Here is a 72,089-nt window from a genome sequence, read left to right as displayed (position 1 = left end):
CTAAGATTGTTTTGGCTTAACTACACACTACATTCTTCTCAAACTGACATTTTCCCAGTTTCACAGACAAGCCTTGTTTGAGCTGCCTCAACTGAAAATAACTTGCACTGACAGATCTTAAAATAGTGCCAATGATTTCTCTCAAGATTTGTCTTTTTCTAACACATGTAATATAAAAATGCTTAAACATCAAGGGGTGGTTTCCCCGACAGGGATTAGCTTAAACCAGGACTAGGCCTTAGTTTAATTAGGGAATATAACTAGCAAACATGCCTTACTAAAAACATTACTTGTGTGCATTTTGAGGCAAAACAAAGGGCACTGATGTATTTTAAGATATGTCAGTGCAAGTTGTTTTCAGTTTGGACAGCTCATGCATTTATTTTAGTCTAGGACTAGTCTAATCCCTGTCTGGAAAACCGCCCCATAAATTAAAGGACAAGTTCGGTATTTTAGACTTAAAGCCCTGTTTTCAGATTGTTTATGGTCAAATAGAATGGTTTTGACTGAAATTTCGACATTTTCGGCTGCCCTGAGAATTTTCGCGTGTTTGTGTTTCAGCTCAGACCTCTACAATGGGTTTAATGGTGCACTGGAACAATTCTTCCTAAAATGCATTAAACTTTCGTTTACAAAGACGTGAAACTCACCGAGTGGTCAGGGGTGTTCACTGGTATGCTCACACAAAAATCGCTGCAAAAGATGCTTTCCAACAGCTGTTTTAGCATTCGTTGTTAACTTGTAGACCTATTTCCCCAAACGCCTCACACCCGTACATTCTTCCGCTTAGAGCTTGAATAATAAACACTCCAGCCCAGGTGGTGGCGCTAATCCGCCTTTGCCAATTGCAAGAATAGAAACAAAGTTCCCGGCGCGGAGTAATACCGTACCTCACAGGACGTCTAATACAGTCAATGGACTTGGTAAAAACTACGATAAAACCTGTTGGAATGCGTCTTTTGGAGCGATTTTTGTGTGAGCATACCAGTGAACACCCCTGACCACTCGGTGAGTTTCACGTCTTTGTAAACGAAAGTTTAATGCATTTTAGGAAGGATTGTTCCAGTGCACCATTAAACCCATTGTAGAGGTCTGAGCTGAAACACAAACACGCAAAAATTCTCAGGGCAGCCGAAAATGTCGAAATTTCAGTCAAAACCATTCTATTTGACTATAAACAATCTGAAAACAGGGCTTTAAGTCTAAAATACCGAACTTGTCCTTTAATCCTGGCTTTAGCTAAGCCTTGTCTGTGAAACCAAGCCTTACACTAACATATGTTTAATAAAGTATCTGCATGGTTTCAGGTGGATGACTGTTGGATTGTCTGTCCTCTCTTTGGCTTTCATGACCTGTTTCAAACTCTCCTTTCTCCTCATCTCTGCAACCCTTCCCTTTCTCCCTATCTTTCCTTGTTCCCAGTCCCTTTTTCTCCCTCTTCTGCTTTCTGGAACCCTCTGCTGTGCTCCTGGATAAAGGAGAAGCCATTTTCCAGCAGCTCATACCAGCAGGAGAAGCAGAGAGCAGTCCCAAAAGAGGACAGTGGACTCAATGGTACAGACCTCTAGGTTAAGCTTGTTGTCCAGGAGTGGAAAATGAAGCAGTTTCCTGTTGTTTCTGTATAAGACTTCTGTAAAAAAGATTGTTTGTGGAAGCAGAAATGGTTCTCTTGTTGTATCCGCCAGTGTTAAATGTACATTGCTGGTGTAAATATGGGTATCACCAGGTCTGGTGTTATTCATAAACCCCACCACTGTACATTTAACACTGATGACTTTGCTGTGTGCGAAGAACCCTTTTGAGCACCTTTATTCATGTTTTTCACTTTAGTACTAATCTAGTAATTACTTGACTAGTTTTACTGTAACAAGATTATTTGACATACATTTAGCTTCTGTGCATGCAGGTTGGCCCAGGGAATTGTCAGTCTTTATATAGATGATGATTGCTTGTTTTAACTGGAAAGCGGGACTTCAGTCACTGGAGCATTCATATTGAGGGTTGCATTGTCCCACATTTAATTAGTAATAGCCATGCACAATCTTGTTATTTCCAATATCTTTGCCTATGTACAATTTTACACTCGTTATTCTTGTTGGAAGAGTGGTATTCTAGTACCAAGTAATCTGACTTAAGTTTTGTACGTTTTTGTACATTTACAACCTTTAGTGCAGTGCGCTACCAGTTGAGCTACAGGAACACTATTATCCACAACACCTTCAACATTTCGGAGTATACCATATGAGAACCTACTTAAAGTCTAGTTATATTTAGATGAAAGTCCGCTTTGACAATAAAGCTATAGGCTACAGGTACGTAAAAATGGTCAAATGGCTAAACCATGTGTGAACCGCTGTGAGAAAATAAAGAAATTTTAAAGACATTCACATTAATTCCTAAAATCTGTCTTTAACAGCTTTGTTTGATGTTCAAAAGAAGCACATTACTATTGGTGTGACTGGACCTGGACGTTTCCCCATGACCAAACTGTTAAATATAACAGGGTGGTCTAAATTATGACTGGATTGAGTTTAAAGTAGAGCCACTTTTATTGCTTAAAGTTTCTTCTAATGAACTCACTAACAGACCTGTGCCCGGCTATTCGGCCAGTATAAGTGGTCTTTATTTCGGGTCACAATCTGGTCTGAATTAAGCTTTTTGGAACGGACAGTCCCAGCCAGGTCTAAAATGTAATTGGATGAGACGCCTTCAAACCTGTTGTAAAAGAGCCAATAATTACCCATCTGTGACCACACAGCTGAATTCCATAGTAAACCAAAACCAGCCTTCCTAGTAAACCATAGCATATTGTAGCAATAGCAAACAATACATTGTATAGGTCAAAATTATAGATTTGTTTTAATGCCAAATATCATTAGAGTAGTAAGTAAAGATGTTTGAAAATGAAAATATTTTGCACATTTCCTAGCATAAATACCCTCAGGTTTCAGATGTCTGAATAGTTTGTGTCTTGGCAAAATATTGTCCTATCCTAACAAACCATACATCAATAAAAAGCTTATTTATTCAGTTGATGTATGAATCTGTAAAAAATGAAAAGAAATTTTGTGTCTAGGATCAAATACTGTAGTAAAGTTGCTGTAATGCACAGCCTCTCTTGGCTTGGCGTTTATATTTTATGCATCCTCATTTTGAGTAACTCCTGTTGTGAGTTGAACTCAAATGCTGATTTAACACATCATCCTAAATCACAGTTTCTTTTCTTGGTTTGCCTGCAGAGGGAGCCAGAGAGGGAGGAGCAGCTCGACCCCAGCATGCCTCCCAAATTTAAACGGCATCTGAACGATGATGAGGTCACCGGCTCCATTCGCAGCGAAAGGGTAAGCACAAAAGAGCCCTGTCTGAGCTAACAGTGACTCTCAAAGATCCTTCCCCAAGGTTACCCACTAATATTTCTTACCATAAAGATGAATAATATTACATGAGTCATACCTGAGTTTTATGATCATAACATCCCTGCCTGCCATTAGCTGAAAGCAGTCCCGCACTAAACAACGCCTTTGATTGAGCCAGTGTTGCAATATCGAGCAGATTTGGATTCTCAAATAGCAATATTTTGACAGAGCGACAGTGTTTATACATTTTTTGGGGAAAACAACCTAAATCTGGTACAGGGATGAGGGAGAGTATTGTAATATATAAACAATTACAGATGAAGGCTATGACATAATGAATATGCACTTATCTGACCAAATCCAGACCTGAACATCTTTGTACTTTTAAACCCCCCAGCAGGCCCTGTGCTTTATGACCTGCTTGTGTTTACCCCATGGTGCTCAGTGGAGAACACAACAGTCTTATATAACAAATCTATTGTAAATGGGTCTCACCTCATATGTTTTTTACAGCGGGCAGTTGGCACATGTCTTAATGAAAGCTTCGATAGACAAACTGTGCGGAACTGAAATACACTTGGAAAGAAAAACAGAATAACTGGAACCCAAAAGTAAACTGAACGTCATTTTGCAGACATAAATACTTAGATTTATATGTTTTTGTGAAAAGAATGGCAGTATGCTTGCCCTTGCAAAATTTGCAGCTGTGATGCTAGTATGTTTGCCAGGGTGTGTTGGGTGGTTGCCAGATTGTTCCTATTGGCATTTAACTTATCATCCACTGGTCTCTAGATATGGCTTGGGCCCATTTAGTGCTAATTTTAGCATACCTATTATCTTCAGTCCATGATCATTTATGTCTGATACAAACCATGTTGCGTGCAAAAGTTTTAAGATTAGTGCCCCAACTTTAAATATGCGTGTCACTATCAAAAATACGTGTAAACAAAAAGTCAGGCAGTGAACAATAACTTGACAATGAAAAGTAAGCAGGGATTTTGGAGAAATGGTTAGGGTTGTCAGATGTATTCACTGCAAGAAAGATTAATGTCATGATAACAGGCATTAAATCCCGCAGGGGTTAGTAAACTACTGGAGCTCTTCCTGAGGATCTGTCACTACACATCCCACCATTGATATTAGACGCCTTCATTATCTGCCAGTTTTGAAAGACGAGAGAGCTGATGTTAAAAAGTTTACTGGAAACCATCCAGAACCAATGCCAGGATACTAAAGCCCTGTTGGGTTGTTTTCTAGGATACCACTCCGGTCCTAAACATGATTAAAAGACAGTGTTGGAAAACATCAGATAGTAATGTTGGATGAGTCTTTTCCGATCTGTCTGACATATAAGTTTGAACTCAAGCAGTGAGAGAAGAAAGATCTGGAACAGGGCTTATGAATGTGGCTTTACATGTGCTGGTTGTGTAACCGTCACTGACCATAACCAGTGGAAAAGACCCGCTTTATTTTTTTTCATCCTCTCGTAAAGGATCGTAATTATTTGGAAGTGCGCAGTTAAAAGCGCTGTTGTATATCTGTAGGAAAAAAATCCTCTTTACTGGCATAATAAATCATTTTCTGTTGTGTATTTTCTTACAGTCTTGCAGATATTAATTGGGACATATCATGAAAATGACTTTTTTCATGTTTAAGTGCTATAATTGGGTCACGGTGCTTTTATCAACCTAGAAAATGTCAAAAAGATCGACCCAGTAACTAAGTTTTGGTAAACCATTCTCTGCAAGCATGTGAAAAAATAGGCAAATTAAATTTGGCTCCCTTTGTGATGTCAGAAGGGGATAATACGGCTCCTTAATATGCGCTATCCAACCAATGCACTGCTCATTTGCATTTAAAAGGACACAACCAAAAACATTTTTGCTTACAGCTACAAAGTGGGAATTTTAACATGTTATAATAAATTATCTATATGATATTTTGAGCTAAAACTTCACATATGTACTCTGGAAACACCAAAGATTTATGTTACATCTTAAAAAAGTCTTGTGAAATGTCCCCTTTAATATCAATGCATTATTGGTTTGGGATGGTTAAGTTTAGATGGTCAATTGGAAAGAAAAGGGTTAAATCTTTATGGAAAATTATACCTTTTTTAGTCTCCATATTGAGAAAAAACCTTTTTTTGCATTTGTTATGTTTTTGCATTTGGATAAATAACATGGATTTATTTCAGTATATTTATGTACGTGTCACGTGTGATGGATATGCAGTGCGTTTTCCTTTAAAATGTCATCGTAGTTCTGTATTACTGTAGTAGTGCACAATTTGTCCCTTAAGTAAACACAGAGTTTTTCCATAGTAAGTTTGTAAGCGATTGTCCAGATTTTTAAAGGCGTGTCAGAGGTCTGGATGCAGTTAGAGAGAGTTACATAACATACAGTCATCAGGATCCTGAAATCAGTGGTGAGGCATTTTTAAATGTGATCATTCATTACTAAACAAAATAAACTTTGGTGCTAAATACTTTCTCTGATTTACTTCAAACATTAAAACCAATCAGATGGTGCAGATATAGACCACATGGATTTGGTCTTTGTATGTAGCTTTTGAAGTCTCATGTCCATCAGAAAAGTAATCTTGTAGGAGCAAAGTGTTCTGAACTACTGTGTCCCCATGTGAGATTTATCTAGCAATAGTGCGTTACATGTTGTGCCCACATGGCGTCCTTCAAAGTTAACAGTTTAACGAGGTAGATTGATATATTGTTCACAATGCAATCTTTATGAATCATCGCATGGTTGTGATCCTGGCAGAACATTTGATTACACATAACATTCATTAGTTCTAACCGGGTTAACGACCTGATCTTTCAAACTTGCAGAGAAACCTACTGGAGGAAGACTCTGATGAAGAGGAGGACTTTTTCTTGTAAGTCTGCTTGCTAGATCTCATTTGACATCATGCAATCGTTTTGCAATACCCATGCATTAACAAAAAGCATTTGACAGTGATTGTTGTGTGCATACAGTTTTTAGGAAGGTCCATTTCTTATATGAAATTTATGCTTCTTTCAGGAGAGGACCTTCAGGACCAAGATTCGGTGCCCAAAATGACAAAATTCGACAGTATGTATATGTTTTTTTCTGCATTAGACACCATACATGAGAGTGCATGCATTTCTATGAGAATATGACATATGAGTTGCTTTATTATTATAGTGTCAAATTCATAAAAGCTTATTGAGCTGGAGTAACTAAATCTAGCTTGTTGTAGGTGTTATCTTACCCACCGTCTTTCTACAATGTTTTTGTGCCTACATAGGGCTGTAGTCTATCTTAATCATCTGCAAGGCAAAAATTGAAGAGCTCAGATGTAAAAGCCATGAAAAATTAGATAATGATATTGACTGAATTCTTTCGACACGTATTATACATTTTTAAAATACTTACAAATCCGCTTAATCCCAGCCTCAGGCCATTCAGAAATACCGGTTTGTTGGCAGAATCCATTAAACTCCATGATTATTTTTCAGCAAAGTCCTATAAGTGCACAGAAGATGAATCAGATGAACGACGTCGCCGCTCGTACATCGTATTTCAATGATCAGGCTGCAAGAGTTTTGCATGGTTTAAGAAGATTTACTGAATAAATTAGGATATTTTACCTTTATTCAAAAAGGCATTGACAGTGAAGAGTGATTTTTTTAGATGTGGAGATTGTTTGCTGAAAAGCTTGCTTGCATTTGGCTAAAGACGGTCAAATACCAATGACTATGTGTGAAGTTACTAAAGTGCCATTTGTGAAAATAAGAAATTTCAACTGCTGACAAATAACCTTTTCATTGCCAATAAAGAGTCTGATAAAAAAAGTAATTTACAAAAAAAAACACATGTCTGACACACTTAGAGGGTTTTGCATCTGAACTCTTCAGTTGTAAATATTGCTTCATATAGCATTTGTTACCAATATTGTTACGAGTATTTGTAATACTTAAACTAGGAAGAAAAAAACAATAATAGAAATAGGAAATAGTAATAGTAGAAAAATTAAGAATTTCCAAATATTTGGACTGGCTCAGGTAAGGAATTTGGGAACAGATGTCTAATAACTTCCATTGGCACTGTGGTACGGACATTCATTGACTGTTCGTCCAAGGGCTGCCAATGTCGCTGTTTCTTGCAAAGTTTATGCAACTTTATTTAATGACATCTGTGCAAACACTCGCACCCAAACACTCCTTCGATCTGAAAAGAAAGGAGTCACTGTGACCATCTGGGTTTCTATGACACAACATAATATTTGCAGGCAAACTTAAAATGTGACTCCCAATACAAAAAATCTCTCTCCTTAGTGACGTAGCTGTTAACCAGCTTTTTTTTTTTTTGGGGGGGGGGGTCATACTTGTATACATTAGTAATTCTCCCAATGGAAATCCAGTCGAGCTTAAACCAGTGTGAGCAGCCGCGCCACACCAGGTTTACGTAACCGCATGCCAAAACAATGGAATTCAATAGTGGAACCATACTTTTGTTATATTTCACACATGGCATTTAATCTCCCAGACAAACATTTCTGCTCTCAGACATCTTGGAGCAGATCATGTGTACCAGGCAGGTATCCAAGCAAGGGGCAAAACATCCTGTTGGCAGTTTATTTAGTGGCTACCTGTGTCCCAGAAGCCACGCCAACCCTTTTCCCAGATGTAGGGGTGCAGCTAAATGCCTCAGGTGCTATTTAGTGCGTAGTTGTATGCAAGATCAAATAATTCAAACTGTTTGGATGTCTAGACCCTGTCTAGCACAACAGTGCCACCTTTCCATGCTGCAGGGTCAACAGATCACAGTCACAATGATATGTTGTTTAATCGTGCAGTGTTTGCATGAGATGGATGGTTTCTGCATTCAAATATCAGAGGCACAAAGCACAACGTGTGCACCCAGGCTGTAAAAATGGTCTGTGGAATGAAATTGAAGTAACATGTTGTTCCTTTTTGGTGGTCCTCAGGGTGCAGTCTCAGGTTGATGAAGTCATCGATGTAATGCAGGAGAACATATCCAAAGTGATCGAGCGAGGCGAACGTCTGGATGAGCTGCAGGACAAATCTGGTAAGAAGGTTTGATATAAACGCACATTATATAGACCTTTTGCGAGTAGACGTCACAGGTACGTCACTGCAAGCTGCGTGCGCAATGTGATGGGAGAAAAACAGTGGAAATAAATTACACGCAAGTGAAAAAAACAAAGATAACTCACTAGAAAATGTTGTCTTGTGCTGTTAAGTGTCAGAAAAGGAATGCCAAAAAAAATTCATTTTTACAGTATACCGTCGCCGAAGACACAAATTGAAGATAAACGTAGGTGTTTATGATTACAATAAGCCCTTAAACGGACAGAATGGAGCGAGGAAATCATCTGGAAATCTTTTAATGATAGAATAGAAAATAAGTAGAGAAGATGTCCGGTGTTTTGTCGAAGTCTGTTCCCTCTATGTGTCTCTTATAGTGTTTTCATCACGTTACATTTATAATTTATTAAAAAGATTAAAGATTTAAATGAGTTCATAATGTCAATAATATCACCATTTATTAAATATTTCATAATTTTTCTGTTTTCTATTACTTCTTTTTACCTTTTATCTTAGCCTTTGTCTTCTTCCTGTTTGTTCGTAAATGATGATGTTTAAATACTTATAGCGGCAGTCCACCCTAAAACAACATTATGCTCCAACACTATATTTCATTACATACACTCACCGGCCACTTTATAAGGTACACCTTACTAGTACCGGGATGGACCCCCTTTTGCCTTCAGAACTGCCTTAACCCTTTGTGGCATAGATTCAACAAGGTACTGGAAACATTCCTCAGAGATTTTGGTCCATATTGATGCATATGAAAAGTAATTGCAGGCTTCTGTAAAAAAAAAACTTTAGAATTATCCAGCGATCGTGGCACCATAATCAAAATAAACTATTTTACTGCAGTAATAATATTTTAACGAGTAGCTTACACTTTTATTGTAGGTTTGAAAGGAACCTGTGTCAATTATCATTAAAAGCATATAAACGGGAGTCTCTGTGCCTCCGCGCGCCGCCGCAATTCTTCTGGCATCTCTCCTCTTCATCTCCTCCTTTTTTTTTCTTCTGTTTCTTGAACTTGTGGCTCGAGTCCAACCTAAGGTTCGAGCTGCCTTTAAGAACAGCAAGCTAAGTTCGTTTCCCGTTAATTATTAAGAATGGGCAGGCAAACTCGTGAAACAGTAAAACAATCTGCCATATGGTTACGACATAAAGCAGTTATTAATTTTCCTAATGCATGGTTGTTTGACCTTTACTTTCGTTTCAAACGTTATACATTTCGCAAAGGAGGTTTTTCAGCACTTTGTTCGAACAGCAACTCAGCGACACCCCCCTCCGTGAATAAAAAAAAAGTTGAAACGGGTCCGTGGTGTAAAAAAGCAACGGTTGGGGATCCCTGCTCTAGTGGAATGGATTTGACTAACAGCGCTTTAATAAGTGAACAGAAAAATGCGCTAAATTAAAGAAAAAGTGGGTGGGTCCATTATCATTGGTTTTAAAGAGTGGGTGGGACATATAATGGTTCCGATGCCCATGTTCTGACAATCTAAATTGGGGCGGGTCTTGAGGCGAGATGAATGACAGTAGATGATAACGTTCTTTGATTGACAGCTGCACAGGATGAGCTAATGTTAGTTTGCTTTGCTCGTGTTCATAATAACAACAACATGATAATAACTTTCTACGTAGTATGTTTACCGCAACAACTAAGCTAAATTATGTTTTAGATATTTTTACCATTTTACATTACCCGAGTCTGCGGGAAACATGGGCTGAAAACAGTACTCAAAATCTTACTCATGAAAGTGCTGGCTGCATATTAAAATTTTCGTGTAATCTGTTAGTGCTGTGTCAGCTGAGGGTCGCGTTGATGTAAACAATAAAAACTCCCGGTGGCCTGAATTTGTTGTTGATTTTGGTGATTCCCCTTCAGAGACGGTAAAAGTGGAGTTACTCTTTGGTTGGGTTCGTCAGCCGGCTAACTTCAAGTTGACTTTAGTTGATTTAAGAGCAGGTTGAGCGGTAAAAGAAGTTATTAGGCTTGTTGAACTTCATGCGGCGCAGCAAGAATCGACAGCCGGATGATGCCAAAGTACAGCGAGGGCTGTCGGTTCTTGCGGCGCCGCATGAAGTCGAACAAACCTGAAGGCTGCATCGGTCAGTGGTTGGTGGGTGGAGCTAATGTCTCAGTTATGTAAGGGGGTGTGTGTATGGTGTGGGTTCCTTCCTCTTTTTTTTCCCTTGGCCAATCACATGCCTGAGTCTTGGCTTTCCATGCATTTTTGGGCCTCCTGTTCTTCAGTATACTTATGCCTGTGTCATTTTACATGATTATATATAACTTAATTTATGGACATCTCCGGTTGATTTATTTTAATGTGCGGATTGCATGGGTTGTTACCAACATCTGGTGAAAATTTCATGTCAATAGCTTCTTTAGAAATGTATTTACTAAAAAAGGATGACACACACCCAACTGAATCAAATTGAACAGCCTACAAACGTAATAAACAGAGTTCCAGGTAACCGTATATATTTAGCTGGAAAAGTATTTTGTGTAGCAATCTCATTTTTCATTAACCAGTGAGTCATGTCCTATTTCTGCTTTTTATTTGAGAACAGCCAGGAGACATTTTTGGATAAAATGTCCCATGTGTATTTTTGTTCATTTTAGACAGCAGATGTGAACAATAGACCATCTGAAGATGTTTGCGAACGGTTTCCTCCCAACTGATCTGAGACTTTTTGGTAATCTTACAGTACCTTACCAAAAGTGATATCTAAACCTGCGTAGCCAGACCTTTGAGACCGATAAACTACGTAAGGTCTGATCCCCACTGCAGCTTTACCATCCAAGTACTGCCTACAGGAAGAGACCGTCTGACCGACATAAAGCACTTAAGAGGCGTGTTTTTCTGCCAAAACTGTACCACAATAATAGGAACAGTTGCGTCTGTCTCTACTAAAAAGTAGGGCTGCGTCCGAAATTGCATACTGTAACAGAACTGAATTAGATTAAATGTTTATTAATTTATCATAAAGATATTTGAGGCCAGCATATTGATTCTCATATCGCACGGAGACAGACAACGATACAGCACCACATCGATGTATTGTCCCACCCCTAGTATGAATATGGATAGTATGAATAAATTTGGACGTACTATATCCGCCATGTTGATACATCACGTTGCCAAAATAACAAGTTAGTTGTTAACTGGAATGACTTCAAACAACCACAATTTAAACACAAGGGACAGCTGTTTAATATATGTATTTGCATTTGAATAGTCACGTTCCCAGGCATTTTCGAATAAACCAACGCCCCAGGGGGATGCCGGGATAGTAAAGTATCCTGCGACTGAACCAATTGGGATGTTGCCAGAAATAGGAGGTCATCCAAGTACTTTTCGGCTACTGTTTTTCGAATACTAAGAATTCGGACATACTACTTGCCACGCCTACTATATAGTATGGAAGTATTCATTTCAGACGCAGCTTAGGGCTGTGTGTAAAAACTGTGATGTCACACGCTGATTGGAAACCCCTCCTTGCAATGTCATTACCATACAAACCAATGCAGATATTCCAAAAACTGAAAGACCACCATGGGACACAAATAGGATCTGAGCAATTGTAATGCACAGTGTGGACAGTCAATAAAATACTTTATTTTTATTTTTACTGACTAGCTAAAGTGGCGGGCAAAGTATGTGCGCCCGTCTTTCTGTTTATATTGCATAACAAAGCTTCAACTTTCTTTGTCTGCAAATGGAGAACAAGTAGCAATGCAACATCTGGAAAACATTGTCACTTACAAAAGGGAATGTTTACCATGTGTTTCCTTCAATGCTGCCTTTGTTCATGCATAAGGATGACCATATGTTTAACTAAACAATATAATGTTTGTGTGATTAGTTTGCATTATCTATCGATAAAATCTATTGTTCACATTTAGGAGTTACGTAAGACGTGTCAAATCTAGAAAGCGTTCCCTTGAATTTAAGCATAGAGAGAACATCTGAACATCAGTGTTTCCCAACCCAGTTCTACGTTGCACCCCTCCCAGGATGTTTTAGGTGTCTTAAATGATAAAATGATGATTAAACTCATAAACATGTTATTGTGTTAATTAGGGAGACATCTCTAACATTCTAGGAGGAAGCTGAAGAGCTAAATCAGGTGTTTCATATAAGAAGAGATCTAAAACATCCTGGGAGGGGTGCCACGTAGGACTGGGTTTAAAAGCTTATGTAAGAATATAATAGCACAGGGCCATAAGGGAGGTGCTACAGAGATCTTGACGTTGCAGACTCTTGTGTTAATGTTTATTTGGTTTTATGTCATGTGACTTTCAGAAAGCTTATCAGACAATGCGTCGGCATTCAGCAGTAGAGCCAAGCAGCTCCACAGAAGGATGTGGTGGAGAGATATGAAGGTGAGTCCTCCGACCTACAATGGATCATCTACCTCTTTTTAGGGTCCTTTGTTTAGTAGTTGAGGTTTTATGTAACTGTTCGAATTATACGCACAACCGGCACAACGTCATAGAATGTTTCTGAACAGGTTCAAGCCCACTTTTGGGGGAAAACAAACTAGACCCCCATTGGAACAAAGCAACGTTCATACACATCCGGCAGGCGTAAATAACTTAAGAAATCACTCAGATTAAACATGTTGATTAATTATCTGTCCACCCTGCCTGCCATAGAGCGTGAAAGATACATTAACACATTTAATTTGGTCAATATTAAAACATGTCTCTTTCATTCTCACAGCATCAAATTTGTGTAACAACGCTTCCCATTGGCCAGAGGTGTCTTACCCGGACATTTACTCGTACCTCATCGAGTCAACAGGGAAGACAATGAATGATTTTACTTCGTATTTGAAAGTTACTTCGTATTTATATATTATGTCTTTATATTTACAGTACTGAGTGCACTTTTTTGTCCAGCCATACAACTAACTGGCTTAGTGATATTTCCAGCAATCACTGGATAGCGTTGTTACACAAATTTGACGCTTTGAGAATGAAAGAGAGATGTTTTTATATTGACCAAATTAAATGTGTAAATGTATCTTTCACGCTCTATGGCAGGCAGGGTGGACAGATAATTAATCAAAATGTTTAATCTAAGTGATTTTTTTTAAGTTATTTACGCCTGCCGGTTGTGTACGAACGTTGCTTTGTTCCGCTATTTTGTATGGAAATCAATGGAAAGTCTAGTTTGTTTTCCCCCAAAATGGGCCTGTGACGAAATTTACAGTCAAGTTCCCTGATGTCCGTATGTCAAAGATTATGGGGGCCCCTAGCAAAGCCCCCCCAGCCTATGTATACAATGTTAATTACAGATTGGCTGCCAAACGTCCGTTCACATAGCGATGATCCATGATTGCCGTCTCCCCTCGTGCTTTGGGAACTAAAACATTTGTTATTTTCAAGTTATTTGTTCCAGAGTTCAGTTCAGCCACTAGTCAGACTGTTAAACAAACAGAGACTGAAAGTTAAGTTATGCCCAAGTCAATAATGCATTCTTTTCACAATCACTTAAGTCATTTTTTATTGGTCTTTTGCTGTGAAACCCTCTTAAGTAAATGCAAGCCTCTTTTTGCAAAAACCTGCACTTCTTTGGACAAGACATGGTAGTAAAGAGTTAAAAAAAAGAGTAATAAAGTTAGAAATAATGAAGTTGCAGAATTAAATTAAGAAAATGAAGCAATCATTAGGGGGAGCTGTGGGGTATTCAGATTTAAAATTTACTGGATTTCACAGCAGGTTGTATCATGTGAATGTTACAAATAAACACTTGAACTTGAATGTTGACACAGATGTTAAGCGGTATTGAAACTAATGTATTTGATGAACATACAATACGAGCTGAACTTGTATTTTTGGTGGTGTTTAGCGGCTGTTGTATCTGAGCTCTGGTAATCAAACCCATGTACTTGGTGTTACTAGCACAATGCTCTACTAGTTGAGCTTTTATACAGGATCATCATTTTCTCTTTGCTTTTCCCTTATGTCCTCAGATGAAATTGGTTGTGGCATTGGTTGTGACAATCATTCTGCTTATCATAATTGGTAAGTACACACACACACACACACACACACACACACACACACATACACACACACAGAGAGAGAGATGTACTGTATATTAGGACATCTCAGGGATGTTTTTATATTTAGGTGGAATATACTATAATGATGTTTACCCCTAAGCCTAATCCTCATACAAACCTGTTGACAGTATATTTAAAGCAAATTGTTTAGGGTGTGATGAGACACTTACTCTGCAAGACGAGACCAGGCGAGATTGGGTTCACGAAAAACAGATTTTTTTTACCTTTTAATAAATCTTCAATGATAAAATATATAAATAGGAAACTGAAATCAATATTTTGAAATGTTTTAACTAATCTAGGACTGTCCCTAACAATTATTTTGGTAATTGATAATGAAGTAATTTAATATTTTTGCTAATAAAAATAGACCTAAGTGAGCAGTAATCTTTAAAATAACATATAATAATGATGATGCAATAATAATTGGTTTTAAATAAAGTATCAAAAACAAGTAAACGCATGTTTTTTTATTATTAAACAAAAACATTCAAGAGTGCTAAGAGAGGTTGTAAGATTACTAGTAATTTACTGGTAAGTGCTATGTGTGAACGGAGAATAAGGATTACTGGCATTTAGGATGGACAACGTCAGACCGTGCTGACAGCTTCGGGCCAATCATAACGTTTTAATACAGGTGATGCGTTTACCCCTGCACTGTTTACGGACGTTTCCACATGCACGCTGCTTAATGTCAAGCACACCTGAAGTTAACTTCAACATTTCTTTACCAAAGTTATAGCTTACCATCTATTTGCTGAATTGCCCACGTCCTTCGCAAATCCTCCATGAAGCCAAATGTGTAAACATACTACTGTTTAAGATTCAGGTTGCGACTCTTACCCAGTTCAGTTCCATTTAAAGTCACCAAATGCAATGTTTTTTTTGGTCACCGCGACTGTCAGCGTTTGCCACAGAAGTGAAAACAACTAAATACAGGTTGTGGATATGAAGTCATAACCCGCCATTGTTTACAAATAGAACACTGAGCTCGCCGCGCTGCAGAGCTTTCTCACTGAGTTTACTTGTTCATAATAATTTACCGAAATTACTGTGTGAAAGAGGCTATTAAATCATGTAAACTCAGACTATGTAAACTCAGTATGATCAACAGACAAACACAACTTTATATGAGTTCCCAAACGAACATTATTGAAAACCCCCGAAAAAAAGCCCACGCAGTAAAGACAGAATAATAATGCATGGACTGTAAAAGGTTTTGCCTTAAATTCAACTTTACGCTGAGATCACCAGACAGCATTTCAACTCTACGTGAACACACACGATCTCGTCACACCCCTGTAAATTGTGCTAATGTATCATTAGATTAAATAACGAGGAACAGCCAACCATGTTGTGAAATAGTTTTGTGTGTTTCACTGTACAAGTACCAAAACTGTACAATTATTGCAAATTGCTTTGCTGTTTAAGCTTATTGTCTGACTCTTTGTTTTTTATCCCTTTTCTCTACAGTTCCTGTGATCTTGCGGTATCGCTAGTGTCTGGTAGGGAGGTTAGAGGCATGATGTTCTCTTCCTCCCTCCTCTTCTGCATCTTTCTGTCATTCCTCCCAGCCAGAGGGGGGCGCTGCACAGAGTTGGCCTGCCCACTGTGTTTGCCTGTTTTGGCAGGGTCTGGAAACAACAAGCTGGGCCAGAGTTTAATTTGTGGTGTGTGTGTGTGCGAATGTGTGTGTGTATGACAAGGCAAGATTTTAAGCTCTCGCAACAACAATGGCACAACACTGGTCTATCTCTTGTATGCGCACATACACAAAACTACTGTTATCAAAATTACAATAACAATGTTATTTTGTTGTATATGCATTTAGTATGATGAAAACAAACTTTTAGCGCTGCATTCTTTTGGTACTTCATTGTGCTCTTTATAGTTAATTTATAATCTGCTTATACCATGATACATACATGCACATTTCCAATAAAAAGTACAGTACAGCCACATAAATAGATCATTGGAATAGATCAAGTCTTCTCAGGAGGTGAAGCCAAACAGGAAATGACACCTGATGATGTCACACTGCACTGCAGATGTGCTTTCATCTTATGTCTATATAACTTCTGTATATGTTTAAACTAGATCGAACATTGAAGATGAAAGGTTTGATTAATTTTTGCTGCTATTATCGTTTCTCATAACTCATAAATTTGTCATATTTTTAATTGTGCTTGAGTTGTTATTATTAGTTATTGCTTTCCTGACATGTTATTATGTAAATAATCATTATCTTCACTGTTGTCATTTTAACAGCTTGGTTATTAGCCAACAATGTAATAGATGTGTGTGGTGATGATGATTTGATTGATTGTTAAGACACTGAAGATAACCTGAACGCACATGTGAACTTATTTCAGTCCATATCATTTTACTGACTATTGTATATTATTTTTTAATTTATTTGTAAATATCCATTCCCAAGTTGACATTGGCTTTACGTTGGAGGACCGAATTACTTATACATTTGAAATAAAGTGATTTTAAAGAGCATTTCATCTGATTCTTTAAGAAGAAAGATGGGGAAAAGAAATCAGTGTAACTGTGACCTATTTGTATTATATTTAAGCATTCGTGACCCTGCCTGTAGTCATTTTATTGTGATTTTGATTTCCTATATAAAATAATGCTACAAAATGTAAAGAACATTCTGTGAAAATATAACCTTAATATCTTTAATATTGACTAAGGTCATGTCCAAATATGAAATCAATGATTAAAATCAAACTTTGATGCTCTAATCTAAAAATTAGATTATGAGATTTAGCCTGGATTTTACAGACAGGGTCACATATGAGATGATTTTATCAAAAGTGACTTATAGTGCATTCAATATATTTAAATATATTAATATATATGATAGCATTAATATATCAGTGCTGGGCAAAGATTAAATGCATACAAAATACAAGTGATTTTTGCATAATATATGAGTGTGTGCTGTTTGTAATTATTGTGTATATTCAAATTCACACACAATACATATATACATTTTAGAAATGTTTTATATATAATTCGTTTTATTTATATCTATTATAGAATTTATATAAAATGTAAATTAATATATATAAACATGTAAATGTTTCTTAAATGAATATATACATAACAATTACACACAGCTCATATATTATGCCAAAAATCACTTTTATTTTGTATGCAATTAATCTTTGCCCAGCACTAATATATAATATATATTGAATGCACAATAAGTCATTTTTTGTCACAAAATAAATTATAATTTTAATTAATTTGTAATTTTCAACCCAGCGTTGGGTCAAAAAGGGTAATAAGGGTAATTTTTTTGAAAATGAGATTTATACATTATATGAAAGCTAAATAAATAAGCTGTTAGAATATGACAATTTTGTCCCAGATACAACAATTTGAAAATCTGAAATCTAAGGGTTGAAAAAAATCGAAATATTGAGAAAAGTGCCTTTCAAAGTTGTCCCAGTGAAGTACTTAGCAACACATATATTATGTCTGTGGACCAAAGAAATCTGTGACAAGAGTCTTGTTAAAGAACTATGTATTTTGTCTTTTATTTTAAAAATCAACTCCTTGGTTATTGCTTAAAGGTTTAATCCAAACACCAGGAGTTGAACCCCTTTAGATCTGGTTTGATCCTCCCATATTACTCCTATTACATTCCTCACATTTCGCTTTGCTCTTTCATCTCGTTTTTATGCCTCTGTCTGTTCTTCTCATCTCAATCATGTGCTTTTGATTCCCAATTGTTCACGGCAGACAGCTTTACTGAGGCTGATATACCCTTCAAAAGATGTAGATGAAATACCGATGAGCCTCAATGTATCCAAACTCTCCATTCCTACTAACTGCTTATCATTTCCCATCCCTGTGTGACTCACCCACTTCCAGTATGAATGTATCAGGAATATCTGTGAATAATAACTTGATTTTTTTGCCGCAAGGCTAAAATGTGGGTGGTTGCTAGAAAATGCTGGGTTATTTTCATCTCAGCATTGTGTCAAAACCCAAAATTCTGAATTGTTTCAACCCAAAATTCAAGTTGTGTCAAATATAAACATATTCTTGGTTAATTTAACACAGCAACTGGGTTTGTCCCTTATAGACCCAACATTGGGTTGAAAACAACCCAGTAATTTGATGCAGTTGCTTGCTTGGCATCGTGTTAGGTGGTTGCTTACTTGTCAAATTCAGAAAAGCCCACACCTATCTGTATGGGTCTGTTTTCAGGACAGGGGTTTAGATGAATCCAGCACTACAGCTTAGTTATAGTAGGACATATTAGAGATTCACATAAATGCATAAATGTACACATTTGCACCTATATAAAGAGTACATATTAGTACTTCAGAGATACATATTGGTAGCAAATAAAGGGGACTGCCAGTGACCATTATTTCTGACAGAAGACAGAAAAAGAAAGTCTATTTTGTGCATGTTTGAATTAAAGTGTTTGGAACATCAAATTCTTAAACACTTGAGTACTAAGGGTCGACTTGTTCTGTTTTGCGTCAATAAATTCCCAATAAGACTTCAGTTATTAACACTATGAAAAGACTCATTAAAGATTATGTCTTCCATTCTCTCCCTAGGCAATATGTCTAAATCTGTTTACCTCAATGATTTTGTCTGTATTCTGCAAGACAGGCAGATCACATGAATAAAGAGATAGTTTATATTGGCACGGACAATAAACGCTAGAAATGTATAAATGTTTAAAATGGATCTGCAGTTCTGAACTTGCTAAAATGCGTTCCTTACTCAGAAACAAATGTTCACATACACACAGGTTTGCTTCATTATATGAAACATACTTGCGTTGTTTTCATATAGAGCTAATGATATTTTCTTTCCTCTAACTCTACTATTAAACCTAATCCCTCACTTAATCTTGTTGACAGTGCAAGACCATAAATCATTATCGGGAAGATTAATGAGCATTTTAAACTGTTTCAAACAACTTAGAAGGGTTTACTACTATTGAGAGGATATTTTAAAACCTGCTCCTTGCAAGAAGCAAAACCTGTACACGCAAACAAACAAACACTGTTTGCTTTAAAATCTTTTGAAACATATCTAAAAACAAACTTATGAATGTATGGACGGTTCAGAAATCAAAAGTAATGAATGAGGCTTTATTTAATCTGCTTTTTGTACACATTCAGATGACTTTTGTTACAGCTATTGGAAAAGAATGAATGTTTGACATAAAGGATTTATTTCCTTTGCAAGTATCATCTTGTCTGCACAGAGTCTGCCATAAATCTAACAGACACGAGAGATGAAAGGGTGAGAGCCCCCAGTCCTGAAGAAAGGTCAAGAGGTCAAAAGTAGAGGTGTTGAAACCCAAAGACACTGAAACTTTCAGTTAAATACTGGACTCAAAAGATCTATCTGTCTATCTATCTATCTATCTATCTATCTATCTATCTGTCTGTCTGTCTGTCTGTCTGTCTGTCTGTCTGTCTGTCTGTCTGTCTGTCTGTCTGTCTGTCTGTCTGTCTGTCTGTCTGTCTGTCTGTGTATCTATCTATCATATCTGTCTATGTATCCTATCTTTCTATCTATCTATCTATCTATCTATCTGTCTGTCTGTCTGTCTGTCTGTCTGTCTGTCTGTCTGTCTGTCTGTCTGTCTGTGTATGTATGTATGTATGTATGTATGTATGTGTCTGTCTGTCTGTCTATCCATCCATCCATCCATCCATCCATCCATCTATCTGTCTGTCCATCTATCTATCTATGTATGTATCTATCTATCTGTCTGTCTATCTATCTATATATCCTATCTATCCATCCATCCATCCATCCATCCATCTATTTATCTATCTATCAATCTATCTTTCTATCTATCCTATCTTTCTATCTGTCTGTATTTATCTATCTATCTATCTATTTATCCATCTGTCTGTCTATCTACCTGTCTATCTATCTATCTGTCTGTCTATCTATATATATCTGTCTTTCTGTATGTCTTTCCGTTCATCCATCAGTCTATCCTATCTATCCATCTATCTGTCTGTCTGTCTTTCCATCTGTCTGTCTGCCTATCTATCTATCTGTCTGTCTGTCTGTCTGTCTGTCTATCTATCTATCTATCTATGTCTGTCTGTCCATCTGTCTATGCATCAGTCTATCCTATCTGTCTATCTATCTATGTATCCTATCTTTCTTTCTATCTATCCTATCTGTCTGTCTGTCCATCTATGTCTGTCTGTCTGTCTGTCTGTCTGTCTGTCCGTCAGTCTAGGCATCAGTCTATCCATCTATCTGTCTGTCTGTCTGTCTGTCTGTCTGTCTGTATCTATCTATCTATCTATCTATCTATCTATCTATCTATCTATCTATCTATCTATCTATCTATCTATCTATCAATATATATCTGTATGTCTTTCCGTTCATCCATCAGTCTATCCTATCTATCCATCTATCTGTCTGTCTGTCTTTCCATCTATCCATCTGTCTGTCTGTCTGTCTGTCTGCCTATCTATCTATCTGTCTATCTATCCTATCTGTCTGTCTGCTATCTATCTATCTATCTATCTATCTATCTATCTATCTATCTATCTATCTATCTATCTATCTATCTATCTATCTATCTATCTATCTATCTATGTCTGTCTGTCTGTCCGTCAGTCTATGCATCAGTCTATCCATCTATCTGTCTGTCTGTATCTATCTATCTATCTATCTATCTATCTATCTATCTATCCTATCTTTCCATCTACCTGTGTGGGTATCTATCTTTCTATCTACCTGTGTGTCTGTCCATCTCTATCCATCCATCCATCCATCCATATTTCTATGTATGTATACATCCATCCATATCTATTTATACCTATGTATAGATATGTTATATCTATCTATCTATCTATCTATCTATCTATCTATCTATCTATCTATCTATCTATCTATCTATCTATCTATCTATCTATCTATCTATCTATCTATCAATATATATCTGTATGTCTTTCCGTTCATCCATCAGTCTATCCTATCTATCCATCTATCTGTCTGTCTGTCTTTCCATCTATCCATCTGTCTGTCTGTCTGTCTGCCTATCTATCTATCCTATCTGTCTGTCTGCTATCTATCTATCTATCTATCTATCTATCTATCTATCTATCTATCTATCTATCTATCTATCTATCTATCTATGTCTGTCTGTCGGTCTGTCTGTCCATCTGTCTATGCATCAGTCTATCCTATCTGTCTATCTATCCTATCTGTCTATCTATCCTATCTGTCTGTATATCTATCTATCTATCTGTCTGTCTATCTATATCTGTCTGTATGTCTTTCCGTCAGTCTATCCTATCTATCTATCTATCTGTCTGTCTGTCTATCTATCTATGTATCCTATCTGTCTATCTATCCTATCTTTCCATCTACCTGTGTGGGTATCTATCTTTCTATCTACCTGTGTGTCTGTCCATCTCTATCCATCCATCCATCCATCCATATTTCTATGTATGTATACATCCATCCATATCTATTTATACCTATGTATAGATATGTTCTATCTATCTATCTATCTATCTATCTGTCTGTCTGTCTGTCCGTCCATCTATATCTATTTATAAACACCCATCCATCCATCCATATTTCTAGCTATCTATCCTGTTTATATCTGTTTGCGTTTAGTCAAGGGGCTTGTTTTATAGTAGTATATTATTAGTAAATGTTTATATGAAAAATGCATGGACATAGATCCAGCCTTTACCCGAAAGTAGAAAAGTTTTAACAGCTGGCAGATGCCGGGGAGAATGTGTTTCTGCCAAAAACGCAGATTTTTCATTCCCCTTTATTCTGATTCACCAGTTAAGGTGAAAATCTGGAGAGCTGAGGAAGAAATTCATGCTCATGGGAGAGAGAGAAAAAGAAAGCGAGAGGGTAAAGGTACAGATATGTGTGTATTACAGCATAACAGCAACAGATGCTCATTAGATCATTAGATTTGTAATAATGCAATAACAACATTCCCCTTATTTGAGTCAGATTCTAACCCCTTTACTGAAACTCTGCACGTAAACCTACACCATGAAACCAATCCAAATTTATCCTCTCTTAGCAGTGTCTTGGATATCCCACAGTGAGATCCCCTGGCAGTGAATCTATTGCAGCAAACCGATACATCACAACACCCAAATTAGAAAGCAGAGAGAGGTATGCACCCCTCAGTGGTTACCTTTCGAAACACACACGCATGTTTCTCATACTATCTGAATATGGACCTGCCATTGACGTTGTTTGTTTTATTAAAATAATTATGTTATTTTGACAAATTCTGCAAAGTTGGATTCATGCAGTTTTAAAAGTTTTTTTTTTTTGTAAAATTGATATTTCTTTACAGGAATTTGTTTTTTTAAACCTTTAACATTTAGACTGAGGATACGAATAATGTAAAACATCAACATCAGGTTGAATGTTATTAAAGTTTGATAACTTTTAACAGAATTTGTTTAACATAACTCATTGTCACCTAAAGTCCTCAGGTCCATTAAATAACGTTTAAGTCCCGCGTTCACCTGCGGTCGTCATGCATTCCTGCACACAAAGCAAAACAAATCTCTCCCAAATCATCCCACACATGCCCTCTAAAATGTGGAGGTGTAGGACTGGAATGATCTTTTTGTTTGAAAAGGGCGAATCCCTATAGCCCAAAGCATCCTGCCCCTCCCACAGTCCCTGTTTCAATCTCTCCCTCCCTCCCTCTTCTCCTAACTGTATAAATAAGTCTCAGTGTAACGTGCCCAGACTCAGACAAACTGACTTTAGACCTGAAGACACAATCATACACATCAACCACCAAAGCAAGAAGCAGAGAAGAAAAGACGAAAGATCAAAAGAAATCGACTGAACAGACTCGGGTTAGAAAGGTCATCAAAGGAACGTCGAAGAAGTGAGCGGCTCTTAGGTGCACGGGAAGGACCAGATTAGTGCTGGTGATAAAGAGGTAGACATCAGTCATCAACAGTAACACGGTCAAAGAAACAACATGTGGTTTTTGGCAATATTGTGCGTTTCCTCCCTGATGATGGGCACCAAGGCTCAAAGCAGTGCTAGTTTTTACCGTGGAAATGACCGTAGTGGCCGTTGTCAGTACAGTTTCACGGTGGACAGTCCCTCTGAAGCCAGCTGTCCATCAGTGGGTTCGACCCCTGAGGTGGAGTCCTTAAAGTCTCGTCTGGGGATCCTGGAGACGCTGGTCAACCGCCTGGTCGGAGGGGATGAATCGGAAAGATCTGGATCTCAGTCAGGCCTCCGGGATGCATACACCCAGGCAATGCAAGAGAACGCTCTGCTTCAGAGAGACAAGCAAAGACTGAACACACAGATCCAGGATCTACAGAAGCAGGTGGAAGAGCTCCGTCAGGAGGCGGAGAGGCTGAGAAACAAACCCTGCACGCCTTCTCCCAGAGTGCCCATGAATAACAACATGCGCAGACTGGGATCAGGTGAGTACTGATCATCAAACTGGATGTGGATTATACACTCTCAAAGAAAAGGTACATGAATGGAGAAAAGTTGTCACTGGGGCGGTACCTTTTCGAAATGTACATATTGGTACCAAGGTACAAATCTGTACCTTAATGTTATTAAAAGGAACTGTCTAGTGACAAAAACTTGTGTACCTTTTTTTCTGAGAGTGAAGGATGAATGTGGACGGGGGTTAAACTTTTTAAATAATTTTTTGTGGGACAATGGTGCAATATAATGTCAACTATCTTAAAACATAAACGTTTGATGTTTAAGTCGATCTATAATGAAGTAAGGAACAAATGTCAGAAAAAATAATCAAAGTATGCTATCACTGGGGCAGCAGTAACCTTAAAAAAGGTCTTGAAATGTATCATTAGGTACAGATATGTATACATTTGGTACCAATATGTACCTCTGAGGTATTAAAACAAACTCTATAGGTGCAAATGTGTACTTTTTGAAAGGGTACAGCTCCACTGACAGCTAGGGTATGTGTTTTGACCATTTTTTATTTTATTTTTTTGAAAGTGTGGTTACATCCCCAGATCTTTTTCTAAGCGGCACACTAATTTTGCACTAACTTGTGTTTAGTAAAACAGAAAATATCATTGGACATTCGGATAAACGGCACAAAATCATTCTTCCACCCTTTGTCCGGTCAGTCACATCTCTCACAACATTAAAAACAAACCACTTATAAAACAATGTTTTTTCCATATAAACTTGACAGACGTTGAATGCCTATAAAAAACAGGTGCGGTCTCTGTTGAACTGTTAAAACTTTGTAGACTGAACGTAACTTCATATATGAGCACTCCTCCATAAGATGCATCATTCTGTTTTTTCCTTACTTTTATAAAACCCCACAGATGCTGCTTTATGCCTAAATGTAAATGTAATGTAAATCATTTCAATGTACCTTGTATACTTGTATAGTAAAACAGTTTAAAGCGGTTTGTTTTTACTTCATTTAGTGAGTTTCATGTAATTACGGTAGGAGCATCTGATCCAAATGTTACACAAGTTATTTGTAACGCTAGTATCTCTAGTTTACTGTAATCTGTCTGTTTGTAATAATAAGTCAATCCTGAAGTCTTTTCTGTGACTTCACACATTGAAGCCCTTACAGTAAGTGGTCAGTTTTTGTGTGGTGTTACTTGTTAACAGATGAAGAGTGAACACTTGGGTCTTAACTGGCACAGTTAAACAGACCCTTACTGTCTCTGTGTGTATTTCCACAATTATACCTGCCTGCACTCCTAAAAATAAAGGCTGTTTATTGGGCTGTATGGTTTTATAAAGAACCTTTAACATCCACACAAGCTTTACTACGGTATATAGCTTTATATAGACTATTAAAAGGTAAGAAAGACTGAAAGGTACATATTGGTACCAAATAGTAGCTATGTGTCTAAATGGTGCATAATACATCCTTTTAAACTGGGTATTGTCCCAGTGACAGCTTCCGTACCTTTTCTTTGAGAGTTGACACTATGGCAGAGTATGATTCATACCTTCATTACTGTATGTATGACTAGCAGGTGAGCAGATCTGACAATGGTGTTGCTTTTGATAAATCAATGATAAAACCGAAACTTCTTTGACACATCCTCCTGTCTGTCGTAGTCTAAAAGAGTGGGGTAACATGAGAAATAGAGACGTGAGGGTGTTGGGTTTGAGCTGATTAAACATAAGTACTATGCTAACACTCAGCAGTAAAATCTCTATGACAGCTCCCGGCAGACCACACTGACTGAGGAGGGGTATAGGTCAGGATTAACTTCCTGCTTAGGGGTTTAGTGCAGGTTTACATTCAGTAACTTTAAAACATGCCCTGGTTAAGTATTACTATATGAAAACAATATTATGACCCATATGGCAAAAAATACATTTTAAATCAATGTTAAATATATGCTAAATACATTGGGTAGAAAGTAATGCACAGTTGAATATATTTTGAAAATATATATTTTTTAACCTTTATATTTTAAAAATGTATTTCAAGGGCAATCAAATATATTTCAAATTTTACATCCCATATGACAATTTTTTTTTGGTCTGAATATATTTAAATATACACTAAATACAATTAAATTTTTTAAAGTATATTTTTGAAGTAGAAAATATATTTAATTTTAATCTTTTTATGTTTAGAGGTTCGTTACATAAACAAAGTTTTTCTTCCAATACCATGTGAATAAATTTCCATTTATTGAAATATATGGAGGTCTAAATATATTTTTTAATGATTTACAATTTATTTAAAAAAAAAAAGGCCAAACAAATATATATCGGTGAAAAATATATATTTTTGTTAACATATTGCAAAATATATTTCAGCAAATATATTTTTAGCAATTTTTTGTATATTTTGAAATATATTTAAAAATATTTTTTGCCATATGGGGAAAGACAGAGAATACAATTAATATAGTAACAGTTAGTTATGATGTAAAACACCTGCCTTCTTGTTCTGTGTGTAAGGGATTATGTACAGCCAGTCCGTTGTTATTGCAGAATAAATCCTGACAGGGTGATAAGGACCCAAAGCATCAAATAAAGTCTTGTATCACCCTGAAGCGATTCATTTTAAGATAACAACCAGCTGCCTGTACATTATAACGCTTGTTACACAACTACTTGCCACATGAGTAATGCTATATGAATACGAAATAACATTTATTTGTAGGAAATGTAAACTTTGTTCAAGGAAAAAATATTACTGAGCCGCTTTAGGCCAAGACACAAAGATCAAACAAGATAATGAAACAATTTGGATGAATCATTTGTAAATTTAATCATGCATATTTGTATAAATATTAAACTGCATTGGAAATCGCAGTACCCACCAGATGACCATGTGTATTCAAGTTAAGTAAACAAAAAATTTCTGATCAACACAAAAGGAAGATATTTTGAGAAATGTTTGTAACCAAACCGCAAACTTGAAAGTAAATGAGGTCCATGAGCGATTTGGTTACAAACATTCCTCAAAATATCTTCCTTTGTGTTCATCAGAACAACAAAATTTATACAAGTTTATACTAACATGAGAGTGAATAAATATTGACATAAGTTTAATTCTTAGGTGAACTATCCCTTTAGGTGCAACAAGGAATTCTTACAGTGTGGGAATGACAAACTTTGGAATGTTGCGACCTGTCAATCAGAATCAAGCATTCCAGAGTGCAAAGTACTAATAATATTAAATTAACATTATTGTCATTCAATCGTATTAAAGCAAAAATGGTCATGCAATAATGTGCCATATTCAAAATATAGCAAGACCTCTCATATCTTATTAAATCAGTCAGGGCTGCTTCTATACTAAATCGACCTAAAAACTGCACTATTTGGATCATGTTTGGCATATGTTTTGAGTTTCTTTCCACACCTGTGCTCAGCGCCATGGTTCCTCACATCTGCACCATACATCATGTTAAAAAAACAGGAAACAAAGCGTGCAGGTCTGCTTGCAAAGAAAGACGGGCTCAGCATCTTCAAGAGCCTTTGAGAATAGAAAGAAAAACAACTCATTTGTCTTGTACATTCTCACCCTCTTGGATCAAGGTGAGAGTGTTTTCCTTTCTGATTCACGGTCCTTTATAACAAAAAAAAAACATCCTAACGTGCAGATACATACAGTACAATAAAACTAGTTACATTTACTAGCTACAACTGTATCATTATTAATGCAGGAAAGAAGAAATTACAGCTGCTTAATAAAAATAAAGACTTTGTTTGTTATATAAAAGTACAAATTGAGAGTTGGGTTCAGGCATATGGATGTTGTCAGTATCACCTCATTAAATATAAATGGGATACAGAAGTTCTACTCGCAATGTGTTGCCCGCCTCTGGAGATCTTCCTGAAATGTTTACGCAGATGTTTGCGAAAGAAAAAGGAATCGTAATAAGAATTGGCAGTTACTTTATAACCTCATGTTGCAAGACCCAAAACCATCCGAAGAGTAAAACAAAGACTCAAGATTTTAATTGCAAAAGGGCCCTCGCGAATAATTTAGCCTGTTACACGCAACCAGCTGCTTCAGACCAGAGGTTCTGCCCGATCACTCCGATATCCACACACAAATAAACTTTAGGAATGACACGCGATTGTTGTTAAGGTCTGCGTCCGTGAGCATGCGTTGATTATAGGGGATCGCGTATAGTGCACAACGGACCCTTCCACTGCAAGTCTGAGCAAGAAACTATCAGTGCCATCTAAAGTCAAAGCAACCAATCAACGTCAGACTCCAGATGTCCATGTTACAATGTGTAATCTTTGCCTATTATGAAAGGCTGTAAACATGTCCACACCCGATCATCTATTAATGGTAATGCGCCAGCATGGTTTGTCATTGAGAATGACTGAGGCGGTTTATCTGTTGGGCAATAAAATGACACAGACAAACAAAGTAGCAGATTGAGGATAATGTGAGTCGAAGGCTGACAGAGCTATAGGTCGAGATAGGTAGGAAGAAATATTTTATGGGTGTGAAAATGTGTGCTGTTTTGGAGTCTCGGTTTGGGATGAGGTACAGGAGGTCTGGAGTCTATGTGACAGCTGGGAATCTACTCAGAGCTGTTTATTTCCTCCTGTTGGATTCCTGACTGCCAGTCCCCCAAAACCATGTCCCTCTCGGGCAACCTATACTAAAGAATCAATACCAAGAAAGCTCAGTGAATAGGTTTGTTATACTTTAAATCTTTAAACGTCATCTATGGATCATTCAGCTCAATTAAGAGTCAAGTTACACAATGCACACAGGTCCCTAGCTGTCAAAAAGTACACCTTTGCACCTAAAGAGTTTACCAGTTTACAAGAGTATACCAGTACCAGAGTGTGCATAGTACCCTTATTTGTAATAAAGCTGTTTCTTTGCCTTTCAGGACTTGCACCCACCCACCTTGCATCCAGACCAGGGAATACACAAGGTGACAGTTTGCCAGGTAAATGGTAACACACACAAAGATATGAGATATATATATATATATATCAAACTTATCAAATAATTTAGCAATGAATTCATCAAGCGTCACAATAGAACCAATCCTTAATTGTTGTGCTAATAGGACTGCTTGGGAAACGAGTCATTTGTTGTTCTGATAGTAACAAACGTAATCCTCAATAACTTTGCGTGCACATCTCAATTAAGTTCTTTCTGACTTACTTCTCGGCTCTCTTAGATCCTGCTTGGCGTTTGGAAAATCCGAGCTATCAGGAGCTGACAGCCGTGGTGACTGAAGTTTCTGCGCCGAATCTGGAAGGTCCAGTGGACATCAAAGGTAAATGTCACACCTCATAGGCCCACATATAGACCCTGTCCCAAATGGCACACTCCGGACTTGTGGACTTCCTCAGAATCCACACTTTGATGACATCATGTAGTGCAGACTTTAGGGACCCTGGACGCGAGTCCACGAGGGTGCACAGGAGTTGTATTTTGGGACAGACTTGAGTGTCACGCCGGAAATAGGAAGTGTGTGAACTCCTCCCATCCGTTGTCTTGAGTGCTCTTTCGCATGGACTTCTGGGTTGGTAAAGTGCGTGGAGCCTGCAGCAATGCAAGCTTCACTAAAGACTGCATTAAGGGTGCAAGGGGCGCTGATGAGCACACTTCAAAGCGTAAAAATGACAGATGGGACACCCTACAGACTCTAAGACTAAGCGAGCATGCGCAATTTAAGGCCACGAGACCGAAAGTTCACATGAAGTGCGCCATTTGGGACAGGACTAGATGGTTTTAGCAGTAACAACATAAACAAATGGTTTCGTGGAACAAACATAACTTCCACAAAGAATCAATAGCAATAGAGTCCTTTAAAGGGATAGTTCGGCCAAAAACGATATTAAACCCATGATTTACTCACCCCCAAGCTGTCCGAGTTGCATATGTCCATTGTTTTTCAGACAAACACATTTTCGGATATTTTAGAAAATATTTTAGATCTTTCAGTTGATTAAATGTAATGTTACGGGGTCCAGCCATAGTCCACGACCTTCAAGTCCAAAAGAGTGCGTCCATCCTTCACAAATTAAATCCAAACGGCTCCAGGATAATAAACAAAGGTCTTCTGAGGGTAATCCGTGCGGTGTTGTTGTAGAAATATCCATATTTAAAACTTTATTAACGAAAATAAATACCTTCCGGTAGCGCCGCCATCTTAGACTCCTCTGTATTCAGGAGAGAGTATTAGCGTAGTGTACGCACTTTTCTTAGTGACGTATGACAAATTCGGAGGGCAGGGGGACAGAGCAGCAGCAGAGAAACCACCGTACCCTGCGTAAGCTCTCATCCTGAATGCGGATGAGACTAATATGGCGGCGCTACCGGAAGGTAGTTATTTACGTTAATAAAATTTTAAATATGGATATTTCTACAACAACACCGCACGGATTACCCTCAGAAGACCTTTGTTTATCATCTTGGAGCCGTTTGGATTTAATTTGTGAAGGAGGAACACACTTTTTTTGGACTTGAAGGTCGTGGACTATGGGTGGACCCTGTAACATTACATTTAATCAACTGAAAGATCTAAAAAAAATTCTAAAATGCTCTAAAATGTGTTTGTCTGAAAAACGATGGACATATGCAACTCGGACAGCTTGGGGGTGAGTAAATCATGGGTTTAATATCGTTTTTGGCCGAACTATCCCTTTAAGAGTAGTTTATTTCATATCGAAAACTACACTGAGCTACATTGTTAACTACAGATCAGCTGCCAAACCTACCTTCACATAGCAGTAATTCATGATCGCCATTTGCCCTAGTCTTTAGAAAAATTAAAACATTTGTTATTTTCGATGAGGTATTTGTTACAAAGTTCAGTTTACCCACTAGCTAGACCATTAAACAAACAGAGACAGGAAGTTAAGTTTGTGGGGCTAAAGAGCGCGCATACTCATTATTTAATCTTGTTTGCGTAATCTGCTCATGGCACAAACGTTTAATTAGAACAAACCAAATTTTTTGTTTTGGTGTAATACGATTCCAGAATTATGGGGGCCAGATGGGGAAACCCCAAGAACCTCCCCTGGCAACCCAGGTGAAAAAAAAGTTGTATTTAATGTATTAAAAATATACTTAAAATTTAAGTAATATGTTTTTAGTACATTTGTATTCCCAACGTGCTTATTCAAAGTGTATTAAAAATATGTTAAATAGCTTTTAAATGTATTTCAAAAAAGTGTACTACAAGTACATTGGTAATAAATATATGCTTAATTACACTTTTTAAAAGTATGCTAAACTCAAGCATACTTTTAATGTATTTCTAAAAAGTGCACTAGATGTAAGCTGGTAATAATTATATCTTTAATTACACTTTTTATAAGTATGCTAAACTCAAGCATACTTTTAATGTATTTCTAAAAAGTGCACTAGAGGTACGCTGGTAATAATTATATCTTTAATTACACTTTTAAAAAGTATGCTAAACTCAAGCATACTTTTAATGTATTTCTAAAAAGTGCACTAGAGGTACGCTGGTAATAATTATATCTTTAATTACACTTTTAAAAAGTATGCTAAACTCAAGCATACTTTTAATGTATTTCTAAAAAGTGCACTAGAGGTACACTGGTAATAAATATATCTTTAATTACACTTTTTATAAGTATGCTAAACTCAAGCATACTTTTAATGTATTTCTAAAAAGTATACTAGAGGTACGCTGGTAATAATTATATCTTTAATTACACTTTAAAAAAGTATGCTAAACTCAAGCATACTTTTAATGTATTTCTAAAAAGTGCACTAGAGGTACACTGGTAATAAATATATCTTTAATTACACTTTTTATAAGTATGCTAAACTCAAGCATACTTTTAATGTATTTCTAAAAAGTATACTAGAGGTACGCTGGTAATAATTATATCTTTAATTACACTTTAAAAAAGTATGCTAAACTCAAGCATACTTTTAATGTATTTTTAAAAAGTGCACTAGAGGTACACTGGTAATAAATATATCTTTAATTACACTTTTAAAAAGTATGCTAAACTCAAGCATACTTTTAATGTATTTCTAAAAAGTGCACTAGAGGTACACTGGTAATAAATATATCTTTAATTACACTTTTTATAAGTATGCTAAACTCAAGCATACATTTAACGTATTTCTAAAAAGAGCACTAGAGGTACGCTGGGAAAAAATATATGTTTAATTACACATTTTAAAAAAAAGTATGTTAAACACAAGCATACTTTTACAGAGGTTTTAGTGTATTTAGAAAAAAACATATATTTTTTTAAACATGTACATTAATTTTAATAGGCTAACATTGCAATTTCAACATCATATCATTGAACTTGCATTATATATTGATTTCACAAAGTTAGTCCACATAAATTTGTTAGTGTTTATATTCAAACAACACACGTGACGGACCTGACTAAACCTCATTGGTTCTTGGGATTCAGTACGTCACATTGGCTTCCTGATTCAGTTGTTCGATACACAACGTGCGTGATCGTTGGTAAATGTGGATTAAAAGTTGAAACTAAAACTGTTAAATATAGTGATCATCAGAGGACTTGGCTGAAACAACGCGATTCACATGGATTACTTCGGCGATGTTTTTTATTGCTGTTGCGATTAACTTTTTGAAATGTGAGCAGTTTTTAAGTAGGTTATCAAGTGGATCTGACATCGAGGGGAAATATACGTTTCTTGGATTTCATCAAAGTACATCGGTTTTTGTTTGAAGATGAATGAGAGAACATAAGGGTAAGTTAAGTGATGACAGATTTTTGCTTTTTATTTTTAGTGAACTATTAAATAAGTAGAACTTTTAGTATTACAGTATGTCTTAATTTTAACCCAGCTTCTTAAAGCGTGTATGTTGTGTGGCTTTTGGAACATAACGTTAAATTTTTTTTGTGAGTAAAGTTAGGCATTTCATTTCTCTTGTTGTATTTCAGAAATCATAACAGCCTGTCTTTTTTTTAGCACAGCGGCATTCAAATTGACCAATCAGAGCCGAGAATATCTAATAAGTCGAAGTAGAGATGAACAGATGAAGATACAGCCCGTAAAAATACTTATTCTTGGTGGTAAGTTTTTAGTTCTACAGTATTTGTATAACATTTAGATAACTTTTACGTTTTTCTAATGCTAATGTTTAAAGAGTAACTAAACCCTAAACCAACTTTTTTAGTTAATGATCTGTAAGAATGATGCTTTATTAGTGTAAGTTTTTTGACATTTGGATATAAAGTGTTTCAATACTACAATATATGTTGTAAAAACGTCTGAGTGCTGCCCTCTTCAGGTTGAACGGTGGCTACTGGCAGGGCTCGAAATTGCGAATATTTTGGTCGCATATGCGACCGAAATTTAATCTGTGCGATCTTAAAATATATTTGGGAGCATTTCTGCGACTGCCCATTTTGTTGTGGTGCGACTTGATTTAGATTGTGATGCTGCGTGCTGCTGTCCCAGGTTCAGTGTTCTCTCCAACGTTACATAACCAATCAAATTTCACCATTAAGTTCTTACGTTTAATGAAGACCGCAGATTGGCTAATATGAGCGTCAGTCATTCCTTGTTGCCGTGCTACGTTGGTACGTGAAGCGCGAAAATGAGATGCACCGCGAGCATGACGAGAACAAGCCGACTACAGCCAATGTTACTACTGTAATTAATCAGACGATCCGGATTCAAATGCGACTCCACCACCGGAAAATAAGACTTGACGTTAAACCTTTCAGAGAGAGTGGCTTATAGATTTCGAGATTTCCGCTATGAAAATGGCTCGATGTAACTTAATGTGTTTACTGTAAATCCTGTAAAACGGCGTTGGTGGCGGAATCAAAACATTTTAAGCGACAGACCTTGCTTAAACATGGCGAAAGTGCCAAAAACACAAATAGTGTCATGACAAATGTGTTCATTATTGATGGAGACACCGACCTGTCTATCAAAGAGTGTTTGATAGTGTATGTGCGCATGCGCTGGTGAATGGACATCTGACAAACATCCTTGTGGTCCATGTTGATGTGATACACGACAATGTTGATGGTATGTTATTATAAAAAAATATATTTTTTAAAACATATTTAGTAGTAATAGCATCCTGGTAATGCAGTTATCAATACCAATATTAGCCTTCTATATTAAGCCTTCTATATTAAGGTCACTTTTGTAAATGTCCCAATTAATCAGTGTTTTACGTGTTTGCTAGATTTTCTATTGTAATCTTAATCATTTTACCTGTAATCTGTAATTGGTAAATTATTATACTATTTCAAAAGCAGTTGGGTATTAATTTAGGAATCTATGCAGTAAAAAAAATAAAATAAAAGACCAAATTTTAAAAGCTGGCCATAGGATATGTAAAGCCTGGTGGTTGCATTTTATTTTAATAAAATAAATCTATTAACATATACATTGTAGTTGTGGTGCTTTTTAATTTTTGGATGGATGCGCCTAAATTTTTGCTGGTTCTCCTAACTCTTTAAAGTTGTGAGCACCAGTGCTACAAAAAAAAGTTAATTTTGAGCCCTGTACTGCAGTTGAATTTTCCTATTGGATGTTGGACCGGACACTTTTAGACAACATTACAAAGACAATAATATATTACTAACGTGATTAGCCTGCTGGACGAATTGTAAAAAACAGCACAATGTAAGCACTGCTAGTACAGGCTAGCTGAATATATCTTAATGATTACAGAGATAAAACAACACATAAAACTTGCAACCTTTCTCAGTTTGCACATCTGGACAATTCTTCACACATCATAGGTTGTAAATTTGGGTAAATCCAGCAAACAAGTAATTTTAGCGATTCTGCTGTCACTCTGCTTTAAATCTCCTGCATCGGAAACTTAAGAGCAGCCTTGAGTCAATTGTGGAAGTTAAGCGTGCATAGAGTCCATTGGCATGACTTCTGATTTCCTTAAATCTCCTTAAACAGAGGTGAACTTTTCTTGTAAGCAAGACCACAATAGACATGTCAATGGAAAATGCCCTTGGTTAAAATAAAACACAATTATCAAAGTAAAGAATATCCTGTAATACACACAGGTTGCATTATATCAGTGTCAGTGAGTTAAGCCTCCTATAACCCTATGTTCAATGTAACTTGTAGAGTGCCATGTAGCGACGGATCAAACGGACACTCATGTCAAGCTTGATGAGGACACAGTCAAAGCTTTAAAAGGTAAACTGAGAAGTTAACAAAATTCTAATGCATATGTTCATTAATTATTGGTTAATTTTGTATATATTCTGTTTCCTTTTCACAGACCTTGTGATTAAGTCTTCAGTGTCTGAATGGCAAGAAGAAGTGACCCTCCACTTAAACGTGACATTTAAACTGCTCTGTGTTTTGGTTCAGCCATTTGTAGGTTTATCTCGAGTAAGTTCAAATGCACTTCTGCATTTATCCAGTAACTTTTTGTTTAGAGAATTACATCATTATGATTATATAATTATTCAATGGTTGCATATTCATAGTGTACTTTTCATATTGATGTATTAATGTTCCACAATTTGATAAAAGTAGCTCATTGCATTTCACTGATCTTTGTTTTATATTGTAAAATCATTTCAATAGCAGTGAATACATACTTAGTTGTTTCTTTAACATTTAATTAGTTGTTAATGATGGAAGAAACCGGTTCGTATGTATGAATACAGAATAGGTATCATTTTAGAATGAGTTAAAACATGTTTTGGTGGCAAACATGCAGGTAAAATAGTACATGTATAACATTCTAATAGTAAACTTGACTGTAATTCAAATGTCACATACAGTACATTAGAAATGATTTATTTTATGGATACAAATGTGTGGGCAATATATTATTATTTCATTTTGTATGCTATTTTATTTATGTAATATTATTATATCTGAAATTATTAAATTACATTTATAAATGTTTAAAAGGTGGGTTCAAATGTGCTTCAAGTTGTAACTGAATACAATTTTAGAAAATAGCACAGTTGAGTACACTTAGATTGTCTTAAGTTTGTCTTAACAAGTACTAAATACTACTTTTTAGTATATTAAGCACAATTTACTGCACGAAAATAAAGAGCTTTTGGTACCTTAAGGTTGTGAACTTAAAGTGTATTTTAGTGAACTTTTTCACTTGGGAATACATTTGGTATATTATTTTAACATACTACTAGTATATTTTAAAGTAGATTCGTAAATGTTTAAAGGTGGGTTCAAGTTGTAATTAAAGATATTTTTTAAATACAGACCTAGTATGTTAAAATTACATTTTAGTTCAACTTCATGGTGTCTCAAAAAAGCACAGTTGAGTACACTAAGATGGTTTTAAGTTCATCTTAAAAAGTACTTAATACTACTTTTTAGTATACTAAGTTCAAAATTAGTGTGTGAAAATAGAGCACTTTTAGTATAATGTGGAAAGTGTACTTAAATAGTGTATTTTAGTGAACTTGTTTCACCTGGGAATACATTTGGAATATTATTTTAACATACCATTAGTATACTTTAAAGTATATTTAAAAATGCTTAAAAGTGGGTTCAAGTGTACTTTAAGTTATAATGAAATATATTTTTTTGAATACAGACATAGTATGTTAAAAATACATTTTAGTTCAACTTCATGGTGTCTCAAAATAGCACAGTTGAGTACACTAAGATGGTATTAAGTTCATCTTAAGAAGTATTAAATACTACTTTTTAGTATACTAAGTTCAAAATTAGTGTGCGAAAATAGAGCACTTTTAGTATATTGTGGAAAGTGTACTTAAATAGTGTATTTTAGTGAACTTTTTTCACCTGGGAATACATTTGGAATATTATTTTAACTTACCATTAGTATACTTTAAAGTATATTTAAAAATGCTTAAAGGTGGGTTCAAGTGTACTTCAAGTTATAATTAAATATATTTTTTTTAAATACAGACCTAGTATGTTAAAAATACATTTTAGTTCAACTTCATGGTGTCTCAAAATAGCACAGTTGAGTACACTAAGATGGTATTAAGTTCATCTTAAGAAGTACTAAATACTACTTTTTAGTATACTAAGTTCAAAATTAGTGTGCGAAAATAGAGCACTTTTAGTATATTGTGGAAAAGTGTACTAAGTGTACTTAAATAAAGTGTATTTTAGTGCACTTTTTTTTCACCTGGGAAGTTGGGGCACTTCAAATTGAGGCGCTTTATTAGGCAGATCTGGATCAGCAATCTCTGATCGTATACATGCACAAATAACTAAATAACCAAACAAACCATATAACAAAGAAAATATGAAATTGTATTTTATTACTACTTACGTATACGGATTGTGCTTGAGAGGGTCTGTGATTGGATGACAGGTGTCGTGATCAGTCTTAAAGGCGCCATGAAATGGAAGTAGCGATTGTCTTATTTTCCCTGTGGTGACGTATATCCGAGTGAAATGACTTTTGAAATGAAAAAAGGTAGGGCTGGGCTTGATTTCATCCATAAAAAACTGATTGGATTGTTTGAAGTTGGGTCATGTTGCTAATTGCTAATTGCTGCAATCTTTTCTCGGGCCCTGCCCACCTGACATTCCATATGACCGGAAGTAAAGAGAGATGAGAGTGTTGAGGAGGGACGTTATAGCGTACGCGTAAAAATGGACCATACTTCGGCTTTTTCGCAAAGAGCCACAACGAGGAACATTTCCTCTTTCATACCCCACACTATCAAATGGACTGTCAAAACAAGTTTACATTTAACATTTAGGTGCCTCAAGAAATGATACCATGCACGTACCATTCATTCCTGCTGACAGCACTAACGCAAATACTGCTATTTTTACCAATGCATCTAAAATAATCCGGTTTAAAAAAGGAGACGTGTAAGTTTAGCAAGGCGCCAAAATGGTAACACTGATTACTTGATACTATCATGTTGCTTAACAAAGACCACAAGTTTCAGGGGTTTCCATACAAGTCTTTTAAATCCTGCCAAGTATCCCCTGACCCTGCACCTATCTCTTACAGCATATTTTAAGAAAGGGCAAGTTTGCCTCTTATGTTCACTAGAGGGGATAGTACAAGATGTCCTCTCTTCCTCCATTAAACACATTTAGCACATTTTAGTTTGTTAAGGTCCAATTTCAACCTTTTAATATTGACAGAGTAAGGTCATGTCAAAGATTGAAATCAAACATTTTTATGCTCCCAATCTCATATCTAGATTATAAGACTTTAGCCTGGATTTCACAGGCAGGGTCACCATTTATAGCTGGTTTCCATAGTATGCAACATTTGTTTCCTTAGGTTGTGGTGACCTTGTGTGGGTAGGCGAACCTGAGACGCATCGCAAGGCTGATACTATTGCTGGAAAGTATGGTGTCTGGATGCAAGACCCAAAAGCCAAGGACCCTTACGATTCTGAGATGGTATGGCGCATCGACGCAGTGGGCTCTGAAGTCCGTCAACTCTTCGGGTATGAAAACATGGACCAGCTGGCACGTGGCTTCCCCACTAAGGTCCTCCTCCTGCCAGAAGCTGTGGAGAGCACGGGTGCCACCATGTACGAAGGGTCCTTGTATTACCAACGTAGACTCAGCCGCACACTCCTAAGGTACGATCTACACTCCGAGAGCATTGCAGCACGTCGTGATCTTCCCCACGCTGGCTTCCACGGACAATACGCTTACTCCTGGGGTGGCTACACGGACATTGACCTGGCAGTAGACGAAAACGGGCTCTGGGCCATCTACAGCACCAACAAAGCCAAGGGCGCTATTGTGATCTCCCAGCTGGACCCTCAGACTCTGGAGGTGAAAGGGACGTGGGAGACTAAGATTCGCAAGACAACGGTCGCTAATGCTTTTATGATCTGTGGCAAGCTGTACACGATCGCTAGTTACACCACACCAAACACTACCATAAATTACATGTACGACACCGCTACCAGCCAGGGTAAAGCGATTTCGGTTCCCTTCAAAAACCGCTATCGCTACAACAGCATGGTGGACTACAACTCGGTCCACAGGAAGCTGTATGCTTGGGATAACTATTACATCGTATCTTATAATGTGAGGCTAGGCAAGCAGGAGTAAAGCGCAGAGATCAGTTTACATTTTCTATATTGCCATGCTTCTAGAAGCGTTTTGTGATGTTTTACCAGGAAAATAGCTAATGTCGGATTAACTGATATTCACGGATAAAAATAAGACAGTTTCACTATTAAAAAACCATATTAGGCAGGTTCATACAGAAATTATGATGTTGTTGGTAACATTTTCCTGATAACATTTAAGCACAAAACACCTGTTTATGACCTTTCTTGGTAATGTAGAAAAAACACACAGACACAGTACTGAGTGACTGCTTATATTTACGTTATTAAATGAATTTATATTTTTGTATATTTGTCTGTAATGCTCGTAGTGATAAAAATGCCTTAAAGGTCACCTAATATAGAAAAATTCATTTTTATTTGTTGTTTGAACAAAATTGGGGATCGCCTGTGTGTGTACACAACCAATCTGCCCACTCCATTTTTTAAATGACCATAAAATCTCAACAGTCTCATGGGACATGCATTTATTAAAGCAACACTAAAGAGTTTTTGCTCTTTGCTCCCCCTACAGGTTGGAAGCGGAATTGTCCATTACCACTGTCGTAAATAATTTAGCCTACTGCAGCAAACTGGCTCTGATTGGATTGTAGGTCTGCCATAAAGCAAGTTTTTGTAGTTTTCACTCCAACTACAGGACCGCGACCCGATGGTTGGAAACTTCTTTAGTGCGGTTTTGGCCAATAGAGGGCTGCAAAGCTAATGTGAAAGTGCCGTTCACCCTGTTTCGAGTGAATGAACGACTGAAACTTTTTTGGAAACGTTATTTTAAGGTAAAAAAAAACTTTTTGGTGTTGCTTTAAACAAACTGATGTCACTTTGCGCAAGCCCCACCCACAACTGTCCATTAAAGACCACAGCTAGGTCATCATTTGTATTTTAAATCACCTTTACATAATTTATTCCACCATGTTCATTATGAACAATGAAGTAAAGTGATTGTCTTATTAAAAACGGCGTATGTTTAGGATATAAAAAACAATAGAGGGTATTCATTGACGTCACTTTTCCATGTGACCACGCTGGAGCTCTCCCTGTTGAGTGGCAAACATTCAACAAAATTGCTGCAGAACGTCAGTAAAACTGACTATTATCAGCTTAAATTTAATTTAGTTAGCCTTAACAGTGATCCTAACAACTTACCAAACAACCAGTAGTCTGTGGACATTGGCCAGACGTTTGTCTTGCCTAACACTATTAAACCATCTCACCTTTGAATAACACAAGGCTCACAGAATAAGAACACAGAATAAGACTATTCATTGGTGTATTTTTCATAGGACCCCCCCCCCCGCCAAAAAAAAAAAAACTTTACATACCTGACATACGGGTACTGCTACTGATTTACTTCTCATTTGAGTGGCAAAACATTCAACAAAATGGCTGACTGTTCTAGCGGCGGCCTCGAAAATGTCAGTATAATTGACAAAAATTAAATTTAGTTGCACTTGATAGTGACCCTAGCAACTTGTCAACCCACCTCTGGTCAGTGAACGTTGTTGGCATGGACGATCCATTTACTTCTCCTTTCGGTGTTTCTTGGCAGTCTGTAAAACGATAGCTCAGAATTCTTGTTAAACTGTTAGAACAGTCTATCGCACAACGGCATTTTCCAATTTAGACGCGTTTTGCCCGTTTTTTCCTGATTTTACACTGTATACAAATTCTGCCGCTGTCTTTTGCCACTTAGTGGGCGTAACCGCAGCCACTTTCGCCGAGGGTGACGTCATGTGCATATAAACGGGGCAGAAAGCAGCAACTAATTTGCATTTAAAGCGACACATTCAGGGGAAACCTGACTTACATTTTGAAAAATTACCATATCAGGTGACGTTTAAGGTTTAATTCCTTTGACCAACAAATTCCAAAATGGATAAACTATCTAGTCATGTATCATGATGACCAGTTTATGATGAAATGAGGTCACATTTTCTTTCTCAGTGGATGTGTCCGTTTAATGTTTTAAGAGAGAAACTATTTTTCTACCTTTGTAATGTCTCGTATGTTTGTGTTCACAGCACTGAATATAGATTCAAAGAAAATAAAAGAGGGAAAATATAATGGCACAAAAGACTGCCTTAACTGATAGATTGTACAAAGAGGAAGACGATTTGTGTGTTAACTTTTATATTTTTTCTTGTGTAAATGCTCAAATCCTAAACTCTTTACACAAAGTTAATGTTCACTGTTGTCTTTTGAATTTGCATTTTCAAACATAGTCATGTGCTGCTTTGAGATGCTAAGAGCTGGGATCTTGTAGCTACAGAAGTGTATTAACTTATATGCAGATATATAAGATAAATAAAGAAAATTGAAGTCAACCTTTGTGGCATTTATGAAATTTTGATCTTAATTCAAACTTTATTTTTTATGCATGCACAGCACTGAAGTGAACGCGAAGAATGGCTCAAATTCAAAATATCTGTTTTTATCTACTAACTTTGAAACATTCATTGCATCAGTTTGTAAAGAATTTGCTTAATGAATAAATGAATGTAAACAAAAACACAACCAACAAAATATTGTACAGATAAATAACCACACCTTATTTTTAACAGCATATTATTTTATTAGTTTCTGTAACCAAACCAGGAGAATGTAAATAAGACCTTACATATTTTAATACGGCGATTTAACCCCTGTACAAGTAAAACAAAAGAAAAAAAAATCAACTTCCTCTCCTCCCCTTCTGCTTGTAGTTCGTTCATACTAAACAAACAAGTAATGGGGGCCTTACCGAAACCCATTTGTGTGCCCCTTCTATCTTTGTAATAGCAACCCAGGAGGAGTGGCTTGAAGACCTTACATACTCAGGCCTGTGGTCACCAAAACAGCGTACGTTCTTTAGTACTGAACCTAAATTGCTTGACCACTCGTCCCAACCCAAACCCCGCCCCTCCTCTGCAGTGATTGGTCAGGAGAGTCAGAGCTGGTCAGCAGCATGGTTGGGAGCTTTGTGGAAAGGTTGAAAGACCGGAGTTCATTTGAGAAGGGGGGGCGTGTCTACCTCTGTCCTTACGGTCACAGAAAAGGGGAGGGGCTTACGCTTAGGACACAAACATAGGCCTGGTCTGGAATAACCGTTTACAAAAAAAAAAAACATTCCATTATAATTCTGCAATCTGTTGACTGAGCAGAGCTATCTTTTCATCAAAATCATATATATTCATCTAAAATGATTCGGGTCTTTCGATGCCTAACCTTTGGCTGGCGGTTCTTCTGTGCACTTGTGCACAAACCCAACCTTCAATTCTTGCAGGCACAGACTACCGAGAAGGCTCACAGTGGAGACTGCAATCATCGAATTAATCAGATACATCCGTAATAAAGTCCTAATCCACCGAAACGATGGCCTAAGCATTGTTAAGGCCAATACGTGTGGTTATGGTGAAACATAAGGAGAATGCAATGAGTGCAGATGATACGCGTGAGGGCGCTTACACATTTCACCACCTCTCCATTGCCATAACTTAAAAGGTTGCTTGAGAAAATAAGGAGCAATGTAGGCGAAAACATCTTCAAAAATAGGAAACATCAGCCTTTCTAAAATGTGTTTCTAGATGGGGACAGGTGAAAAAAGTAAATATTGCTATAAAAATGGTGTTCTCAGCAGCAAGTGATTCATGATGTCTACCTTCATTGTTCACTGGACATGTACAGTTCACACAATAAAGGGGCGCTTTCGACTTAATGCCAACCCCAGTGGAGGAGAGAAGTACTGATAAAATAATGAGGAAGGAAAAGGGCACAGTTAATGTGAGAGAAATGCACAGCACCTCACAATAAACCTCCATCTCTCTAGACTCTAGGTGCTGTGAAACATTGCCCCTCTTGCATCAGACCTCCCAATGCGTTACTCCGATCTGTGTGTCCTTTCTGAAGCAGTTACTATTTGCTCTCCTCTGGTTTGATGGCCTGTGGTTTGATTGGACCCGTCCGGATAGGTTTGGTTGTCGCTAGGGTTGCAGGTTTGTCAGATTCTGCGCGGTCGGGTGGCGCCCCCTGGTGATTCGATGTGATGCTGTCGGTAGGTTTGCCTGTCACTTCCATCCGAATGGACTTGCTGACTGGAGCCTTCAGTTGCTGTTGCTCGGAGAAGAACTTGTGGGTGGACTGCAAAACCTCAGCTCTCTGTTTAGCCTGGGAAAGAAAGATTGAATTATATAGGAATATTTCTGCATCTACCTCAATGGAAATTCAAAGCCCTATTTACCCCTTAAAGGGATAGTTCACTTTAAAATGAAAATTCTGTAATCATTTTCTCATCCTCATGCTGTTCTTAACTCTTTCACCGCCAGCGTTTTTAAAAAAAGTTGCCAGCCAGCGCCAGCGTTTTTCATGATTTTCACCAAAGAAAAAAGAAATTCACACAATTCAACATGAGGATGAATGATGACAGAAAAGGAAGACATATTAAGGAATGTGTGTAACCAAACCCAATCCGAGGCCACATTGACTTCCATAGTATACTTTTTCCTACTAAGGAAGTTGAGGGGCCTCAGATCGGTTGGTTACAAACAATCCTCAAAATATCTTCCTTCATGTTCACCAGAACGAAAAACGATACAGGTTTGTAACAACTTGAGAGTAAGTAAATGGGTAAACTATCCCATTAACTCTTTCACCGCCATTGACCAGTAAACTAATCAATTAAGAGAAATCGCTTCCCTGCCAATGACAAATAAGTATTTCTGCTATCATCCACCAATGGCGCTCTTACCTGCCTTATAAAACCCTTAATTATTCCCTTAGGGCAAACAGAAAGAACTCTGTGTATGTTTCGATCATCGATCTGAACCGAATTTCTTTCAAAAGCCCTTCACAAAAATTCAATTATCTCTGCTTTTTGCTCAAAATTTTGTATTTTTTAAGAAACCTCCCCATATTTGAGGGGTCATAAAGGTAGGATGAAACATTTTTGTTTTGTTTAAAGGAAGCAGAGGGTCTGTTCTTTCATTTGATATTGCATGTTTACATATTTAAAGAACATTTCCTGAAAATCATTAAACTTTTGTGAAAATCAAAAAAATGCTGCCACTGCCTGGCAACTTTAAAAAAAAACACTGGTGGGGAAAGAGTTCAATGCACTTGGTCTTATTGGGAGAATAACTTTGTGATCCAAGGAAGTTAAAATGCTTAAACTCACCTTAAGGTCCTGTTCTGCTTTCAGTGCAGCCTGTGTGCCCCGGGGAGCTAAAGGGGGGCCAGAGGGTCCACGTGAAGGGTGTTGAGGTGGAGGGTGTTGGGGTCTAGGGTGGGGCATCAGACCTCCAGTCAGGTTAGGGGACATAGGGGGACCCATGGGTGAACGCTGCACTGCTCCAGGATAGGAGTTTGCATGGGTTGGACGCACCAGTGGAGACACCATGTTGGCCTGAGACAACATCTGTATGCATGAAAGAATTTGTAAACAACAAGCTAAAGGTCATTAAACTTGCCATGTCTTTATAGCATTAAGAAGACACGTTAACAGGACATTTTAATATTTAAGGATTTTTATGGGTGTGTTCAAAGAGCTGACCTGTGGGTTGAACTGTCCTGGGAAGTGCTGGGCAATGCGCATTCCCGCAGATGCAGACTGAAACTGTTTGGGATACAGCATGCTGTTCATCTTGCTAGACTGACTGCTGGGACTTGTTGAACTTGCCCTGCGAACACAAACAAGTTGTTAGATCTATAGGGCCGATAGTTGCGCATACACTGAGCACAAGTTTAATGGCGTTGGATATATGTACCTATAAGGGCTAGAGGTGGGAGTAGTGCTTCTTGCGCTGACAGGTGGAGTTCCAGGTTTGAGATCCATTCCACCACTAAAGAGTTTTAGATCCATCTCACACATCTGCAAAAGATAAATGTCATGCACAACTAAATAAGACTTACTAACTATGCATTTACTACTAGGGGTGTAAATCGGACCATTCATTACTTTTTGATACAAAATCGATTTTCTATTGAATATCTGGAAAGCATATATTATGCACAAACCTTATTGGAAGGCTGCATCATGCTGTGTGTATTCTGACCAATAAGGCCGCGGTAGGGCTGATTGCTCGGAGGCTGGCGGTTGAGGTTGGGGCCCTGGGCTTGGGGAGGGGTTGGAGGCAGGGACTGGGGCAAAGCCAAGAGAGGCTGACCACCACCAGAGCCGAAGTTGGGCAAAGACAACTGCGAACCTGGAACGGGCCCCAGCTGCAGGGCAGAACTGGCACTCTGCGTTGAGCTGTAATAGCTGTTCTGCTGCTGGACCGCCGCTGGTCCCGAGTACAGATTTGAGTGCTGACTCATTCCCTGACGCTGTAAAACATCACCGAACATGCAACAGTGTTAGACACGGTCATGGATGAATACACAAATGTTATGAGAACTAGATTAAATTCTGACCTGCAGCAGGTGCGTGTCTATCAGCTGTGATCCTCCCATGCCGGACGGCTGGTTTAGCTGAGGTTCAAACAGGATGGGGATATGTTGAGTGTTTGAGGTCTGCTGAAAAGCCAGGTTGGATTGAGGCTTGCCCAGATCTGGGGGTTGAACACCAGGGTAACTGTGAAGCGGTGTCCCAGACAGCATCATGGGGGATGTCTGGGAGAGACTATTCTGCATGAACGCCTGCTGTGACCTATGAAGAGAGGAACTAAAATACAATTCAAGTAATTAATTTAAACTATATTTCAGCTAATTTTGAAAATAAGCTAGAATTGAGCATTCTTTGTGTTTCAAACAGCTATTTTGAATAACAAGCAGAAATAATAACGGACATGACCTTTAAATTTAAAATGTCACAATATTTACTTGCATGCACTGAGCAACAGGTTTAAAAGCTGCAAACGATCTAAGAGGTTTTCTCACTAGTAGTTCAGGCAAGAGTACCTGTAGGGCTGTAAGGATGAACTGAAGAGGTCTTGAGGTTGAGACACAGGAGGTCCAGTGTTCAGACCCAGCTGGGCCTGGTGCTGGTGTTGCCCCTGCATGGGAGCGTAGATGGGAATGGGGATCTGCTGCACTGCTGTTGGCTATTGGAGACAAACCACAACCAGTCAAAAAGTATGCTAGTTAACCATAGTAATCCAGCATAAACCTGTTAGATGGAGACTAGTGTCTAGATTATGATTTCAATAAATAGCTTAGGCAAAAATGACATTTCTCTAATATTTAGTCCAATGCCTTGCCAAATGTATGATTTTCTTGCTTCAGCTCCATAACTTCAAATGTCATTGGCTCTTGACAAAATGTATTTTTAACGTATGTAACACGGCGTCTAGTGGCGCTTTTCCTTTGCTTAGTACCCCATGGTTTGGGTCGGGTCAGCTTACTTTTGGTGGCTTTTCCTCTGGGTGCAGTAAGTAGTACCCAATATTTTTTTAGTACCACTCTGTTGAGGTTCCAAACGACCAAGCTGATACTAAAACGTGATGCGAAAACACTGTAGATCACTGATTGGTCTGAGAGAATCTTCACTACCAGCGTCATCGCTATAATGTAAAAGATTATCTTTACCTTTATGCTAGTTTGCGCTCTCTCGAACAAACGTGTTGTCATCTGTGCTGTGCTATAAGTTCCCAAACTCGCTTTTAGCGATGAAAAACATCCACAGGTTGAGAACCAGGAACACCATAACAGTTTTTTTCCAGACTTGCAGTTTGTGGTGGCACATTCGCGACATGCATGACCGCATATTTGCTTAAATGCAACTTCAATGAGGCTCAGCGGAGCGTGTCGACTGATGCCACCGGTGTTTGTACAGAAACTGTCATGCGAGACAACGCGTTGTGCAAACATCTATTTGTGGAGGTCAATTTTAAATTTGTATCAGACTGAGAAATAAATGAATGTACTGGAATGTACAACAACGCTCTCACTTGTATGTCACAGCAGTAAGCAGCATAAATATAACAACACGCCTATAATCCGTAATGCCTCCCAATCTAAAGTGTTACAAAACTCGATGGAAAAGCTAACCAAGCCAAAGTGAGGTGAGCTGACCCCACCTGACCCAAACCGTGGGGTACTATGCAATGGAAAAGCACCACAGATCATTTAATAGGTGACGTGTGGAAAGCAGTCAAATGAGGCGGGTACAGAACTAAACGGAGGCTGGCTCTTGCACCCAAAACCCTGCCCCATCCGTGGACACGGCACTTTACAGCAGGTGGTAATATGTACTTGTTTTAGTTTCAATTTCATAAGCTCAAAATAGGAATCTTCTTTTCGCAAAACCTATCACTTCACTTCACAAATTAATTCAAGGAGTCATTTGGATAACTTATTTGATGGCCCTGTCCTAAATGTAACACACTCCGGACTTATGGACTTTCTCAGAGTCCACACTTTGATGACATCATGTAGTGCAGACCTTAGGGACCCTTGACGCGAGTCCACGAGGGTGCACCCGGGTCGTATTTTGGGACAGTCTTGAGCCAAAAAGAGTCACGTCAAAAATAGAAAGAGAAGTTGCCCATCAGTGTGAACTCCTACCATCCGTCGTCTGATTGCTCTTTCGCAAGGACTTCTGGGTTGGTAAAGTGCGCAAAGCCTGCTGCAGTGCAGCTTCACTGAAGACCGCATCAAGGGTGCAAAGGAGGCGCTGATGAGCACACTTCAGAGCGTAAAAATGACAGATGGGACCCACTTATGGCGCTTTTCCATTGCATAGTACCCCACGGTTTAGTTTAGTTTGGGTCGGGTCAGCTCACCTCACTTTGGCGTGGTTAGCTTTTCCATCGAGTTTAGTATCACTTCGCAGTGGGAAGGATTATAGGCGTGTCGTTATATTTACGCTGCCTACTACTGTGACATCATACAAGTGAGAGCGTTGTTGTACATTCCCATACATTCATTTATTTCTCAGTCTGCCACAAAATTAAAATTGGCGACCACAAATAGATGTTTGCACATCGCGTTTATAACTACCTCTGTCTCACATGACAGTTTCTGTTCAAACATTCGACCCGTGGCGTCAGTCGACGGCGCTCCGCTGAGCCTCATTCAAGTTGCATGCAAGCATATATAATGCGGACGTGCTCATCGCGAATGTGCCGCCACAAACTGCAAGTCTGGAAAAAACTGTTATGGTGTCCCGGATTCTCAACCTGTGGATGTTTTTCATCGCTAAAAGGGTGTTTGGAAACTTATAGCAGAACACAGATAACAACATGTTTGCTTGAGACAGCGCAAGCTAGCAGTAAGCTAAAGCTAATATTTACATTATAGCGATGACGCTTCTCTCAGACCAATCAGTGACCTACAGTGTTTTCGCATCACGTTTGGTATCAGCTCGGGTCGCTTGAAATCCCAACCGAGGTGGTACGAAAAAAGTATCAGGTACTACGTACTGCACCCAATGGAAAAGCTCCCAAAAGTAAGCTGACCCGACCCAAACTAATCTAAACCGTGGGGTACTATGCAATGGAAAAGCGCCATTAGACTAAAGGGGGTCGCACTCCGGCCGCGCAGCTACGTTCGCACTGAGTCGCGTCTAGGACAACTCCGAGGTATTGTAAACCGGAAGTGCACATGAAATAGCGCGAGCTTCGTCAGCGTCTACTTCAAAATGCAAAATATATGTTAGCAGCCAATGTTAATCCTTAATGATTTTGGAACAAATATGTTTTTTAATGTTAAACTATGTGAGTGGCGCGATAGGGATTTGAGCAACTTCCTGAGTCACAGCTGGGCGGCGTGGACAGGCGCCATCTGGCGGCTCTGGTGTGCATATATTCACAGAAAACAATGTGTTCGACTTTATCAGAACGGCGAGGCGCTGAGCTGCGCGGCCGGGGTGCGATCCCCTTAAGTGAGCATGCGCAATTTAAAGCCATGAGACCGAAAATCGACATGAAGTGCGCCATGGTCATAATAGCTCTTATGATGGATGCATGTGCTTTTTGGATCTTCAACAAGGCTTCTCCTAATGACAGGACACTGCAAAATGTTTATACCTGTGAGAGTCCAGGCTGATATCCTTGTTGCTGGGCTAAAGACTGAGGAGCCAGGCGAGGGTGGGGAGTACTGAACAAGTGACTGGTATCCATGTAGAAGGCTGGGATTTGGGCTGCAGAACCTAAACAATTTTAAAACAAAATCAACTTACCGACTAAAACAACCAACAGATGAAATGAAAAAGATGAGAAAGTATGTATTTCGAGAGCTTGTGAAGGTGTGAACATTAAGCATTTACCTGCTGCAGACTGGGATACGAACACTTGTGGGGTCTGCTGCTGTGGTAAGAGAGAGGGTGCACAGCCCAGCTGCGAGAAGTTACTACTGGACATTCCTGAACTCTGCAACTGCTGTGGCTTTACTTTACAGATGTTGGGAGGGTCAGACGCTGACGTGCTCTTTGTACTGAGAGACGACGTTGTGTAGGTTGCAGATCCTGTAACAGCCCAAATTTAATATTTTGCATTTTCATTTTTTATTATTGACTACAGACAGGTCTAAGTAAATTATGTGCACTCACCTGATAGGGAGGTGCTGGGAGTAACAGAGGCCACAGGTATCTGAGGCACAGACGCACTGGAGAAGGAGTTGAAGGGGGCACTGCCTGCTCCTCCTCCACTTGTGATGGGGGAGGCAGAGGAGGTGACGGGAGAGCTCTTCTCTACTAAACTGGGAGAGTTTTCCCATGCCTTACGCGCCGACTCCATCTGCAGATCAATGAGTAAGAAATGAGTAATGAACCATGCTACTAGAAATGGTAACTGGTTTTTCTTATTGAAATAGTTTGGACATTGTTAGATTCAAAAGAAAGGTTTACATGGACATTTAAACTGCCAAAACCCAAAACGTTGTTATTTACACTGTGTTCTGTAGTTATCTAATGGTAGGGTATTTGATGCTATCATGTATTCAATGCTATCGAACCAACTTCTCCTCCTGTGCTACCGTAGTGGACAATGTGACAGGTGAGACAGCGCTGATTAAACTTATTTTGATTTAAGATTTTACAAAAATATGTCATTTCAAAAACTTTGTAAACAATGCAAAATATGGCCTGAAATGTCTGCGAAAGACAAGCATGAAAGATGTCTTACTTTAAGCGTGAGGTCAACGGTAGCGGGAGAGACATTGGTGAGGCCAGAACCCTGCTGTAGTGCTTCTCTTCGTGGAAGAGGCAATGAATGAGGAAGTGCCACCTGAATCACAAAAAAAACAAAATTAGTATGCAGAACAAACATACACATACACACAAAGTAATTACAGTATTGAAGTACTAACAGGTGCCACCAGGCTCTCCTCCATTTTGGTCCCTGCAGTGGGGACATTGTCAGCCAATGAGGAGGAAGGGATTGTGTAGTCAGTCACCGATTCCTACAAAAAAATATATATCACTGACAATGAAAGACACAACGAGGAACACCTGGCTGGTGCCCACATTTCATTATAATATTCTATTTTTGTTGATTACATACAAGCGTTTACATGTCTTGCAAACATAAACATTTGGTTGTGTGTGTGATGTAGCAAACATCACTCTTGAATATTCTAGCAAGGTGATATCGCTAGGTGCACACAATAGCCAAACAACAATAACGTGCTAACTTATGGTTTTATTTTTAAGTATACTTATGCATGACTTATGCTAATGCATAAAAGGAAGGTCAATAAAACATTATCATCACATGTACGTATTGAGGCTGTACACATTCATTGCTGTTCACCTTTGAGCTGCTAGAGTATTCAGCTGATGGAGCAGTGATCATGCCCTCAATGTCTCCACCCAGCTCAGGAACCTTGTCTTTAGTGGGTGAGCTTGAGTCTCTGTCTCTACCGCTTCCAGCTCCACTTTTATCCAGCCCCTCTCCGTCGGACTGGCGCACGTCTTTAGCAGCTTTGCGGTTCTTGAGAGAACGCTCTTTACCAATGGGACCAGGTTTGTATTCCTTGTGTTCTGGAGGAGGGATTTCAGGCAGCTGTGGATGAGAAACAATCGTGAGTTTAACAATTTAGACCACTGTGTCTAATGGGCCAGTCACAGTACTAGGGATGGGAATTGATAAGAATTTAACGATTCCGATTCCATTATCGATGTTGCTTATCAATCCGATTCTCTTATCGATTCTCATTGGGTGAGGGAATAAGTACAAATTTGTATGTTTGTATTAACTCACTTTAATATCTGTTCAGAAGACACAGAACAGAGTATACACACATTATGTGTAGTAACCTCATGAACAAACTTAAAAGTAGGTGAGCTACTTCTTAAAGTAAAGTCCAGGGACCTATAGTCTAGGGCAGTGTTTCTTAACCAGTAAATGTGATAGGACTAGGAATTAATAAAACAGAACTAGACTGACATAAAACCTGCAACTTTTGGTCATGCATGCATTTGTTATTTTCTTTTAAAGACATGATGCTGGACAAAATACAGCAAATAAACCTACCGAAATGCAGAGGCATCTACTGTTGCAAACGGATGCAAACCCTTTACCACAAACTTAGTCACTGCTCGGCAGAGGGGGACACTACTTGAGTATTTTAGTTTCATTTTCCAAGCATCTGTGCTTTATCAGAGTGTTGTCTCGTAAAAAAATTACTTTACTTTACTAACAAATGTTCACTACATTCTAAAGCATAGAATCATACTGTGTATTTATATTGCATATTAAAATTGATTTAATACATAATTACATAAAAATTGTGTACTTTTACTTTTCTTGAGTAAAAGTACTTTTTACTTAAGTAAAAGTAAAAAACATTACTAGATTTTTAATGTACTTAAATATTAAATATAAACCAAAAACTTGAAATTATGAAATGTAGTGGAGTTACAATTATGATAATATTTGGAATGTATGTTTTCAAAAAAATACAAAAACACTGATAAAATACAAATACTTGAAAATGTACTTTTAGAAATACTTAAGTAGTGTCCGCCTCTACTGCTCGGTGAAATGTGTTTATCCTCGCCTCGGTCATTTTATTCCTCCCTGCCTTTGTAAACGGAGTAGCTAGAGGTCCACGAGAGATACTTTCTGCAATCTCTCTGAGCCAGTGTGAGAGCCAGCCAGACTCTGGCCGTCAGCAATTTGATGGACAATGACACCGGATATTATCCGTATAGTAAAAGTTTACATAATGAAATGGCGCTCACATTAACATTAACACATTACCTTTTGCATTAATAACAGATGGCGTCCCGTTAGCTCCGCTGGTGCTTGACTCACTGGTGTTGTTGTGTATAGTGTATCAAACACGCGACAGTCATGCAACGCGACCATATTGTCTTATGTTCGCGTGAAATATAAGTTACTGATTCAACTGTTTCAGTGTTTCGCGAAGCCTCGCTCTGCCCACCACAAAATATAACAAAACTTTGGATCGTTCTGCCTCGATGCAATGTTTGCTGCGTTCTAAACCAAAACAACACAGCGTGTGTGTGACGTCATTTGCAACGAGCGGAACCGATAAGCGGAATCGTTAAGCAGGCATGCTTACGGTTCAAAGGAATCGATTCACTGGGAACCGGTTCTTAAGTAGAACCGGTTCTCGATTCCCATCCCTACACAGTACACTCCATTGACTTCCATTAAAATGCGCCAGATCTGAAAACAGAAGCTCATGCAAAGATATTTTAAAGTTTAAGTCTGGTGAACTCTGACCAGTAGAAAAACGGTTCGTCATACACTAAAAAAGCAAATATGAATAAAGCCAAAGACCATGAATTGATGAAGCACTCCCTTCAAAGTAACGTCAAAAAACTATTTACATGCTCAAAGTAGTCACCAACCCCGTTCCTGGATATCTACCCTCCTGCCTAGTTTAGATCTTACGCTGCTTCAGGCCCTGTTTACACGTACATGGTTATTTTGAAAAACTGAGACATTTCGCATTCCGTTTACACGCAAACGGAGAACTCGCCTCTGAAACCAATTCGTTCTAAAAACTTTGAGAGATTTTGAAAATCTTTGGTTGCACGGTTGCATGAGAAAAACGAATGTTTAGGCAGCCAACGTCACAGTACGTGCAAGAGCTGGCACCTACACCAAAAGTGCAACCTTGTCAAAAGAGGAACAGGAAGTGATCCGTTGCAGTTTTCGGGATTCTGATTGGCCTAGAGCAGTGGTGTCCACTCCTGCTCCTGGAGGGCCGGTGTCTCTGCAGAGTTTTATTCCAACCCTAATCAAAAACACCTGATCCAGCTAATCAAGGTCTTACTAGGCAGACTAGATACTTTGAGGCATGTGTGTTGAGGGAAGTTTTAGCTAAACTCTGCAGGACACAGGCCCTCCAGGACCGACTTTGGACACCCCTGGCCTAGAGGTATGGCATGCTCTTGATGGCATATCTACACAGGTACGTGTCAATGAACACCTTTTTGAAAACTGACATGTGTGCACAAAGTTATTTTTGAAACCGGAGAGGTTGAAATGTCCGTTTATGAAAATAGCCGCCTACATGTAAACGGTGTCTCAGCACACCTGCCTCTATTTTTTGGGTAGCTGTGAAGCAGGTTCAGGTGTGTTTAATAAAGGTTGGAGGTGAACTCTACAAGAAAGTAGATCTCTAAGAACAGGGTTGGTGACCACTGGTCTAGTGTGACCACCCCTTGTTTAAAAACAAGCCACACTTTTTTGTTATGTACCTTTATAACCCTGTTACATTAAAGATGTTAAACCTGTTGCAAGTGCTGTTTTATGATCCTTCAGGAAAGGAAAACGACATCAAAAAGAGCGATGCAAGAGGACTACCTTCTGAGGTTTGACAGGTCCAGCACGAGGCTGCTTCTGCCTCTGCTCTTTGGGTTCAGGTAGTTTATTGTCAGAGGTTTTCTCCAGCAAGGTGGGCACACCGTCACTATCAGTGCTGCCTGATGAAGATGGAGCACCGAACTGGATACTGTCCATGCCCAGCTCAACCCCACTTTCTGTGCCCGCTTTTACACCCTAAAAAAAACAACACGCATGATCAAAACCACCACTGCATTTTCATTAACAAAATATTTAAAATATATTCAAAATGTATTTAAGTTGCTAAAATATCTTCCTACCTCAGGTGAAACGGTCCCCGTAAATGAAGTGAGAGGTTTGTTCCAGGCACTAACAGAGGGAGGCTGGGGAGGGCTGATAGGTCCAACTAAAATCAATAAATAAATAAATAAAACACTGAAGTAAATACAGGTCACTTAAGAAATAACAAATAGCAACACAAAGTTAAAAGAAACCTACGTTTCTTCACATCAGAGAGAACGGTGGAGCCAGCCACCTTGTTCTCCCACAGTTCAGTACCGAGTGTGTTGTGGGTCTGGCTCTTTGGAGGAAAGTCTACAGGTGCGGGGGCCAGAGGTGCTACAGCACCCTCTAGCGGTTGGGGTGAGCTGGTGCTCTGATTGGATGTGGACAGATTGTGCTGTGACACAGAGATGGCTGGCTGTGGTTGAGGCTGCTGGGGTACTGACTGGGTCGGTGCAGCGGGGGCTGAAGGTTGCTGCTGCTGCCCTGCTGCCATTCCTTGCTGCTGCTGCTGCTTCTTGGCAAAACGTGGAGGCAGTTTCGAACCACCGCCTCCTCGACCCTTCTCTCCAGAGCCCTTTTTAGACCAGTTCTGCAGAACAAAGAGACAGATTTAAAAGAAAAACTGGCTGACTTGACTGGCAAAGACATGAATTATATCAAACTTAACAAACAAGTTTCACATCTTTGCATACCTGAGCAGTTTGCTCTTCTTTCTTCCTTCTTTCCTCATCCTGAAGACGTTTCTGCTGTTTTCGTGAAACAACCTCGGTGAACCCATCGTCGTTCATATTCGACTGAGAATCCTCCAGTGTTGTGACTTCTGGATGGTCATCAATGATCACCACACCTGGGGTAGGAAAGAGATGCACAGTTGTATTCTCCAGAAAATTCATTGGGACTACTGGAAAACTAGCACAGCATGAAATAAGTTTATCCGCTACACATTGGAAACAACCCGTTCATTGGCTGTAATTTTGCAGTTGTCAGTGTAGACCTACATTACTTGTTGGAGGGGTTCGTCAAAATGTTTTTAATTAGGACACCGTGTAAATTAAATGCACTGATTTCAAGACAGCAGTTTTCAGCACTCACTGGCATAGTTGTTGAGATCAAACTGAGACAGAGCGTTTTCCTTCTCTTTGGGTTTTTTGACAGCTTGCTTTGCTTCTTCTCGCCTGCGGCTGGATGCCGATTCTTTCCCAGTCTTCTGACCTGTACCGATCTGAGTCACCTCATTATTCTGCATAGGAGCCCTGTATGGAATAAAAAATAAAAGTAAAACACCATTTTTATAACATAAATTTAAAGGCGGGTGCACGATCTCTGAAAGCCAATGTTGACATTTGGAATCACCTAAACAAACACGCCTCTACTCCAACAGAATCTGGGCCATCTTTTGAAAGACCCGCCCCACACATACGCAACACAGGCAGACTCCCATTTCCAAAGCATTTCTCAAAAATGTTGCGCCCCGCAAAGCAGCAATGCATAAGAAATTGATGCAAGACATTTACATTTTAAACAATCGTTCGATAAAGGAAAAAAAATAGAATATGGATTTTAGGACTACATATGCATCCTAGTTATCACCTATAAACTACTTGGGAATATGATTGTATAGGACTCACCCTCTGCGTCCAGATTTGGCTCCAGATCCTCCCCTTCTCTCACCCTTGCCTCCACCATATCCTCGACCTGGTTTAGGCCCGCTATTTCCCCGTCGGTTCTGCCGATCCACAGGCCGCTGACTGGAAAAGCTCCTTTTGGCTGCTGCAACCGATTCTCTTTTTTGGATAGCCACACCTTCTGTAGATAACTTGCCCTGTGGCCCACAAATCTGTGCAGGTGCAGAGGAACTGGACGCGGTTGCGGTCACAGCTGCTTCGAGTTGCTTTCTGTCCTCTCGCTCTCGCCGTTCATTGAAGTCACTGCTCTCAGAGGCCGTCTCCCACTCCTCATTAGCCTGGTCAGAAGAGTTCTGATTGGACAAATCAGGGGATTTGCTGCCAGCAGCAACTATCGTGGTGACTCGCGCTTCAGGAAGTACCACCTCAGAGACAGGGAGCTCCGGAGTCACATCAGGAGTGAAAGATGCTGTGTTGGCATCGGACATTCCTTCAGGCAACCTAACATGAGTTCCAGGAGCTTTGGACAATGTTGGCGAGACAGATGTAGGTCCTGACACGTTAGGTGTAACGTCTCCAGAGACGACTGCTGCCTCACGTTCCTTAAGTCTTCGAAATCGTGGGGGTTTATCCTGTCTGGGAGGGCGTGCTGCTCGTGGTCTCCGTGGTCTCTCTCTGACATTTTGTCCGGCCTCTCCCATTTTCTTGTTGTCATATTTGGTGTGACGTCGTTCCGAGGGTGTGCTGTCGGTGCGCGAGGTATCTGCTTCCTCTGGCCGGAAGGTCTCCATAGGTTTGGAGGGCCACTGAGTGCCCTCTTTGACAGGGGCCCGACGAAAAGGAGCAGATCTGTGGCTGCCTCGTTCTCTACCACCTCCTCTCCTGCCGTGCAAGCCACCCCTGCCCCGTCGCGAAGCCTCACCCTTTAACAGAAAACCCGGCTTTGGCCGCCCCTCCTCATCCCGAGGTCCTGATTTTTCTGAAAAATGTCCAGCCGAAAATCCTGAGGCAGGTTTAGAGGGGCGGGATTCTGGCAGTTCACGTCGGATCGGCCTGCTAGGTTTGGTGCTAGGCTCACGGTCTGAAGCTCCGGTGTCGCTGGCAGATTCTCTGCCTTCGCTTTCAGAGTCTGTGTCTGAGCCTCGCCTGCGTCTGCGCTTGGGTAAGACTTCAAGGTCTGAACTCTCACTCCGTGTTTCACTTTCTTCTCGGCAACGGAAAGCAGCAGCACCACCCGGGGCACTTAATGGCAAATCATGCCGTGACCGTGGCTCTCTGTACGGGTGATCCCCTCGACTCCGGCCACGACTACCTCTGCCTCTTCCACCATAGCTGCCTCTGTAACTCCGGCCACGGGAATAGTACTCTCCTCTGCCACGGCCTTTAAAATTGGCATCGGATGGCCAGTCCTTATCTCTTTCCATTTCTCTATCCCTCTCTCTGTCTCGGTCACGTTCTCTCTCTCGCTCTCTTTCCTCCCTGCGGTAAGATCTAGGAGGAAGGTTGGACTCCTTGCGTGATGGTAGTTTGGGTTCAGGGCGTTTGTCACTTGAAACAGGCTTATCTACCTTTTCATCTGCACCAGCTGTTGCTGCAGAACTCGCTGTTGTCTCCTGATCTCTGGATTTTGCCCCAACAGTAGTTGCTCCTGCCTCAGCTTCAACCGCTCCCTTCTTTCCCTCTCCAGAGGGCTTTGCTCCATCTGACATAAGTTTAGCAGCTGAAGTAGCACCTTTGGCAGCTCCACCCTCTTTTCTCGAATGCTCCCCGCGTCCATGCTGCTCTTCTTTCTCTCTCCTTTGTTCTCTCTCTTCCTTCATGTCCCGCAGAACAGGCTTCTTAATAGGTCCAGATCTCCTAACAGGACGCTCACCTCCGGGTCCCTCTCTTCTTCCGCCCCCTGACCCACGAGGCCCCCAGCGCATCTCAGACTTCTGTTTGTTGGGTGCAGGTAAGATCAGCTTGTCCGTTTTATGCATACCATCATTAGACACAGGTGGGGTTGAACGGTTGTTAATCACAGACCCTTGCCCAAATGTTTCTTTTCGGGATTTGTCCTCTGGCCTTTCCACTGGATCAGGAAAATCCAGTGATTTTTTCTGTGCTATGGTAAGACTTTCAAATCTAGGCTCATCCAGTTTCAGAGAATGACTAGAGCCTTGAGATACACTCCTTTTCAGCACAGCTTGACCAATGGCATCCACCTCCTCTGAAGAAGAGAGGGGAACCTCCTCTGGCTCAAATGAAGAGATGACTGGAGCTCTATCGGTCTGTAGTAAACTCGGTACATCCTCAGTAACATGACTAAATGCCGACAAGGGCTCAGATGAATCCCTAAAGAAGTCGCTTTTGCCATGGGGCTCCAGTGGGCTATGGTCCTGGGAATAGACACCTGAAAGTCCTCTGTCCAGCTCTAGACCAGCATCCAATCTAACATAAAAAACACAAAAAAGTTTAACACTTCATTCCTTGACCAACTGATCATTTCTAATGTCGGGAATACACAACATGCTACAATTCGGCCTCACCTTGACTCCTTTCCTTCTTCTCGTCCTTTAGCAGCAGCAGATGAGGACAAAGACTCTGTCTGGGGATAAGGGTCAGAACCCCAGACCATTCGAGGCTCACTCGGAACTCCATGTTCTCTGATCGGTCGGGTTAGATGATCAAATGAGTCTGATCCAGAGCTGCTGTTGTCTGTGGGCTCTCGTCGTACCAGTTGCTTTGGAGGCATTCTCCCTGATATTGCAAAGCAAAAATCATCATACATGAGAAAATATTACGGTTAAGGTCTGAATATGGAAATGCACTAATTAAATATTAATATAAATTACAAAACCAGCTGTATGATGGCATGCCCACCCCCCCAAAAATCACATGACATACCAGGGTGCATAGGAGGCATGTCTATTGGTGGCCGTCCAGACATAATACGCGGGTCCATGTATGATTGCATCATTATCCAGCGTGGGTCAAAGCCCATCGAGGCAAGGTGTTGGTGGTGGGGGCCAATAGGTTGGTAAAGGGATCTGTGCTGAGGGGGAACAGAACCTCCTGAGGGAGAGACTGGACCACCTCCACCACCCTGCTGCTGCTGCTGCTGCTGCTGTTGTTGCTGCTGCTGCCACTGTTGTTGTTTGAGCTGTTCCTAAACAATTTACGATAAAAAATTAACAATATTAAAACTAATCTGCTATTCTGTCATCTAAACAAGACTCAAGCTAATGCTGATGACTTAAAGAATGTAACAGCCTAAGAGAACCTGTTGTCTGAGAAATCTGGGTGGCAAAGACTTCTGGAACTGTTTTGAATATCCAGAGGTTACTGAAGGACGAACAGCAGCTCCCATATCTCCTTCATTATCCAGTTGTGGAAGAGGTGCATCTTCAGTAACACAGTGATCCAATCTGGACAAAGAGATCTGAGGCTCCTCAACTGAAAATAAGCAAAAATTAAAGCATTTTAAATCTTAAATTAGTACACTGCATAACAATCGAATAGTAAAGCTCATTTATCAAATGTGTGCATACGGTTTTTTTTTAAAGTTATGATTTTGGCCAATTTTGCCTTTATAAGATAGACTGTATTACAGATGAGAGGAAAGTATAGGGTGGAGAGAGGGGTACAGGGTTGGCAAAGGACCTCGAGCCGAGATTTGAACTCAGACCGTCGAAAGTGCGTCTGCACCATATGTCGAAGCACTGCTCACTTAACCATTGTCTCCGACCAATCACGTAGTTTTAAACTTGAATTGTTTTTATGAAACATTGAATGAGTAGATAAAGAACTGAATACATTTACCTATACACAAATACACATTTACCTCTGGATTCCTCAGCACTGAAGTAGTCTCTCATTGGTTGTCTCTCCACCTGTCTATGCACCTCCTCAGTTACAGCAGTATCAACCTTGATCTGGGGCTCCGGTGCAGTCCTGTGGACTGGAGGGCTAGGCTGCCGGGTAACAAACTGGGGCACCTCCTCCACACTGGGCTCTGTCCTTTCATGGGTTGGCATAGGGGGACATGGTTGCTGTGCAGAGGGAGGTGGGGGCTGAGGTGGAGGAGTTTCAGCAGATAGTTTAGGCACAGTTTCAGTCACTTCCTGGTGTTCACTGCGAGCTTGCACAGTTGGTTTAGTAGTTTCTGTAGTCGTAGGAGGTCGTTGTTTCTCCTCGAGCTGCTTAAGTTTCTCTTTGCATGCGGCAAGTCTCTGTTCCTCCATGCGGCGTTCCTCCTCCTCACGTCGTCTGCGAGCACGTTCAACTGCTTCTGAAAGCTCTGACTGCTTCTTTCGTTTTTGTCGCCATGCCTCTATTTCCTCCTCACCAGTAGGGGGTGCTCCAGTTGGTGGCTTTGTAACACGAGGGCCACCACTTCCCATAGAACGCACTGTATGTCCCTGGACAATTTATAATGTGTGCAATTTAACAAATTAGTTCAACAAATTACACTTTTCTGTTCTGTTATCAGTGGTATTTTTTTGACATATTACCTGTTGGTCCTGCGAAGGTGCCATCTTGGTATAATGGCCAATATTGCCAGGGGAGGGTGCCCTGGGGTCTACATTCTCTACCCATGAGCTTTTGCTGTCAGATCTTTCTTCTGCTACTTCTTTCCATCCCTCCTGGGCATCAGCATTTCTTGCCCGCATACGATCCACTTTAACCATCCAATCCCTGTATTATAGCGAGAAATATTTTTAGGACACATGCCAGTTTTTGTCAAGATTAAAAATGGTTCAGTGCCCCAGAAAAGGATTGCTTACCAGTTATCTCCTTTATCTTTAGGCGTGTGGTTCTCCTCATCATCACTAAAGTTTAATTTCTCAGTATAGTCAACTTCCATTTGGGCACCTACAAAAACAACAATCTCATTAATTACCATAAAACAAATGTAAAGGTGAAAAAGTCGTCCAGTGAATGCGCAGTCAAGCTTGGACTTGTATGAGGTAGATTTCCACAACTTCATATTTTAATATTTTTTTTACACTTGGCATAAAGACTCTCATATTATGTTCTGTATTGTTATTTGAGTCATATATATCTAGATAAAGATGGGCTCTCTTACCTGCCCAGCCTTCATCTGCCTCCGTGTCCAGATTGTCTAGCTCTTTTAATTCAGTGGCACTAACGATTGATGGTCGGTCTGGGCCCTGTTGCCATTGCTGAGAGGAAGGTTTTGATGGTCTAACACCAGGCCGCAGACCCCTAAAGGAAGGAGAGAATAAAAAAATAAATACACAAAAACTAGGGCTGCAACTAACGATTATTTTCTATTTATTAAGCGATTAATCTGAGATTCTTTTTCAATTAATCGACTAATCAGGCAAAAGTTTTGATTTTGATATTTTAAGCCTTGAATAAAAAAAAGTGTGTTCATTTTTCTTTTTGACGGTGATACATCTTTAAATTTCAAAATACAAACAAACAAAACAATAAATTATAAGATTTATAATAATTATACTAATTAACTACAAAAAACATTAAAGTTGGACTGTATAAACAAAACCTTAACTTTAACCCCCTAAGACCTGGATGTTTGCACAATAATACTTAAAGGGATAGTTCACCCAAAAAGGAAAATGATGTTATTATGTCTTATGTTGTTACAAACCTGTATAAATTTCTTTGTTTCGATGAACACAAAGGAAGATATTTTGAAAAATTTTTGTAATAAAACCGTTTGCGGACACCCATTTACTTCCATAGTATTCTTTTTTCCTACTATGGAAGTAAATGGGGTCCACGAACAGTTTGGATACAAAATTTCTCAAAATATCTTCCTTTGTGTTCATCAAAACAAATAAATGTATACAGGTTTGTAACAACATAAGAGTGAGTAAATGATAACATAATTTTAATTTTTGGGTGAACTATCTCTTTAATTCTGTGTAACTGGAACCTGTTGTACCCAAACATGGACAATTACACTGCTTTATGTTCAAAGAAAAATATTTGGTTATTATATTTATTGCTTCTTTCAAACCCCAAAATAGCTTGTAGAAATCAAAAAATAAAAAGACAACCCAAGCTTGGGTCTTAGGAGGTTAAAGGCAAATGTAAAAAAGTCCTTACTTGGACATTTCCTGTTGTCCAGGGTATCTAAAATTGCCTTGTACAGGTGGAAAGGGCCCACGAGGGTAAGCATTGAACATCTGAAAAGATCAAGTTCGTTATAAAAGCATTAACACACGGTTTCACAATACAATTGAGATTTTTTTTATTCAGCATGCACATTTCAAGAAGCCTGGCTATCAGATGACCAATTATAGAAAAACAACAGAACAGAAATTTTGCAGTAATAATGATAAATAATGACAGAATTATGTCATTACTCACATATGGTGGCATCATGCTCCTAAACTGGGCATGGAACTGTGATGACATGCCTCCTGGTGGCTGCTGCCCACCATTCAGTTTATGCTGAGGACCAGCAGGTGGGAGACGGTCTCTGGCATCTCGCTTTTCTCTGCTCTCCCCAGCAGAGGGTTTGTTTGCCTCATCAGAGTCCCCTGAGGGAGATGGTGTGCCTCGACCCACTCCTGACTCCTCAGAGGGCTTACTGTCTGCCTCTGAGGGACTGGGAACAACATTTAAGTTTCTGCCTCCACCTTCTCGCCAGCTTCCCACATCTGAGCAAAGATTAGTAAGAACATAAATAACAGAGATTATAGAAATATCACTAACACAATGAAGATGGTGCTTTGATGATTAATTCTAGTTAGAATATACAAAGTACACCGCTTTCTAAAATAATGGACCCTGTGTTTATTCTGATGCAATAAAAATGATCTGTTACATGTGTAGTAAGAACGAATCAATTGCATGCAAGCTGTTAAACAAAGTAAAAGACAAAGATGATGCTCTTACTCTGAGGCCTGAGGCTTGGGCCCGGTCCATAGGGCTCATCTTCCTGCTCGGCTGTTTTTTCGACCTCACCCGCTGCCTGCAAACTCGGAAACTCATGATGGAACTGACTGCTCATCCGAGGAGCTCCTGCACATGCAGAACCATTTAAGTACCACACTCGGCAGTCAAAATTATCATCATTTTAATAGCCTTTTTTCTTTAATGTTTCGATACAAGTAAGGATTTACAGCTGGTAACAATACTACACATGAATAAATAGGAAGATTTAAAAAAAAAAAAAACAGGGTACCGTCTATTTGCCCAGGCTGCTTGCTGTTGGCCCAGGAGCGGCTGCCTCCGACAGGGGCATCGGAGGTCTGGGTCACAATTGGCTTGGGCTGTGGTGGAGGGGTCTCTTGTTGCCTGCAATCACATTAGTGCAGGGTTATTGGTACAAAAGCATATGAAGAGCCCCGATGCAAAAGTCGCTCAATAAAACCTCCGTCAAGATAACGATGTTAAACGAATTGTCTCGACAGGTACACATTCATCAAATATGTTTTTAATCGGATTCGCTTAATTCTGGTCTCAGACCATTCAGAAATATCTAAAATGGCAGAATCCATTAAGGGGCTGATAAAAAAAATTGCTAATTTACAAGCAAACACATCAGACACACTTAGAGGGTTTTGCATCTTATCTCTTCATATAGAGAGCCCAAAAAAACACTCTAATATTTATGGGATGGCAAGTATCTGATCTCACAGCAGGAACTACATGTCTGAACCATCATCCAATTGAAATATTTTAGCAAAACTTACATTTAGTAGACAACCTTATCTCGTTAACTAAAGCTTTACAAATAAACCCAAAATAAATCAGCAGCAAAGACATTGCATATCAAAACAGCAAAGGAACCCCCAAATTCTCAAATCAAAATCCTAAAACCACTAGTAAGTCATGTAAACAAGTCAAATGCAACACTGAGTTTATTTCAATAATCACTCAAGTACGTTCAAAACACCTGGATATCCTCTGTAATAAAACAAAGAAGTCAAGAGGAAGATGCAGTCATACCGTTCGTCTCCTGGCTGATCCTGTCTGGAGGCCCACCCACTGCCGTCCTTGGGTACGATGCTGACGTTGGGGTCGTTGCCTTTGTTTTCTGCTTTTAGGCTGGGCAAATTGGCCGGAGGGGGCATGCGCCGACTGGCCGCAACTTTGCCCAAACTTTGGAGCCCATGTCTGGCGGCAACTGAGTGAAAGAAGAAATACAAATGTCTCAGCCCATTTATAAATTTGAGTCTCAAAATATTATCTGGGATGTTAGCACAAGTGTCTGTTTCGTGAAGCTCATATAAATGCATGGGGGTGATCAGAGGACAAAGGCTGCTTATTTGATCCAGTGATGCACAGGAGGCTGATTGGGGATGTGAGGGGGGGGGTCAACAGTCAAAAACATCAGTCCATTATTTGACACTTCACTCTAATGAACAATGCTTATGCAAACTAAGTGAACTATAAGAGGGCAAAATTGTACCAAGACTTAAACCGGAGAATCTTACACAAACATGTCCATGTTATAATGTCCCCAAAAGTCGAAAGAGAACATTACAATTATAAGAATGTTAAGACTTTACTGTGCTGTCTTGCAATGACGAATAAACCTGTAAAAAGTAATTTACTTTTGAGTTTTGCAATCCCAATTATTCCCAAGCTCTTTCTTCTAAGCTTCTAATTACCATAATAAAATGATTTTTTTATTTACATTAGCAGACATTACAGGGTTTATGGGCTTACCAATCATAGCAATAAAATCCCTGTTATTGCCCTTAACTCTTTCCCCGCCATTGACGAGATATCTCGTCAATCTGCAATGCCGCTATTATCCACCAGGTGGCTTATAAAACTTATAAAAACCGGAAGTATTGCCCTAGGCATTAAACTTTTGTGAAAATCATGAAAAATGCTGGCGGTGAAACAGTAAAAACGCTATCCTAAAGGTAAGCATTCATTAATTACGTTTTGTTTCATTTTGGAGTTACATTGCTCTAACAGGAGTAAATGTTTATCTCACAGACTCCCCAGACACAAACGACTGAAAACTCAATAACAATTAACTAGGGCTGTGTGCATTTAATCGGTTTTCAATTTTTGCTAATTCCAATTGCAAAAACAAGATAATCGAGGTAATTCGATTATTGTGCCGCATTCGGTTTCTCTAATTTAATTTTGTGTTTTAAATCCAGCGCGCACATGCACGCGCTCTCGCATCTGTCTGAAGTCTGAATACAAAGTAGTAATCCATCATGTATTACGTTTTTTGTGTTTCAAGTGGGTAGAGGCAAACTATCCCTCAGATTTTTAAATATAATCAGCTGTATAATGGCACCTATCTCTAGCACGTGCAGAGAGCTGTGCTCTCGCATCTGTCCAAAGTCAAATCACTAGGCAGTAATTCTGTTTATGTTTGTAAAGTTATAAGCATTTTAAGCAAGCTGAGGCAAATCTGTCCCTCCTCTTTAAAATATAAATCGCTTTCCGCTGGACATAAGTGTTTATAAGACACTTCTGAAGGTAACACCGCTTTGTCACATGTAGCCTTCTACGACAAAATTAAACAAATACATTGAATTGAATTAAATGTTTATATGTATGTGTGTGTAAATGAATATATGTATGTGTGTGTGTGTGTGTGTATATATAAATGCATGTGTATAAAGTCATTAAGTAATCCGGATTCTGAATTTTTCCATAATCGAGCAGCCCCACAATTAACCATAACTTGGTTTCTTCATAAGGATGCTCAAGCATCTCACCTGCAGTTTTCTGGGTCTCCAGAGACTTGCCCTTGTATGTGTTGAAGAGGCTAAGGGTTGCATACTTGGTCTTGCCATCCTTTGCCTTGGTGCTCTGCCCTGACTTCTCGGACATTGCGCTGGAAACTCATTGAGTCTGGTCCAGCGGTCTCACCCCTCAGAACCAGCTCCTTTATTAAGATGATCAAGAAATTAAAGATTACTTAAACATTAAACGCAGATGCATGCTCGACTATCTAGCTGGAAGACTTTTTTCTTAGGCTATATATCATGTGAGGCTTTTTTTAATATGTTCAAATTGATTTTACAAATGTATAGCATTATTGTATTGCACATTATTCACCACATCATCTAGTAATTTATAGCACATTGGTTCAATATCATGCATAAAACCATCCATAATAAATACACATTCCACTATACTAAAATAATAAATGAACAAAATGAATCTTGAAGCAGAATAACCCCTAATTTTGTTAATTGATAACCTCAAAATGACCAAACACTGCCTGCTTGACAGACACACAGTATCAGTTTATTACAATTTACAAGTACACAGAGCATAAATGCAGTCAGGACCCCCACAGTATTAAAAATCACAACGTGTCAGTGGAGAATGATGGTGGATTGACAGGGCGCATGGAGGGGGTTCAGTAATCTACCATTAGCCACATGGGGCTTCATTCATAATTGATGTGGTGTCAGGGTTTATGCCAAGACAGCAAAGTTGAAGCAACAGGGTCACCTCCACACATCCACATATAAATAATTACATTCGCCTGTCCCTGTACCACATAACACCACTCCTTACAACCGTTTTAAACCTAAATGTGAAAAATATCATGCTACATACAGAACAAAAATAACATTGAAATATTCAGACACACAGCATCACGAAGCCAAATTGAACTCTGAAGAAATGGCTGTCATTTAAACCCTTTATAATAAAGAAAAAGCATCTATGGGTCAAATCATCCCAAACTCAAAGCAGCTTCCTAATAGCTTTCACTAAACACACAAAGGAAAGTCACATGACTATAAGATAGGATGAAAATGAAAGCAGTCATCTTTGGCATCTACAAATGGCAAGAAAATCATTTTAAAAAGAAACTGGTTCAGCTTTAGTTACATGCAAACTTCCTCCTAGTCCATACACAACATTCATCATTAATGCACCTGTCTGGTCTGTGATATCTTTAGATGTAAGTAGAAAGACAGGAACAGAAAAACAATAAGTACAAAACAAAAAGGATGAAGGTTGTTAAACTCAGGGGGACGGCACAGGCCAATGCTTTCTTAAATTTCTCTTTATTCTAGGTCAGTAGTGGGACAATCAGATTCAATGAACACAATGGACTGCGAGTCACCTTTTGAATGTCTCCATTAGGCCAAATGTTTAAAACCAAAATGCTTAAGGCTGAAATATCACTTTGCTTACAAGTAACTGATTCCAGGCTTGAGACACATTAACACACAGTAAGGAAACTATAATACAGTTTGGGTTTTTGCTGCAGATGATTAAATATTTTAATTTTAACAGATGATTAAGAACTGGATCTGAGATAATGAAGTCAATTTTGCTGCAAGATAAGTCTTCCTATGTAGAAGTTAATTTTGTGTCTTCCCTGCTTCCACCCAATCCCATCATCCCCCTATCACCTGGCCATCTGCCTCCAAAATGCACAAGCCAATCACTGTGCCAGTTTTCCTCTGATGTTCCCAAGTGAGCATCCGGGCAATCACTGGCATTGAGCTGAAATCCCCGAGGGACAAGGAAATTCAATAGGAATTGAAAGCATTTTCAATAGATTGATCAGGGATCTTCTCAACCAACGTTAAATTATAATAATATGTTTTTATGGTTCAAACTGAATCTTAAAAACTTGTCTTGTTTTGATCAACAGTGTTGGTGATGGCATTTCCTCTTATGAATACATGTGATCTTTAATAACTGAAGGAAGTAAAAAGATAAAATTCACCTCAATTAATGTTTACTTGTTCCTGGTTCTGTTAAAAATCTTGTGCTTTGATCCTCTGACTCTCTTTTACCAATCCTGTGATCACAAAATCTCATGGACCTGCAGTCTACAGGATCCAGTAAACATCCTCGTATCATGTGCACATTACATTGCAATGTTTAGGTGGCACAATAAGAATGCTTGATCCATTGCGGTTTATTTATGAAACACAAGATTGTAATACACAGCAGTTATCTAACCATACGTTTAAGGTTTATACAGCTGAAAAATTAGCAAGTCTACCAAGTGATAATCACGCAACTTGCACAGCCTAAAGTGAGAGCGATGTCTGCTCATTTGCATGCACTGATTTTAATGTTTTGTTTGATGTAGTTGGGAAAAGTCATGGAAGCCATCACCTCTGGCTATCCTTCCTATGTAAACCAAGAATAGGACGCTGGATAACTAGTGCCTGCGTGCAGCTCTTCCTCATGACTGTGAACTTACTTTTCTGCTTGAAAATACACTAAAAATAATTCCGTGTGGATTCAGCTTGCATATTGTGGATCAAATCAAACAGTTTTCCAAAAAAGTAGCACTGCATTTCATTGAGAAAGACAGACATTTCTCGAGAAGGCTGGTTAGATGGGCCTCTAAACCTCTATTCTTCCCTAAATCCCCCTTTTGGCTATCGAGTTGTCTTTTTACAGACATTTTAACCCCACATCTGTTAACAATAAATAAAGCTGTGTAAACGAACACGAAAGCAGACTGCTGATGATATGATATTGATGTGATTTGTCGTGCGAGTGTCTCGCGGCAGTGCTAACATTGACTAGCAGGATTGAGTTTTCTTTTCAAATACAGCGGCATGGTGACTAGCCGTTGACATACCTGTATCCGCCGGTCCTGACTCTCTCCTCAGGTATATCGTTAAGTCCGTCCAAAGATTTCGTATCCCGGCCCGCTTAGTATTCTCCGTGTGTTTAAATGTGTGCGACCGGCTGTGGATTACAAAAGCTCGTGCTATGCTATTCCCACACCGCTGCAGCTAGCCGAAAAGCTAGCGACACACAAAACCTCCTCCACACGCGAGAAGGAGATGCGCTTGTTTCGGTTCCGCGTCTTTTCGTCGTATTTATCTCTGTCCGTTTGCACCGCCGGTGTGAGGTGAGCAGTAACGGACGGTTAGCGGTTTCTCGCGGTCTCGTGCTGAGACTGGGCTCTGCTGCACTCGAGAGAGGGCCCCGCTCGCGCCGCGGCCTGTCGCACAATCAAAGATGGCAGAGCGCCAATCCACGAGAACGTGACGTCACCACGCACAGGCTACGCGCAGCGTCAGTCAGCGAAAAAACGCCATAACACATATCCCACAGCAGAAGAAGACCTTCACACTTTTAAACAAAAATCTGGTAATCTTGTTGATTTTTTTTAGAACGAAATTATTTATTCGTGGCATAAAACTGTTGCTGTGTGTGTGTGTGTGTGTGTGTGTGTGTGTGTGTGTGTGTGTGTGTGTGTGTGTGTGTGTGTGTGTGTGTGTGTGTGTGTGTGTGTGTGTGTGTGTGTGTGTGTGTGTGTGTGTGTGTGTGTGTGTGTGTGTGTTAATAAAAAATATATAATTAAAACAAACCCAGATTTAATTTGAATACTGTCAAAATCAAAGCTGAGTTCTTTAACATTTATTCATTGTTCGAAAATCGACTTTAGTAGTACAATTTTTAGAAATGTTAGACAAGTTGTTACAGCCCTGCAAAAAACAAAACAAAAAAAAACACTGGAAACCATTACTGAAATCCTATTGGATTTCATGGGAATTTTATTGGTTGTAATGGAAACTCTTCTGGTATGTGTTGGGTTCTGTTGGTGGGACCAATAAATCCTACTGGAATGTGTCCCAAAACACTTACAAAAAGGAGTTTTGCAGTAGTTTTATTTTTTAAACCTAATGGTATTTTAATGGAAACCAATAGAATTTCTGTGATGATTTCTAAAGTTTTTTTCCAGCAGGGAGGTGTTTCATGTTTTTTTATAAGTTTAAGGTTTTAATGTTAAAATTTTGCAATAAGTCTGCATACGTGTTGTGTGAAAGTTGGTCCACTATTATGGACCAACTTGAATATTAAATGAATATTAAATAATTAATTAAAAGTAACATAGTTTAGGGTATGTAACAGAAGAGGCAGTCACACAGAGAAACACACATACTGTACATGACTGTCAACACTGCTACTGTACTTTGGAAACAGAGTTTGAGTTTGGTTAACAGAATTGACATTAATTCAGACAACAGGAAATCCTGATTTTCAGCTATTTAACACTTTTTATAGAAAATGTAATATTGCTATGATTGGAGATGCACCAATTACAGCCAGTAATTGGCATTGGCCAATAAAAGTAAATTTTCACACTATCAGACGATAGGTAAGAAAACAGCTGATAGTCCGATATATCCTGTCAGTCCAATGAATTTGAGCTCTATGTGTATAGAAAATGTAAAAAAAAAAACATCATAGTTTAATGTTCAATATTAAAGAGCATCTATGGTCCAATTCACGGTTTTAAATTTCCTTTGGTGTGTAAGCATGTATTAGTACGATATGCAAAAGGTACAAATCCCAAAGTAAACGATGTTGCAAGTTATCTTCTCCAATGTAAATCTCTTTTCTTGAACTACAACAAACACACAGATTGTAGGCAACTGTATACTTCCTGTTTACTTCCTGGTATTGGTGATGTAGACAAGACCGACATTATCATAATTCCTGGGTTGGACTCAGCCTGTAAGTTAACTCCTGTCAGCATTGCATTGTGACCCAATCTTTCAAACATGGTAATGAGCATCACATATCCGACTGACGTCAGAGCTATTCAGGAAAATCAAATGTACAGATTAGCTGGCCAATCAAGGGCACAGCGTTTTTTAGATCGATGAGTTTTTTTCAAAATCAATGTGTATCAGGAAGACAGGGATATCTGGAGTCTCAAAAATATAAGGTATGTGTTTTTTGAACCATAAACCACACAAACACATTGTTTTATACCAAATACAAATAATGTTGTATTTTAGCAATGAAATAGGTAACATTTAATTTTCATTATATAAATAATTAACATTCAGAAAATATAATCTTATATTGAGAAATTAAGTTAATGCTTAAAAGTTAATATAACTACAAAACTATCAGTATCAGTCTGAATAAATGGCTATCAGTATTGGTGAAAAACATCGGTGCATCTCTAGTTATGGCCTGTAATGTTTAGATCCATGGCCATGAATAACAATTAAAAAATATAATCATTTGAAAAATAATTGACTTTGTACAGCAAATAAATGTGTGTGAAATGTTCCTGTATTATTTTGTTACTTTTTACCTTATTTCTGCAAATGGCAAGCTGATTATAACACTTTAATTAAATGTATGCCTATTAAAAAGCATATACATACATAAAAATATAATGTCATCAATGAAAGGCTCTAATCAACCATTACTCAAAATAAAGGTTTACAAATTTAAAACAAACTACCATAAAGGCAGGGTGCACAATCTCTGAAAGCCATTTTTGACATTTGAAATCACCTAAAGAAACACGCCCTTACCACAGTGGTTTTCAAAATGGGGGTCGGGGCCCCCAGGGGGGCCGCGAGATGGTGCCAGGGGGGCCCCAGTTTTATGAATTTTATAAAATACATTAATTTATCATTAATTATGTGTAATTAAACATAAAAAAATAAGGCTACTAACCAAAAGCACTACTTTTTTGTATAATTTAATGTTTTTTTATTAAAATGTTGAGATTTAGAACAGTTTTTTTGTCACAAATTTTCTTTGGGGGGCCACAAAGGAATGCACCATACACAAGGGGGGCCACACGCTAAAAAAGTTTGGGAACCACTGGGTTAGTAGACACGCCCCTTACTGCTAATTGGATACAAGTGTGTTTTGGTACTCGGCCCGACTCCCTTTTCCAAAGCATTTTTCAAAAATCTTGCACCCCGCCTTTAAAATAGTTACCCTATTTAGATGTTATTTAAACAAATCATAATTAGACAGCTTTTCTCAACAACATTATTATATTCCCTGGTCTGACAGAAAACATGAGGCAATGAAGATTTCCATTTGCATTTTGTTTTATGATTCCATCACTTGTAAAAGTTTATAATTACTCGATAAAAAAAAATCACACAATACCTATATAGTTGTACCAAACTTTCTTTTAAATGTGATTCACTTGCTGAAAAATTTTAGGAAATTTTAATACACAATTACAACCCCAAATCAGAAAAAGTTGGGACACTGTAGAAATTGTGAGTAAAAAAGGAATGGAATAATTTACTAATCTCATAAACTTATATTTTATTTACAATAGAATATAAATAACATATCAAATTTTGAAAGTGAGACATTTTGAAATGTCATGTCAAATGTTGGCTCATTTTGGATTTCATGAGAGCTACACATTCCAAAAAAGTTGGGACAGGTAGCAATAAGAGGCCAGAAAATTTAAATGTACATATAAGGAACAGCTTAAGGACTAATTTGCAACTTATTAGGTCAATTGGCAACATGATTAGGTATAAAAATACCTGTCAGAGTGGCAGTGTCTCTCAGAGGTCAAGATGGGCAGAGAATCACAAATTCCCCAATGCTGCGGCGAAAAATTGTTTCTCAGAGAAAAATTCCAAAGAGTTTGAAGTTACCATCATCTACAGTGCATAATATCATCCAAAGATTCAGAGAATCTGGAACAATCTTTGTGCGTAAGGGTCAAGGCTGGAAAACCATACTTGATGCCTGTGATCTTTTGGCCCTTAGGCAGCACTGCATCACATAC

At 38.9% G+C, this 72,089-nt stretch overlaps 3 protein-coding genes and 1 long non-coding RNA gene across 6 annotated transcripts in view; 3 read left to right on the top strand and 1 right to left on the bottom strand.

Annotated features, from left to right (window-relative positions):
* vamp4 (vesicle-associated membrane protein 4) overlaps window positions 1-17,028 on the top strand; it is a 20,137-nt gene extending 3,109 nt beyond the window's left edge. The window contains exons 2-9 of one of the 2 annotated variants that reach the window (XM_065257351.1): window positions 1,423-1,554; window positions 3,240-3,341; window positions 6,202-6,248; window positions 6,395-6,445; window positions 8,325-8,425; window positions 12,756-12,835; window positions 14,431-14,482; window positions 15,997-17,028. In XM_065257351.1, coding sequence (XP_065113423.1) covers window positions 1,552-1,554; window positions 3,240-3,341; window positions 6,202-6,248; window positions 6,395-6,445; window positions 8,325-8,425; window positions 12,756-12,835; window positions 14,431-14,482; window positions 15,997-16,022 — 462 coding nt within the window. In that variant the 5' untranslated portion in view covers window positions 1,423-1,551 and the 3' untranslated portion in view covers window positions 16,023-17,028. The remainder of the gene's footprint in view (window positions 1-1,422; window positions 1,555-3,239; window positions 3,342-6,201; window positions 6,249-6,394; window positions 6,446-8,324; window positions 8,426-12,755; window positions 12,836-14,430; window positions 14,483-15,996) is intronic. The other variant, XM_065257352.2, reaches the window with a different exon arrangement.
* Window positions 17,029-23,277: 6,249 nt separating this feature from the next.
* On the top strand, window positions 23,278-41,372 carry myoc (myocilin). Its single transcript, XM_065257350.2, has 4 exons — window positions 23,278-23,981; window positions 28,899-28,958; window positions 29,196-29,294; window positions 38,244-41,372. The coding sequence occupies exons 1-4, from the start codon at window positions 23,522-23,524 to the stop codon at window positions 39,029-39,031; spliced, it is 1,407 nt and encodes a 468-aa protein (XP_065113422.1). The 5' UTR covers window positions 23,278-23,521; the 3' UTR covers window positions 39,032-41,372.
* On the top strand, window positions 32,070-36,504 carry LOC135739082 (uncharacterized). 2 transcript variants are annotated; one of them, XR_010528826.2, is made up of 4 exons: window positions 32,070-32,737; window positions 32,960-33,063; window positions 35,102-35,173; window positions 35,259-36,504. It is a non-coding gene; the product is annotated as an uncharacterized lncRNA (long non-coding RNA). The 2 variants fall into 2 exon arrangements; XR_012334735.1 differs by having other exon boundaries at window positions 32,070-33,063.
* A 224-nt stretch (window positions 41,373-41,596) lies between the features above and the next one.
* prrc2c (proline-rich coiled-coil 2C) lies at window positions 41,597-68,526 on the bottom strand. Its single transcript, XM_065257348.1, has 33 exons — window positions 68,148-68,526; window positions 65,296-65,465; window positions 63,554-63,731; window positions 62,787-62,899; window positions 62,498-62,623; window positions 61,967-62,259; window positions 61,703-61,782; window positions 60,696-60,835; window positions 60,394-60,481; window positions 60,121-60,304; window positions 59,451-60,027; window positions 58,890-59,062; window positions 58,514-58,775; window positions 58,156-58,366; window positions 55,631-58,057; window positions 55,095-55,255; window positions 54,695-54,849; window positions 54,216-54,591; window positions 54,038-54,123; window positions 53,739-53,933; window positions 50,709-50,960; window positions 50,266-50,358; window positions 50,082-50,183; window positions 49,508-49,694; window positions 49,226-49,423; window positions 48,987-49,108; window positions 45,919-46,061; window positions 45,433-45,682; window positions 45,037-45,345; window positions 44,787-44,890; window positions 44,573-44,699; window positions 44,198-44,437; window positions 41,597-43,191 (listed from the first exon to the last, which is right to left on the bottom strand). The coding sequence occupies exons 2-33, from the start codon at window positions 65,408-65,410 to the stop codon at window positions 42,940-42,942; spliced, it is 8,319 nt and encodes a 2,772-aa protein (XP_065113420.1). The 5' UTR covers window positions 65,411-65,465; window positions 68,148-68,526; the 3' UTR covers window positions 41,597-42,939.
* Window positions 68,527-72,089: the final 3,563 nt, after the last annotated feature.

This window comes from Paramisgurnus dabryanus, chromosome 12 (assembly GCF_030506205.2).
Source record: "Paramisgurnus dabryanus chromosome 12, PD_genome_1.1, whole genome shotgun sequence".
In the NCBI taxonomy this organism is placed as follows: Eukaryota; Metazoa; Chordata; class Actinopteri; order Cypriniformes; family Cobitidae; genus Paramisgurnus; species Paramisgurnus dabryanus.
This window is presented reverse-complemented; position numbering and strand designations above follow the sequence as displayed.

Coding starts and splice junctions, on each gene's coding strand:
- myoc (XM_065257350.2), top strand. CDS start 23,522: ATGTGGTTTTTGGCAATATTGTGCGTTTCCTCCCTGATGATGGGCACC. Junction 28,959..29,195: donor ACAAGGTGACAGTTTGCCAG/GTAAATGGTAAC, acceptor CGGCTCTCTTAG/ATCCTGCTTGGCGTTTGGAA. Junction 29,295..38,243: donor AGGTCCAGTGGACATCAAAG/GTAAATGTCACA, acceptor TTGTTTCCTTAG/GTTGTGGTGACCTTGTGTGG.
- prrc2c (XM_065257348.1), bottom strand. CDS start 65,410: ATGTCCGAGAAGTCAGGGCAGAGCACCAAGGCAAAGGATGGCAAGACC. Junction 46,062..48,986: donor ATCAGCCTGGACTCTCACAG/GTATAAACATTT, acceptor TGTCTCCAATAG/CCAACAGCAGTGCAGCAGAT. Junction 44,891..45,036: donor TGATGCAGCCTTCCAATAAG/GTTTGTGCATAA, acceptor TATCTTTTGCAG/ATGTGTGAGATGGATCTAAA.